We start from the raw sequence: 72,089 nt of genomic DNA, 5'->3' as shown, positions 1-72,089 counted from the left end.
TCATTTGGAAATTATACATAGATAGTAAATGTTAGTATCTAGGATTGAATTTTTGAAAATTAAATTAATATATGTATGACTTTGTAATCAATAATTATTAGTTTTTCAATAAGACCCACATCTAATGCAAAGCCTGGTGGGCTCAAGTAAGAGAGAGGCTTCACGGTTTATAAAGAAGGCATTTTTTTTTTTCAGTCAATGATGCCTTCATCACAGACTTTACTCCATTATGTCTTTTCTTCCCACAAGTTAGGGACTGATGAGGTGAGTGGGGACAAGAGATATGGAACAATTTATGGAAGAATTGTTGTCAGACATATGAACTCAGATCCTGGCAGGCAATGGAGAAGTTTGAATGTCCCACTCCCTGTTTGGATACTGAAGGAAAAACAGTGCCAAAAGTGACTCTGTGTGAGGTGCATGCATTGTCAAAGGCAGTACTGCTGAGAGAAAGAGAAGGACTGAATCTGCACTTCAAAGTGTCCTCATTCTCAAGTAATGTAGAAAGGATTCAGGAGTTTCTAGAGGCTCTATGAGGGATGTAAGTGGACAGCTAGTGCTATGGTTTGAATGTTTTTGTCCACTTCAAAATTCGTAGGTGGAAGCAATCACCAATGCAACAGTGTTTGGGAGGTTGGGCCCAATGGAAAGGGGTTCGGTCATGAGGGTTCCACCTTTGTGAATGGATTAAAACTGATGTATGCCTAGTGTTCTATTATTGGAACATTAAGCATGTGGGAGTTATTTATATCCTACTTCTCAAGGTTCTCACCAAGATCTGATTGCGAAAATCCAAAAAATTGCAACCTCAGGCATAAATGGGTTTAATGCCACTATTAAAAGGGCTTATAGGAGTGGGTTCTTTCTCTCTGTTCTTCTGCCATGTAGGGACATGATGTTCATCCTATTTTGTTCTTCTGCCTTCTGCCATGTGAGGATGCAGCAAGAAGGACCTCATCAGATGCCAGTACTTTGATCTTGAACTTCCTAGCCTCCAGAACTCTTAGGAAACAAATTTATGTTGTTTATGAATTACCCAGCCTCAGGTATTCAGTTGTAGCTACTCAAAACAGACTAAGACATCTAGGAAGCCTGCCGTGGAGATGTCTGTGGCAAGTGGCAAAGCGATGCTACCACAAATATGAAGGGGTAGGAAGAAGCCAGGAGGAGAATATAGATGAAGTTCAAGAACAGTTTACAGCACCAAGCATGATTGATCCAATTCAACCACAAAAAGCATCTAAAAACTATCCAGAGAGAAAACAAAACAACACACACACACACACACACACACACACTTAAAACTTAAAACACATCTCTAACTTAGGTAGTTTAAAAGGCCCAGGAAAAACTAGCAAGAATTCACAGGAGTTAAAATCACATGTTGCTAACAGTCATAAATCACCAAATCATCATTTACCAGTCCTTCTAGCTCATATACCCAGAGACTATTTATAACAGCAGCATCAGAAGGGAGAGGCATTATGAGACCAAGAATTTGCCTAAGTTTAACTAACTTGGAAGAGATTGTTTTAAAGGGAAGAGAAGGAATTACTCTAAAATGTCAAGTATAGAAGAAACAGAAAAGTTAGTAAAATTTATCTATGGAGAGTAAAAAGGTTATATTTTCTTTGGAAATTTGAGCAAGTTATATCAAAATTGGGACCTCATTTCAATACCATAGTGCACAGTGATTGCACACTCTGATATGTGACATAGAGAATGCTAGCAGAAAACAGTAGGGATAAGACAAAAGAGTAAATGCTTACAACTGTGTGTATGTCTGTGTGTGTGTGTGTGTGTGTGTGTGTGTGTGTCTGTGTGTCTGTGTGTAGAAAATCAGAAATTTCTGGAAATTTATGAAGCTATGTTTTTTACTTATCTAGAGATTTCACTAGAACAGGTAAGAAGTATGAATATACTTCTCTTTTTGTACCCTCCTTCATGCCACAATCTAGTACCACAAACTAAATCCCTTTATAATAAGCTAAAATGTCTGTTACTGACTTGAGTATCACCCTTTTCAGAAAGTCGCTGATGACAATATTCAGCTATTGGCCCATTTAACAGTAAGTGCTAATAAACTCATATTGACCACACCTCAACTGACACAGTTTAAAAGCTATACATTTATAGATGCTGGTTAATGGAGACTCTATAAGTAGAAAAGATTATGAATTTCTTGACAGTAAAATTAAATGCAGGAAAAATATGCTTTAACATATTATAAAATTTAAGAAAAACTTTAAAAAACAAAACAAATCAAAGAATAATTTTAGTTACTAGGAAATAAGTGTTAGAATCTCTCATTTATATTTGATAAGCAGGTTGTTTTTATTGCCATAAAGATATTGGTATATATGTATTATATTTATTTATCTTTCCATACATGCATATATCTACACCTATATTTATAGATATAGATAAATATCTGTGAGTGAGATAGAGAGAAAGTGAGAGAGAAGTTAGGTTTTTTCCCCCTTTACCTAACGTCTTATGTTTTGTCTGTATTCAGAAGCATGTTATTGTCAGAAATTTGCTTGTTGAATGCTCTTGCAATTAAAATATCTATAAATGGTCAAAATATATCTTGAGCCTTTTAAGATCAATACAAAACTTAGATTGTGTGGTTATCTTTGCTAAAACTAATGTTGAAACTATATGCAAATACAGAGAGGTAATGCTATCTTCAACTGAGTTTTTACATGTAATTTTGACTGTACTGTAAAAGGGAGAAAAAGAACTCTCAAAAGCCTTTGCTGCTCACAAGGTTTCATTTATTTAAAGATTAATAATATGATTGCATTACAAAAATCAACCAGATGAATTTAAGTTTATTAAGGGTACAATAGGGAGAAATAAACCTAGGAAAAACTTCAGTAAGAATTTACGTTCCAAAGGATCATTAGGTAGCTTATTATTAGGGTTAGTAGGCAATTGATGGAATGTTCAATAAAACCTGAAATAGTCTAATGTCCTTAGGGGATTGATTTAGAGAGTAAAACTATTCCCACATCTCTGTTTCCCTATCTAATTTACATATCAAATGAATGCTTTTTTAAGATTAAATGATTTTAAATCCCTAGTTTTTGTATTTGAGTCTAAGGAAGTACCCAGAGGTTAAAAATAACATAAATGTAGCATATTCTGTCTTTCAGAAACTGAGTCTCATATTGACAATTAAATCTGAAAATACGTTTTTTTTTAAAAATCAGCCTTCTAGGACGCTCTTGCTGTGTTGTTAGAAGGGAAGGAAATTGACTTCATTGCTATTTAAGTTTGTAATTTCAGTTATTATTTGTTGAGCAAAAAAAAAGTATAAGTAGTTCTAGATCAGGACACTTTTCTATTCCTTTAAGTATTTATAAAAATTTCCATCACTTTTCAAACATTACACTGTAAAACTGTATTCAAAGTGTAATATTTTCCAAGGAGTTCTCAGAAGACAAATGTTTCTAAATGTGTAGCAAATGGCTCCAAATGGTTTGAGAGTATTTGGAGCAAAAAGGTAATAGATTCTTTGAAGACATTTTTTCAGGGATTTAAAAATTGTGATTTTTTTTTTAAATAATCATATCAAGTTCTTATATAATGCATTTTTACAATTTTCTCAAGTTTTAAAAAGACAGTATTCATCAGTTCAATTCAGTCACCAATGGGTAGCTTATTTAAATAAATGCATTTTTGAGTTCTGTGCTTAATATTATATACATTGCATATTTTGATTTGTATTATTTTAATAGGCATCATGTCTAATATTCCAAAAATGTATAATTTTCTCAAAACTGTCTATCTGAAATATAAAAGTAGATATGAAATAGTACTATAAGTGCCAAATGTACAAATAATGCTTTATATAACTGTTTTGGCTAAAACATAAACAATGCATTTTAGAATTAGAATATCATTGTTTTGTAATACATAATAATAACATTAACATAGGCAATGATTATGTTACTAATCATTACCTTTACTAATGTACTTCTTTAAAAAAGAGACAACTGAAGTCATGTATTTTTTTTGCTTTTCAAGCAAAAAAAAAGCACCAATGTAAATAGCATCAAATTTGTAGATCAGCATTATTCAATAGAAATATAATCCCCAATATATTCTAATTTTAAAGTATCAGTAGCAACATATAAAAAATAAAATGAAACCAATGAATCGGATTTTAATAATGTATTTAATGCAGTAAGTCCCAAATATTATAATTTTTAAAGATAAAAACATTGTAAAATTATTTTAAAAATATTTTACCTTGTTTTTCTATAGAAATTATTTTAATATCAATGTGCATAATAATTTATATTTATAGCTCAATTTTCATTGAAAATACTTAATTTGAATTTAGATTCCATGATATTGGCAGTTTAAAAAGTAAATTCACATAACTAAGTGGTTCTAAATGTTTTACTTTTTTCTAAGAATTATTAATAATTAAGTACCAAGAAATCATATTCCTTAATATATACATCTAGCAGCTTCCTTGCATTAGCTAGAATACAGGTTAGGTTGCTGTAATAAATAATCGCCAAATACTATGGATTAAATAGGATAGAATACTATGTTTATATCTCTGCTATGCAATTTCTCGAGTTAGTTAAATGAGGACTTGTATAGCTATGTAGTCAACCAACTGCCAAGCACCCAGGTCCATTCCATTAAAGCAATCAGTGTTTGGCCTTGTTCACATTGACAAAGATGTCTCACAAAGATATGCGTCTTCAAATCTGTAAGAAGAGGGAAACTTTTCCTTGAAGTAGAGTGTTACTATAGTGAAGGGAGAGTTGATGGTAGCTTTGAGCTAGGGGTAATAATAGAGTGGTGAGAGGTATTAAATGTTAGCCATGTTTTGAAGAAGCTGCCAACAGGATTTTTTTGAGTTTGCTTATTCCATCCCTCAGTACCCTATTATTCCTATTCCAATGACATTCACTGTCCTCTTAGAACATGCAAAGCAGGCTCATGCAGCAAGACCTTGCCCAGCACCAATGAATGTTCAAAACAACTTAATTAGCTGTCTTCTTTTCCCCCACTAAAACTTCAGCCTTTCTCTTTGTCTTTGGACATACCTAGGGGCTAACCTGGCTTGTGTGTCCTGATTTGTCGTTCTAACAGAGTTTCAAATAAACTCTTTGCCTAAAGATTCATCTCTCTATATTTTTATTTCATGTTAACAAAATGAAGCATTCCAAGACTAGCCTATTGGAAATTATACCTTCTATGTAAATGGTTTGCTTCTTTTATTTTTCAATAGCATTCAAAGCAATTATTTATTTATTCATTTATATTGACAAATTACAGTTGTATATATTCATGGGGCACAAAGTGATGTTATGATTTTGAATACAATGTGAAAAAATTAAATCAAACTAATAAACCCATCACCACAAATACTTGAAATTTTTGTGATGGAACATTTGAGTTTACTCTCTTGGTGATAATGAAATGTATGGTGCTCAGTTATTAACTATATTTACTACACAGTACAATAGATCTCAAAAATAGAAAAATCCAACTATTTAAATTTTGCTTTATTTTTTTCTGTACCTTCCTGCTAGAATATAATCTCCACAATTTCAGATTCTCATATGTTTTGGACCCTGCTATATTACTCTATATCCAAAACAGTTCCTGATACATACCAGGTTCCAAGGCCTATTTGTCCCACTGAATGAATAAATGCATAAATGAATGTATGAATGAATAAATTCAAGGTATGAGTACAAATGCAGTTACGTTGTTGGACATGATAGCAGATGCATGAGGAAATAATCTCCAGGTGCCTTCTTTTATTTTCTCTTAGTAAAAAAGAAAGCAAGATCATTGACTGAAATGGAGGATGAGGAAAAGAGACAGTGCTAGAAATTTAATAAGTATGAAATAGCCCTAAGAAGAGTTGAAGAATAAATAGGAAATACAGTTGAATTACTAGATAGTTCTAAGCTCATTTGATACTAGCGCATGTGAATTTTTATTAACTCATCTTTATGAAGCCTTCACCTTAATTTTAATAGCTACTTCATTAATATATGACCTGCATTTCTAAAATGGGCCAAATAATAAGTGTTTGGCTTGATCTTAGTGCTAGATCAAGAAATAGAAAATGACCTATCACTCCTGAAATTTTTTTATGTGTCCTTGCAATCGGTGGCTTCTGCTCTAAGGGTAAATACTCCTCTTAATTCTACCAGCATAAATTAATTTTTATTACCTTTAAACTTTATATAAATGAAATCTTTAGTGTATGCACTTTAATTATGGCTTCTTGCATTCAATATTTTGATAGTGGGGTCTATTAATGCTTTTGCCATGCTGACCAAATCAAAATTCTCTGGTATGTGCTCCTTGTATAAAATCTGTCTTCCTCCTATTATTGCTCTTTGAGAATGTACCACTAATTTTCCCAAAAGCAAGTCCTATCCCTCCAATACTATCATTCCTCTGCTGGGCAACCGACAGATTTCACTATGTCTTCCAGGCATTGGCTACATCATAACGTCTGCTATAGCATAATAACTTCTTTGCAGCTGCTCTGGTAAGTATTTCTACCAATACATCAGAATGGATGTGGAATAGTTCATGAATAAGTGAGCAAAATGCCTATCTTCTTTATTCCATGTCATACTAAGTCAATTTGATATGTAGTCAGCATGCTTTTGTACCCATATTTTACTCTTAAGTTTATGAAAATGGCTACTGAAACTCTACTGCAATCAATTTCTCCTTGGGGAATAGACACTAGTCTATGGGGCTCAGCTAAGTAAACTTCTTCTCTCTTGTCCATTTCCTCTAATTTTCTAAAACACACACACACAGATCTCTTTCTTATATCTTCTGTCACAAACAAGATGTGATAGTTAATACTGAGTGTCAACTTGATTGGATTGGAGAATGCAAAATATTGTTCCTGGGTGTGTCTGTGAGTATGTTGCCAAAGGAAATTAACATTTGAGTCAGTGGACTGGAAAAGGCAGACCCACCCTCAATCTGGGTGGGCACAATTTAATCAGCTGCTAGCTCAGCTAGAATAAAAGCAGGCAGAAGAAGGTGAAAATACTCGACTGGCTTAGCCTCTGAGTCTACATCTTTCTCTCATGCTGGCTGCCTTCTGCCCTCGAACATCAGACTCCAAGTTCTTCAGCTTTAGGACTCAGACTGGCTTCCTTGCTCAGCTTGCAGACGACCTTACCTCGTGACCATGTGAGTTAATACTCCTTAATAAACTCCCCTTTATGTATACATCTATCCTATTAATTCTGTCCCTCTGGAGAACCCTGACTAATACACAAGGCTTCATGCAAATAAAATAAAATAAAATCTTGAGAATCCATGTTTCAGTAATCCAGCCACCAATTGGTAGTTTATGACTTGAATTACTTGGCTCTCAATAAAGATTCAGTAGACACGTTATACCTGGAAGAGAACATTTTATTATTTGTAAGAATACCCTAACAGAATTTTTATTTATTATGATGATATTGAATTTTATTAAAACTATATTGTTCAAAGAATCCCTTACAGAACAATTAATATCATGAATTACTCAGAGATATTAATGAAAGAAATAAACCAATATTTCCCATTGCAAAACTGGAATGCCCTCTCATTAGAGAACGAGCATTTTGTCCAGGTGTGGTGGCGCATATCTGTAATCCCAGCACTTTGGGAGGCAGAGGCGTGCGTATCACGAGGTCAAGAGATCAAGACCATCCTGGCCAACATGGTGAAACACTGTCTCTACCAAAAATATAAAAATTAGCTGGGCATGGTGACGGGCGCCTGTAATCCCAGCTACTTGGGAGGCTGAGGCAGGAGAATCACTTGAACCTGGGAGGCAGAGGTTGCAGTGAGCTGAGATCGCACCACTGCACTCCAGCCTGGGTGACAGAGTGAGACTCTGTCAAAAAAAAAAAAAAAAAAAAAAAAAAAAAAGAAAAAAAGAAAAGAAAATGAGTATTTTGTAATGTAATATATTTTCCTCTTACTTGATCTTGCAGAAATGTTCGAACAAAGCTTTGTGCTAAATTGATTCTAGGTTTTCTGGTTCAATGCCCTTCCAACATATCCATCTCTTCCATTTGTTTTAGCACACACTTTAGTTTACTAAACCTATAGTGTCTGATTTTTCTTTTTTATAGGTTAACTCATATTTTACTTAGAAGTATTCATAACATAAACTCTCTATTTTTTTAAAAAAATTGAGCCTATTTTGAAGTACCAATGCCTCCCCTGTGTCAGTGTCCCTCCATATCATTTTTACTTCTTCCCGTTTTATGTTTGTCTTCCTTCACACTGTAAGTGGCTTCTCTTCCACTTTTTTTACAATGTTTTTAAATTACTGTAATTATCAAATAGTTCCTTAAAATATAAACACTAATTTTTCTTTTTCATCACATCCTCTCTGTTTAATATTGTTTCATTATTATCAGACAACTGAAACCACTTTAAGGGTCTCAATCATCACATTTTAAGTATCCATTTACAATGACATTTTCTCCATCCTTCTCCACCTTAACCTTTTAAAGTATTTAACTTTATAGAGTAAATTTCATAACTTGCTTTTTTCCCTTTTTTTCATTTTTCAGTGTTTAATATATGTTTGAACAGTTATTAAATGGTATATGATCAAGGAACTGAGAGGATACCAACATTTTACTTAAATCTTTATTCCTTTCCGTTTAGCCTAGGTTTTCTTTTTCTTTTCTTTCTTTTCTTTTCTTCTTTTCTTTTCTTTTTAGGTCTTTCTGATTCTGTTAATACGTTACTGTTTTTCTAATTACTGAACCTTGAGGTCCTCATATTTGGCTCTTTCATTTACTTCCAGTCATCAAATCTTGTGCATTCTGGTGCAGACAAACCTCAACCCTGCTTTCCATTCTCTTTGCTTCCTGAAGAAAGTCCTTATTGCCTCTAACAGTATTTTGATACTTAAGCAAATTCTTGATTTCTAGTTATCAGTCCCTTTTAATTATTTTAATCCAAAGTTTTCCTATCAATTCACTGAATTTTATTTTCTAATATCAGGTCAAATTTGCCTAACCTAAAATATTCTATGATGACTAGTTGTCTTACAAAGAATCAAAACTCCTACAACTGATACTAAACATCTTTATAATTTATGCTTTTATAAAAAATATATATTATATATTATGCTTTTATAAAATCTAGCAAAGATATTATCTTGTTCATTCTTACTGAACCCATGTCCCCTACAGCTGAAACTATTACAGCTAATATTTATTGACTATTTGTGGAGTGCTAGTTGTGTTTATAAGCACTTAGCATGATAAATTTGCAATCATACATAGGGTTGATGATTAAGTTTTGGCCTAGAATGTTTAAGTTATACAATTAGTGAATGGTAAAATTTGAATTTGATTCCTGGCTTCTGTCCTCAAATTTGTGCCTTTAATCACTGACACAACTTTATAGTTACCATTAGGTAAGTGAAAATTATGTTGAAACAGGAAAAAGCTACTTCATTAAAAAAAGCATAATATATATTTTTCTATATTTCATGGAGTATTGTGTTTAATTAGGTATACAATTTTACCTATTGCATTACATGATAAAGTCCCTATGTATAGTCTAGGTTAGCTTTTTTTTTTTTTTTAATTGACTGATGTTAAGTTTCAAACATATGCCCTTACAAAGATTGTTGATATTTTGGTACACCTTGCTAATTCAGTAAAATAACTCAAATAAATTGATGTTGTTTTAATACATACACATACACACTACTATTTGACTGAAGTTTTAACTTTCAGATAATTATAATATGTGGATTTAATATCTTGTCGCTCTGCCATCAGATTTAATTATGTCACTATAAAGAATGTGATTTTTGTAGTTATGCTATTCCTTAACATCTTACTATGTATCAAGGTGCTCCATGTACTATTCCTTCATATCCCATAGAATGGAGGTGGAACAGATGTTGCCAATTCATGGCATATGGACTTATTCTTTTTATTATAATATATTTCCATTGCAGTATAATGGAAGCTTTTACAATAAAGACTTTCTCTTCATAACCCAAATAACTGGACCATGAAGAGACCTACTGTGTCTGGAATTTATTCCTTCTGGTGGGTTCTTGGTCTCGCTGACTTCAAGAATGAAGCTGTGGACCCTCGTGGTGAGTGTTACAGCTCTTAAAGATGGTGTGTCCAGAGTTTGTTCCTTCAGATGTTCAGATGTGTCCAGAGTTTCTTCCTTCTGGTGGGTTCGTGGTCTTGCTGATTTCAGGAATGAAGCCGCAGCCCCTTGTGCTTAGTGTTAACAGCTTTTTGGTTGTGGACCCAGAGTGAGTAGCAGCAAGATTTACTGTGAAGAGTGAAAGAACAAAGCTTCCACAGCATGGAAGGGGACCCGAGCGGGTTGCCACTGCCGGCTGGGGTGGCCAGCTTTTATTCCCTTATTTGGCCCCACCCATGTCCTGCTGATTGGTCCATTTTACAGAGTGCTGATTGGTGCATTTACAATCCTTTAGCTAGAAAAAACGTTCTCCAAGTCCTCACCCAACCCAGAAGCCCAGCTGGCTTCACCTCTCAATCCCCACTCTAAACAGGACACCCCAACTGCTGTTGGGAATTGGCCGATGACCTCTCTAGCTACTTCCTGCTGGATGGGGTGAAGAAGGGGCCCTGCAGTTGTAGTGTCCTCCAGAGGGGAACTCTTTAGGCCAGTGAAAGGGCCAGTGGGTTGGTCCAGGAGTCCTCGGTAGAAGTTGTTAGTTGAGCTCATTTGGGGTTACATTTGTAAAATCATCTGTAGCTTGATGGCCTCAATCCTAGAGGAAACAAATTTGACAAGGAGGTTAAAAATACAGGGCCTGAAGGTAAGTAATAGCAAGATGGCTGCCATGGGACCTAGAAAGGGGAGAAACCATGTTGCCCAATGCCAGAGTTTGGTATAAGGGTTTGAAAGGTGTTGTCTGATTTCAGAAGCCTTTTCCTGTAAATGCCAGGTGACATCTTGTACTATCCCTGACTGGTTAGTGTAAAAACAAAATTATTTCCCTAAGAGGGTGCAGAGCCCTCCTTTCTCAGCAGTGAGGAGGTCTAGGCCTCGGTGGTTTTAGAGAATCACTGCTGACAAAGAGTCTATTTGGGATTATAGAGTAAGGATAGATTTCATTATTTCTTGCAAACTGTCTGAGAAATCCTTTGAGAGTGTGTGGTAGTAGGATAATACATGTTACACTGTTAAATTTTAGCAAACTTTACTTTTGTTGAAAACCTTGTAAGTTTGGGATTTCAATTATTCTTTGCCATTAATAAGACCTTGTTCAGTTCATATTAACTTAGAATTGGTATAGATGACTCCTTCCTGATTTTGTGAGTAGTTTAAGGTTTGGCTGAGTGCAAACAACTCACACTTTTGAGCAGAACAATTATTAGGCAATTTTCCTAACTACTTCTACAAGAGTTTCCTTCTCACTTACTGAATACTCATTGTGTCTTTTTCCCTTAATCACCTGGGAGGAACCATCTATTGTCCTGAAGGGAGTTCCTCCTAGGTCTGGTTGGACCTTTGTTTGGTAATTAATTAAGATTTAGATCCCCTGTTAGGAAAACTGCTGGGTTAAGGACTTTTGATGGGAAGCCAACTTTTGATTTGTCAGTGGCCTCAGTGCTTTTGGGCTATGCCCTTGTTTACACTGACAACAAGGTGGTATTGCAGTGATATAGGGTCACAGAGAAGACCTTCAATTATCAATTATAGCTTTAAATTTACCCTGGCTTTTAAAGGAATAGCACTGTTTTTTCTTTACTACTTCCATCTCTTTTTCTTTCTCTTCTTTTTGACTTCTTCTTTGTCTCTTTCTCTCTGACTTCCTCTTTCTTTCCTTTCTGCTGGTCTTTCCCTGCCTCCGCCAGCCACTTATGCTGCTATTTTCCCAGTTACAACTGAGGAGGTGGGAGAAATACCTGGTTACAGGCTGTCCCAGGATTCCTTGGATGGTAATGGACCTTGAGGACGGCTATCCAGGACAGGAGATAACACTGAAAAAGCCACGCCAGTGTCCAGGAAGAGGTGAATTTCCTGGCCCTCAATGGTTAAATGTACCCGGGGCTCGGTGAGGGAGATGACATGAGCTGACACTTGCCCCAGGCACCCTCAGTCCTGTTGTTGGATCATCTGATTAGTGGCTTCTGGCCCAGAGAACCTTTGTCCTCTTGAGCAGTGTACCTTCCAGTGATTGCCTTGGCATAGTGGACATGGATGAGGGGGCAGTTTGTTTCTCACTGGACAATCTTTTTTAAAGTGTCCTTGTAAACCACACTGATAACAAGCCCTGCTGAGTGATTGGCCTGCTCCATTTTCTGTCCTCTCTGAATCACCAAGGTTTGTTTGTCTGGGATCCAGGACTAAGTCTCCAGCCTTTCTCTGATCTCGCTTTTCCTTTTGGGCCTGTTCCTCTTGGTCCCTATTATAGAACACCAAGGTTGCCGGGTTTAATAATGCCTCCAGATTTTGTTCAGGACCCAGGGCTCACTTTTGGAGCTTTCTCCTGATATCTGCGGCTGATTGGGTAATAAGCTTATCTTTTAGGATCAATTGACCCTCGAGTGAGTCGGGTGACAGGGGAGTATATTTTCTTAAGGCCTCTCGTAGCCGCTCGAGGAAGGCAGAAGGATTTTCTTCCTTTCCCTGAGTTTTGATGGACATCATTGAATAATTCATGGGATTTTCCTAATTCTCCTTAGTCCTTCTAGAACACAGGTCAACAGATGTTTATGACTCCAGTCCTCATGATCTGAGGCAAGGTCCCAGTGGGGATCCATACTGGGGATGGCTTGCTGACCGGTAGGGAATTTGTCCCTTTCTTCAGCTGTCATTCTATCATTTACTTGACTAAGATACCAGATATCTCAAAACTCTCAGGCTGCAGCTAAAGCTGCATTCTTTTCATTAAAGGTCAGGATTTGATCTAACAATAGCATGACATCTCTCCAAGTGAGATCAAAAGTTTGCCCTATACCCTGTAGGACATCTATGTACCTATCAGGATTGTCTGAAAACTTCCCCAGGTCTGCCTTGATCTGCCTTAAGTCAGAGAGGGAGAAAGGGACATGTACCCAGGTTGGGCCAAGTTCCCCTCCCCCTACAGCTTAAAGGAGACGTAATAGATAGCCCGGGGGTTTTTGCGGTCCTTTGGAGATTTCTTTGCTTATTTCCTTCTGGGTGGGGGAGATTAGAGGACACTTATCATTAATAGGAAGGGGAGCTATAGGGAGGCTAGGATATGGGGTAAGCTGAGAGGTCCTCCTATGGGATATAAGTTGCAAGCTTTGCATAGTTGTGGATTCTCCTTCATTGAAAAGAAAGCTTGGACATAAGATATTTCACTCCATTTGCCTTCCCTCTTACAGAAAAGGTCAAGCTGCAGGATAGTATTGCAATTTATACTTCCCTCAGGTGGCCATTTTTCCCCATCAGAGAGAGAATATTGGGGTCAGGCCATAGTGCAGAAAAAATGAGCCAACTCTTTTTCAGGGTTTGCAGGTCAAATTGGTCCCAATAGCTTAGGATGCATTTCAAGGGTGAGCCTGTTGATGCCTGAGCGTTTCCCATCTGAAAGAAAAACGCTCCCATGGTTTTGGTTTGTTTGGTTTCTCCCCCTGCCCAAGAACCCACAATGGTCCCTGTACCTGGCTGATGAGAATAGTTGTGCTCACCAACACAGCAGCAGAAACACCTCTTGCCCAAGAACACGCAATGGTTCCTGGAATCTGCTGATCAGAATAGTTGTGCTCACTGATGCAGCAGCAGAAACACCTCTTGCCCAGGAACCCAAAATGGTAGCTGGACCCTGCTGATCGATATAGTTGTGCTCACTGACACAGCAGCAGAAACATCTCTTGCCCAAGGACCTGCAACGGTCCCTGGACCCTGCTGATAGAAATAGTTGTGCTCACTGATGCAGCAGCAGAAACACTAGTTTTCCTCCTAGACCACAAGGAGGACTGAGAAAGGTCGGATTTAGTGGCCCTTACCAATGCATTCTCAAAAACCTGTTTGAGCCCCAAGTGTTCTCCTGTTAGTACTGGGAACTTACTACTGTCCTATAAAGATGTTATGCCCCAAAAATGAAGTGGAGGGCCATACCCTGAGGGAGGGAAGGATCTCCAGAGTTGGAAGAGTGATGCCTTTTTGTCTTCACTTATATGAATAGGAAAGATACCATTTCTGAAGCTCCCCATATCCTAGCTTCAGGAATAGCTTTTGTTAGGGCTGCTTGTCTGAGGAGGGATCCTAAAATTCCAGACAGTCCCCCCTGTGACTGGGCTTTGGTCAAAAATTATGTCTTTCTGATTGGTGAGCCCAGGTGCCTAAAGAAGGGAATAGAGTCCTGGAGTTTATACTAGAAATCATTCTTATAGGATAAACTAGAAAAGCACCAGAGACAGGGAGTGGTTTTTAGAAGTGGGACTAGCCTCAGAGAAGAGAGGCAAGAGGAAGTTTGTTTGACAGGCATTAGGACCCAGGAGGCAAGGGTCAGGATAGATAGGAGAGATGGGCGAGTCTTGCTTGGGCGATATGACTTTGAGAGTTCCACTCATGGCTGCGGGGTCAACCAACTTGCTGTCAGGACCCTGGAGCTGAATGGCTTTCCTCTCTGTCAACCCTTGGCTCAGCCCAGAAGTACAGGTAAAGTGGAAGCTGGTTCCAGGCAAACCAAAGCTCCCAACCCTCAAGAGTCAGGGGTTGTTAGAGAGCCCTTTCCCAGAAAGCCTGACACCCATGTCTTTAGTCCAGTGGCCAAGCTAGTCGCTTTTAACTGGTCAACAGGTGCCCAGTATTTAACCCCTGAATTCTAAGGAAAAATAGGGCAGAATAGCAAGCGAAAGGGGTCTGACGGTACTCACTGCTTGGCGATAAGCAAAAATCCCTTTGTGGTTGCCAAAATGTGTCCAGAATTTATTCCTTCCAGAGGGTTCTTGGTTTCGCTGACTTCAAGCATGAAGCCACAGACCCTCGCAGTGAGTGTTATAGCTCTTAAAGATGGTGTGTCCGGAGTATGTTCCTTCAGATGTTCAGATGTGTCCAGAGTTTCTTCCTTCTGGTGGGTTCGTGGTCTCACTGACTTCAGGAATGAAGCTGCAGACCCTTGTGGTGAGTGTTACAGTTCTTAAAGGTGGTGCCGACCCAAAGAGTGAGCAGCAGCAAGATTTATTGTGAAGAGTGAAAGAACAGAGCTTCCACAGTGTGGAAGGGGACCCAGGTGGGTTGCCACTGCTGGCTGGGGTGGCCAGCTTTTATTCCCTTATTTTGCCCCTCCCACGTCCTGCTGATTGGCCCATTTTACAGAGTGCTGATTGGTCCATTTTACAGAGTGCTGATTGGTGCGTTTACAGTCCTTTAACTAGACACAGAGTGCTGATTGGTGAGATTTTACAGAGTGCTGATTGGTGTGTTTACAATCCTTTAGCTAGACACGAAGCACTGATTGATGCATTTACAATCCTTTAGTTAGACACAAAAATTCTCCAAGTCCCCACCTGACCCAGAAGCCCAGCTGGCTTCACCTCTCACTACTAATAGAAATGCATAATTTGTCAGATGCATTTTCTTCAAATATTCTAGAATTCATAAAAGCTTAAAAATATACAGTAGCTGCTGCTACATTTTTTCTTGATTCTTTAGGGAAAAAAGTTAATTACACATTTACATGGCAAAGCCATATGTTTGATAGCTGACTTTTGGCATCAAAAGAAATCCCTTTGATACCAATAATTGCTTTGTGGAGGCTGGAGAAAAATCTACTCAGAAGACTGACAAAAGAAATCAATAATAAACTCTACATGACGAAAGAATTTTTCTCCAATTTTACTTTGCCAAAAGCATCTTTAGCTAAGGAATTGTTGCAAAGCTTCTCTTTTTGCTAGGTGATCAATATATTTTTATAAAAATGCTGCTTATTTCAGGTTTTCTTTAAATATGAAATCTAAATCAAATATATTCTGCCTAATTTTGACTCACTTATGCTTAAAAGTTACTAGTGATCAGGATTTTCATGATATAACTTTTCATGGTTAAATGCAAAAATTGACACAACCAAAAAATGCTAACAAAAAGTCTGCTACTTACGTTGTTTCAAATTAATATTATTTAACACCAGGACAAGGTCTTCATGAGAGCAAGCATATTTGTTTATGGATGGCTATAATCTAAGACCTAACATATACGTGGCATATTTCAAGAACATAAACACTTGCAGAATTATTTGGAGGGGTAGCAAGAATACTGTTAATAAAAGTTAACTTTTGATTGGAATACAATAAGCATTTATTATCTCTCTAATACTGATGTCACTTTGCCGTTCATTAAATCAAACTAAAAAGACTTCTTAATGTATATTTTTATCAATGTGAAATTATAATTTATTATTAAAATATTTAAAAATCATTCAGACATTCAAACATCAGTATTTAAATATTCAAATTTGTATGATGGATTTTGAATAACTGATTAATTTTTGTTTACCTATTCAAGTATTTATTTTAGTCAGATTAACCTTGATCATCTGTGAGGTAGTTAAACTGAAATAATGTAATACTCATCTGAGAGTTAGCAGTCAGAGGATGAGGAAAAAAGTAAACGTGGAATATTTATGGGTAAAAATAAGGTGCCAATGGAAACATATAGCATCATTTTTTATGAGCAGGCAAAGTCATAGAAAAAGAAAATTAAACTAAAACTGCTTTAACAAGAGTAACAAAGACAGCTTACCTTTACCTTATTTTAAACAGTGAACCATAATCAAGACCTGACAAGGCAAGTGCCATTACTGAGGAGATACCAAATTCCTGGAAAGGGAAGGCACAGCAGTTCAAAACAGGAGCATATAGGAAAACAGCCACCAGTGTAAGGGTGCTGCATTGATACTCAAGCAAATTCTTGATTTCTAGTTATCAGTCTGTTTTAATTATTTTGATCCAAAGTTTTCCTATCAATTCAAGGGAGAGATGTTTTGCTTTTTTTTTTTTTTTCCTTTGAGATGGAGTCTTGCTCTATTGCCCAGGCTAGAGTGCAGTGGCGAGATATCGGCTCACTGCAACCTCTGCTTCCTGGGTTCAAGCAATTCTCCTGCCTCAGCCTCCTGAGTAGCTGGGACTACAGGCGTCCGCCACACACCCAGCTAATTTTTCTTTCTTGTATTTTTAGTAGAGATGGGGTTTCACCGTGTTGGCCAGGGTGGTCTCAATCTTCTGACCTCGTGATCCACCTGCCTCGGCCTCCCAAAGTGCTGGGATTACAGGCGTGAGCCATGGCACTCAGCCGGGAGAAACGTTTTTCTTGGAAAGCTAGGATGCTGTGGCCTGTGAAGAAAACAAAGATAACACCTGATGTCTTCTACATTGTCCAGAAAAAATGAAGGATGCAACAACTGTAGCTGAGATGAGTACCTTCTAAAAATAGAGAATTATTAAGGAATTATAAACATGTTATGTTTATACACTGTTTTCTGTTAAGCCTCTTTATTTTAATATAATCTGCTGACAGTTACTTTTGTTATTGTAGCTATTCCAAGAATAAGTGTCAAACTGACACTATATTTTAAAAGTAATTACTTGGAGAAAAGTGTAAAAATAAAACTATACAGATATTATACTAAGTAATTATCATTTTATAATTTAAGTAATACTAGTTATGTTACGTGATATTATCTAAATATTGCCTAAAGAATTGTAGCATACTAAATATTTATGTTATCTCTATACACACACACACACATAAACTTAGTTTATGTATAAACTAAATAGATATATGTTTTGTTTATAATAAAAATTTTTCAAGTTTCTGGCTTGAAAATCAGGCTGTGTATATTGTAGACATAGTTTATATCTTTAGTTGAATTCATGCTTCTTCATAAGTATTTTAACTTTGTGAAATAATTTTAAAAATTCAGTGAGAGGGACATATTTTGGTATAAATATCAAAATTTGCTCATCTCAATCCATCCAACATTCTTTATTGAATTTGCCCATTGTTTAAAAATATAGACCTCTAGTTAAACTTGTCTTTATTTCCATCTTATCTTCAAATCTCCAGCGTAGGCAGCACTGAAGAGAAGATATCAACACAATTTTGGAAGATGGAAATAGATGAGAGAAATGGATGATGTAGCAGTGCAGAATAATTTGTAATTTAAATACTTCGAGAGACATTCAGAAGAGAAGGGAGCCAATTCTCCCTTCAGAGGCCGGAAAAATTTTAGCAATCAGAGGCTAGACTCTGAGGTTTCCCTGTAATATAAGCTAGAGAAATGTGCAAGATTCAAACCTAGGTTAAAATTATGTGCATCAGATTGCTTTGTATTATCTGGTTTGTAGTACAGGTATTTCAATTTTGGCTTATACATTTTCCTACTCCCACGGTACAGAAGCCATATACTTTAGATATTCTTCATTGTGTAGACATAACATTGACTGATTAAATGAAACATTTAAAATGGCATAGTTGAAACATGTTCATTTCTTGTTCCTCGTGAGACTGTACTAATAAAAAAATGCATGAATAAAGGAAATACTGTGCTGTGAACTGAATATCTGTGTCCTCCTAAATTTATGTATTGAAGCCTTGATCTCTAATGTGATAGTATTTGAAGGTAGAGCCTTTGGGAGGTAATTAGGTCATGAGGGTGGAGCCCTTGTGAATGGCATTAGTGTCCTTACAAGAAGAGGTGTGCAAAAGATGCTTTCTCTCGCTCCACCATGTGAAGACAGAGAGAGAAGGTGGCCACCTACAGGCTGGAAGGAGAGGCTTCACTTGAACCCCACTATGTTGAAACTCTGACCTTAAATGTACAGCCTCCAGATGAATGAGAAATAAATGTTTGTTATTTAAGCCAGTGAGTCTATGGCATTTATTATAGTAGCCCGAGCTCACTAAAAGAGGTTCCAACATAAGAATAAGCATTGAGGCCGAGCGTGGTGGCTCATGCCTGTAATCCCAGCAATTTGGGATGCTAAGGCAGGCAGATCACCTGAGGTCGGGAGTTGGAGACCAGCCTGACCAACATGGAGAAACCCTGTCTTTACTAAATATACAAAATTAGCCAGGCGTGATGGTGCATGCCTATAATCCCTGCCATTCAGGAGGCTGAGGCAGGAGAATCTCTTGAACCCTGGGGGCAGAGGTTGCGGTGAGCCAAGACAGCGCCATTGCACTCCAGCCTGGGCAACAAGCGCAAAACTCTATCTAAATAAAAAAAAAATATATAAAAAAAAGAAAGAAAGCATTCAAAGTTTCTTTTTGTTACTTTTAAAACATTTTTTCAAAAGTTTTGTAATTATGCAATGTTGGAAGCTTTTCAATGCCTTTACTGTTCCAAACCAACTTTCAGAAAACCAACTTAGATCTGATGAATGTTCGTTTTAACATTGTCTTTGAAATCTCCTCAGGAAAAAGTTATAAAATCAATTAAAGAAAAAATAAGAATCCACCAGGCTTATAGTAGCAATCATTAAACCAGCTTGCCTTTTGATCTACTTCCCTGTTGCTTATTGTTTACTACCCCAGGATCACGTGGCACTTGTCACAAAACTCTTTGTTTTTGTTTGTTTGTTTGTTTGTTTTTTGTTTTTTGGTTCTATAAGTAAAATCTAAGACAGTGTGGGACAATAAACCCTCTGTTTGAGCTTCTTCTGTAGGTTCTGGATACTGACAGACAGCAGCTGGTCTAATGGGCCCAGTAAAAATCTAACTCATAGATGCAGTTACCACATTCTGACAATTTCTTCCCCCTACCTGACCAATTTATGACCCCAAATTTTCCAGCCCCTCACCCTTCACAAATCCCATTAAAAACCCTTCCCCAGAACCCCTCAATGAAATGGATTTGAGGCTTGAGAATTCCTCCCATTTCCTCGCTGGGCACCTTGTGATCATTAATCGCTTTCTCTGCTGCAACCCTGCTCACAGTTTATTGCTATGCAGTGGGCATACGAACCTGGAAGTCCTGTAGTAATACTCTCTACTCTCCATAGATAGAAACACTGGAAAAATTCTAGGGATATTTTGGCACTACTTACAATTTTGTCCATCTTCCACAGAATATTTGTATTCAAGGGCTCCAGACAAGCTGAACACTAGCTGGAGAATATTCAATGGACATTACACATTCCATTTTGTTGTATTCTGATAAAAAAAAAACCTGGAATCTAAACAGCGATTTTATTATTTGTCCTAGAAAATTAAAACAAAAGGTTCTTATTGTAAAGAGAAATTAAGTAGTATAAAAGGAGAAAATATACCTTAACAGTTATATTTAAAGAATACTTTATTAGAGCACATCCCCAGTGCTGATGGTTGAAGGCACAATGTCTTGTCTTGCTTAGTTTTGGGAGTGTTCTAAAACAGCACTAAAACAGCCTCTTAACCTATATTCAGAGTCATTTCCATATATAAGCATAAAACATTGTGTCTGCCTTAACAATACAAAGAAATATATAAAGCTGCCAGCATAATCGAGTCTCCAGCAGGAAAACAATAAAAGAAGTACTCAAGTACACATAAAAAATGAGAAACAAGGAATCTATTATTAAAAATAATTGCTTGAGAGAAATCATAATTTTCTTGTAAAGGTCTCACTATACCAACATGGTTCTGTTATCTAATTAACATTCTAAATATATAGGTAGAATATATCAAGTTGGTTATTATCAGTGTTATTAACAGATTTTATCAATTTAGTATTTATTAAATACTATCCTTTGAAGCATTTCTATTTGTCAAGGAATTTCAGCATTTCTGTGTATTGTTTTGCTGTATTTTAAAACACACTTAAATGTTTTTAATGCAAATTATTTTTTTCATAAAAGATGATATGCAATCTTGAAATTGTTTTACCTTTGAGACAATATTTTTTCTCCCATTTGGGATTTCAAAATAGGAAGGCAGAAAGGAGAGTTGAAGGCAGAAAGGAGAGTTTCAGGCAGAAATTAAAGAAAGGAAGAAGTACAAAAAAGAAAAATAAAGAATAAAAAACCCTGAACTGTCAACATTTACTATTGCTTGCATCTATGAATTTAAACAACATGACTAAATTGAGTTAATTTCTACATAATTCCTGTAATTCCTGCTTATTCTCATGTCTCAGGAATTTCAACTAAAACTGTTGTAATAGGGACACATTATTTTATTTGGTTTTTTAATTTTTTGAGCTAATAAAATCTTTCTCCTTTTTTATTCCATTTGTTAACTTTCTTCTGAATAAATAAATTTTGATACTTTTTTAAATACTGTACGCAAACTCCAAAACTTGCTTGTGTGTGAAGGAATGCAATAATATCCTTTAACAATAATTTATTTTATTTTGGTTAGTACTTTGTAATTTCATCATAGTAAAGTCAATAATCCCAGATTAAAACTTTCTGCATATGATCACCTCTGCTTTGTTCGCCAATGCAAAATACTAAAAATGTGAAGTCTTTTATTCCATATCTAATATTTTCTAATTTAATTCAACATTTAATATGAGTTTTAATCTAGTCTTATCACAGAATTATTTGTGACAATGGTCAAGTAATTAAATGTACTCTACTATTCCTTTTGCTTATTGCTGTAACTAGCAACACAAGTATTATTTTTCACATAACACCAGTAACGAAAACTGACATTCTAATATTCTTTAACTTTTACCCTTAATATTTGGTGGACAAATTTTTTTTCTATTGAATCAAGTCTTCTTCAATACACTGTATTGTTTTCCTTTTTTGTTTGCTTGTTTTTGGTTTTGAGACAGAGTCTTGCTCTGTCGCCCATGCTGGAGTGCAGTAGCACAATCTTGGCTCACTGCAACCTCTGCCTCCTGGGTTCAAGAGACTATCCTGCCTCAGCCTCTCCAGTAGCTGGGATTACAGGCACGTGCTATCACGCCAGGCTAATTTTTTGTGTTTTTAGTAGAGGTGGGGTTTCACCATGTAGAACAGTCTGGTCTTGAACTCCGGACCTTAGGTGATCTGTCTGCCTTGGCATCCCAAAGTGCTGGGACTACAAGCATGAGCCACCACACCTGGCCTGTTTTCCTTTTTGAAAATATTAGTTGATATGTATTAAATCATCTATATTTTAGTAATTCTGTATTTCTGAAAATGAGTCCACTCATCTTTGAAAACTACCAATTTTTTTGTTTCCATGAATGCTAAGACTACCAGTTCTAATATAAGTGCTGAATATGTAGGTAATTTTTTCTATAAAGCAATTTTGATGCTAATAGAGGATAAAGAGACTTTCTAAGTGATTTTAACAGAACTCATATTGTTAAAGAACACTAAGTATTTTCACAGTTATCAAGTGGTGTTGACAAATTTTATTCATAAGTTTTCTCAAAATTGATGTAAAAAGTTGCCACACTTGAGAATTCTACCACTGAACCACCAAAGCAGCAGTCATAGTTGCCACATTTGAAAGTTATATAGTGTATAGTGTGTAGTTATTCTAAGCAAAGATTGAACAAACATTGGCAAAAGTAACTATATACATAATATTATAATTGGCTAAAGAATTATCTAGTTAGATATAAAGAAAAAGAAAATAATAGCTTATAAAACCTATTTAGCCTTTTGTTTGAATTTGGTGAAAATGTTGAAAGCATAATAATGTCTTGCCTTACCTAGCTTTTGGAGTGTTCTAAGAATAAAAGAAAGAGTGTCTGTGAAGAGACATTGACCTATGTAAGACCAAAAAATGGGGTAATTTGCATTTGTTTTGGGTGGTTCTCCTAAAGCAGAACTTGAGTTGGGTAATTGGATGCTAGTGTTTTATTGAATGAATGTTCCCTAGAGAACAGGTAAAAGAGTGAGAGAAGCAGGATACAGAAGGCAAAGGAGCCATGCAAAAATGTATTTTGAGGTAAAGTCTAGCTGAGTTCATGGAGAAATCTGGAATGCAATTTGAACTGTTGATTTGGTTCACAAATGTGACAGGGAAGTGGGCCATATATATCTCCACTCTAGTGAGTTAGTGCCTGCATAGTTTTGCTACCAGTTTTGCTACCAGCATAAGTGCCAGGACCAGAGGGCTAGGCAGCTTTGATCACCAGAGGATATCTCTCTGTATTAGTCTGTTTTTATGCTGCTGATAAAGACACACCCGAGACTGGGAGGAAAAAGAGGTTTAATTGGACTTACAGTTCCACATGGCTGGGGAGGCATCAGAATCATGGCAGGAGGTGAAAGACACTTTTTACAGGGAGGTAGCAAGAGAAAAATGAGGAAGAAGCAAAAGCAGAAACCCCCGATAGATCCATGAGATCTCATAACACTTACTCACTATCATAAGAATAGCATGAGAAAGACTGTCCCCCATGATTCAATTACCTCCCCCTGGGTCCCTCCCACAATACATGGGAATTCTGGGAGATAAATTCAAGTAGACATTTGGGTAGGGACACAGCCAAACCATATCATTCCACCCCTGGCCCCTACAAATCTCATGTCCTCACATTTTACAACCAATCATGCATTCCCAACAGTCTCCCAAAGTCTTAACTCATTTCAGCATTAACCTCCAAGTCCACAGTCCAAAGTCTCATCTGAGACAAGGCAAATGCTTTCATGTATAAGACTGTAAAATCAAAAGCAAGTTAGTTACTTCATATATACAATGGGGGTACAGGCATTGTGTAAATACAGCCATTTCAAATCGGAGAAATTGGCCAAAACAAAGGGGCTACAGGCCCCACTGAAGTCCAAAATCCAGCAGGGCTGTCAAATCTTAAAGCTCCAAAATGATCTCCTTTGACTCCATGTCTGAAATCCAGGTCATGCTGATGCAAGAGGTGGGTTCCCATGGTCTTGGGCAGCTCCACCTCTGTGGCTTTGCAGGGTACAGCCACCTTCTGGCTGCTTTCACAGGCTGGTGTTGAGTGTCTGTGGCTTTTCCAGGTGCACAGTGCAAGTTGTAGGTAGATCTACCATTCTGGGGTCTGGAGGATGGTGGCCTTCTTCTCACAACTCCAGTGGGTGGTGCCCAGTAGGACTCTGTGTGGGAGCTTCAACCCCACATTTCCCTTCTGCACAGCCCTAGCAGAGATTCTGCATGTGAGGTCTGCTCCTGAAGCGAACTTCTGTCTGGGCATTCAGGCATTTCTATACATCTTGTGAATACTAGGCAGAGGTTCCCAAACCCAAATTCTTGGCTCTGTGCACCTGCAGGCTCAACACCATATGGAAGCTGCCAAGGATGAGGCTTGCACCCTCGAAGCCACAGCTCAAGCTCTATGTTGGCTCCTTTCAGCCATGGCTGGAGCAGCTAGGATGCAGGGCACCAAATCCATAGACTGCACACAGCATGGGGACCCTGGGCCCTGCCAATGAAACCATTTTTTCCTCCTAGACCTCTGGGTCTGTGATGGGAGAGCCTGCCTCAAAGGTCTCTAACATGCCCTATAGACATTTCCTTATTGTCTTGGGGATTAACATTTGGCTCCTTGTTACGTATGTAAATATCTGCAGCTGGCTTGAATTTCTCCCCAGAAAATGGGTTTTTGTTTTCTACTGTATAGTCAGGCTTCAGATTTTCCAAACTTCTATGCTCTGATTCCCTGTAAAACTAAATGCCTTTAACAGCACCCAAGTGACATCTTGAATGCTTTGCTGCTTAGAAATTTCTCCCCCCAGATACCCTAAATCATCTCCCTCAAGTTCAAAGTTCCACAAGTCTCTAAATGCTGCCTGTCTCTTTGCTAAAACGTAACAAGGGTCACCTTTTCTCCAGTTCCCAACAAGTTCCTTGTCTCCATCAGAGACCACCTCAGCCAGGATTTTATTGTCATATCATTATCATCATTTTGGACAACGCCATTCAACAAGTCTTTAGGAAGTTCCAAACTTTCCCACATTTTCATGTCTTCTTCTGAGTCCTCCAAACTGTTCCAACCTCTGCTTGTTACCCAGTTCCAAAGCCGCTTCCACATTTTCAGGTACCTTTTTAGCAATGCCCCACTCTACTGGTACCAATTTACTATATTAGTCCATTTTCACACTGTTGATAAAAACAGACCTGAGACTAAGAAGAAAAAGGTTTAATTGGACTTATAGTTCCACATGGCTGGGAAGGCCTCAGAATCATGGCAGGAGGTGAAAGGCACTTACATGGTGGTGGCAAGAGAAAATGAGGAGGAAGCAAAAGCAGAAACCCCTGATAAACCCATCAGATCTCATGAGACATATTCACTATCATGCGAATAGCACAGGAAAGACCAGCACACATGATTCAATTACTCCTCCTGAGCCCCTCCCACAACACGTGGGAATTCTGGGAGATACAATTGAGATTTGGATGGGGTCACAGCCAAACCATATCACTCCCTAAAGGTTTACACAATGTCTAATACTTAGACATTAGTCTAAGTATCTAACTGCACCAACAACCACAAAAGAATGGGGACACCAACCTATACTGTGATCTGGGGTGGGGTGCTGTATTAGTTTCCTTTCTGTTTTGTAGCAAAGTAGTGAAATTTCATTGACTTAAAATGATACACATTAATTATTTTACTATTCTGTAGGAAAGAAGTCCAAATGCGGGTTTCAGCGAACCATATTCAAGGCATTGGGAGTCCTTGTGTTTTCCAGTTTTTAGAAGCATTCCATGACTTGCAGCTACCTCCTCCATTTCACCACTAACAGAGTAGTATATTCCAATCTTTTTTCAGTGATTATATTGAGTCCACTTGGGTAATCCAATATGATCTTTCATCTCAAAATACTTAAACAAATAATGCATTCCTTTTATCATGTAAAATAACATAGTCACAGATACCAGGGATTAGGATATGAACCTCTTTGGGAGTCATTATTCTGGCTATCACAGGCACCAAGAGACTCTAGCTATAACAGTTTGTCAATAACAAGTATAGTAGTCATACTGAGATTTACTCTTCAGAGGGTTGAAAAAAAATTTCAAAAATTAAACAGATTAATGTGTATAAAATAAAAGGCAAGATAAACCCTCTTGTTCTCTTGTAGGATTGTTTCTTTCTTGACTGCATGACCGTGTCATGAAGCTAAGCAGCCTGCATTGTCTGGAACTGGGTAGTATTGATTCATGCATTCTATATTTAGTGAAGAGGCAGTATTGATTTGCTTATTTTGTTTCTGAGCATAGGAGTTAGCAGATAATAAAAAATATATTGAGCTATATCTGTTTCATTTCCAGATATGTTGGCAGATGACTAAAGAGAGGCAAATTGGAAGGGAAAGGCAATCCTTTTATTTATGTTTTGGAAGCATATATGTACATATAATATTCTTTCTGAATTATCTTAATTCTAGGTTACAAGCATCAGTTCCCAGCAAATAAAACTTCACGAAAGTTTGTTTGAAAACAAAGACAGAGTAGTAAAACACCTATATTTATTTATTTATTTATTTATTTATTTATTTTGCTTGGTCATCCCCAGAGGATGCAGTTGTTTTTATTTATTTATTTATTAAATTTTATTTTATTATTATTATACTTTAAGTTTTAGGGTACATGTGCACAATAACATCTATATTTAAATTGCAAAGTGTCTTAAATAATTGCAGCAGCAGGAGTAACAAAGCAATGCAAGGAATTTAGGAATTGTCATTCTGAAAATTTAAAATGATAGTGTTGACTTCAGATAGACATGGCTGCGTATTGGTGCTAAAATTACACTACCAGATTTCAGGCTTGTTTTCTCCTTTTCCTCATTCGGTACCTGGATTGAATTTCCATTCAGATTCTCTTCTAACAGTTACAATTTAATTGAAACAATAGAGGCTTCATTCTATCTTCCAATCATTCCAAGCATAACACCAAAATGATCCAACTACCCAAATATTTTAAAGTAAAATATTGGGAAATGGTCACTGTGGTGGTCCAAATAATGGATGTCCAAGATGTCCATATTCTAGTTCCTGAAATTTGTGACTGTTACTTTGTAGGGAAAAGTCTTTACAAGTGTGATTAAGTTAAGGATCTTGGGATGGAGAGATTATCCTAGATTATTGTATAGGCTCCAAATGCAAACATAAACATTCTTATAAGAGGGAGGGTTGAGAGAGCTATAATACAGAAGAAATGAAAGTAATGAGGTCTTGAAGGCAGAGGTTAGAGTGATAATTTCAGAAGCCACCAAATACAGACAGCTACAAAAAAAAACTGTAAGAGGCAAAGAACAAATTCTCCGCTTAAAGGAGAAAGTGTAGCCCAGCAGACACCTTGATTTCAGCTGATTTTGGACTTCTGGCCTCTAGAACTGTGAGATAATAAATTTCTGTTATTCTAAGTGACGAAGTTTGTTTTAGTTTTTTTTTGCAGCAGTTAAGAGAAACTAATATAGTCACATTAGCTAGGCTATGAACATATCTGTGAACTAGTAAATGTGACTCAAAGGTAACTTGCATTAATTGGTCTGGCATGGATTATGTATGCACAGCTTGAGCAGAGTTACGGGGTGGAGTTAAGTCCCATGGACTGAATATGAGAGCAGGATGGCTTCCAAAAGAAATAGGGAGCTGCTTTCAGAAGTTGGGTTAGTGGAAACTGGGCATTTATAAACAGCACAATTCATAAACAGAATATACTACCATATCCACCTGTCATCCAGTTATCTGCATGACTGTCTAGGGGATTCTGAGTTGTGCTGTGGAGACAAGGCTCTTAGGGAACATAAAACTTAGGAGTGAGTGGAGGAAAATAAACATGCATCTTTTCTTCCCCTCTCCCTTTCTCCCGCTCCTCTTCCCTCGACCCTCCCTTTCTTTTTTTCTTTCTTCTTTCTTACTAAGAGATATGCTGGTTTACATAGGGAAGATTTAAGATTAATCTGAAGCAGAAAAAAATAGACATAAAGTAGAAGTCAACTAATGCATTCAAAACCAGCACTTCATCTTGATGTTTTGATTCTTATTTTTATGAAAAATACTTTTAACCCTGTAGTTAATCCTAATTACTTTCCGAACTATAGTAATGCAATTCTTCTGGATTATTCTCTGGGATGTAAAAATATGCCTAAAATGGACATTCTTTTCATTTAACTGGACCTAGTTTTTTGTTTTAAAAATAAGGAACACGTTAAATTTATGGGCTCTATATTTTAGAGTGAGTTATCTTCCTTTTTTTTTGCCTTCTACATCTGAATAAACTCTCACCAACTTTGATCACTTCTTCAACCATAGTGATGTATTTACTTTTTGTTACCGTTAAACCAGTGATGATAAGGATTCCATCCCTTCATTTACTATTGCTCTGATTTTCTAACTAATCTTTCTGACTTCACATGTATTCTTCCATACCCAACCAGGGAGATACTTAGAAATTAATTTTGAATTACATCCTGAATAAAAATTTTCTTGCAGAAATAAAATAGCTCTCCATGAACTATAAGATTAAATTCAGGATGCATAGCTGCGCATTCAAGACACACTAGATCTGGATCAACCTAATCTGTGAAATAGCTATTAAAATCCTTCTCATACTTTGAATTGCTGTTACACTGAAATGTTTCACGTTTTTTATGCCTGCCTTTCATGGATCCTACATTGTATATTTTATGTGCGCTTAACTTACCTTTTAAAGCAGTGTCTCCCAGAGTGTGGACTGAAGTTCATCTGCAGCAGAATCTTCTGCAATGCTCTTAGCAAATTCAGATTTCTGCTTTATAACCTGGAACTACTTATATGAAATCCTGATTCATGTCAAGCTTCGCTATTGATTCTTTTATATATTCAAGTTAAGATTCTGTTTCTGAAGTTGACTTACAGTCCATTTTCTTCTCAAAGCCTTTTTCAGTCATCAAAACACAATGTAATATGTATTTTTCCACTTTTAATTCTGTATTTGAAATGTAAAAGAATAGTCTTATGTACTACGTATATTTTAATGAGTGGATAGTTTTTATTTTTCAACATTTAAGGACTGAGTAGTTAATTGTTCATTTAAGATTCTGACTTAACTAAAGAAAAGTCCTTGACTATAAGTCAAACTTTCTAAAATGACAGAAATATGTTTTTTTAATAGTCTGTTATATATTCTAGAACGCATATTAAAAAAATCATAATTCCAACTCAAATTCAATCATAGAAAATACAGAACACAGCTTGACTATTTTCTTGAGCACAGTATACTCTACATCTACATCTGATACACTCCTTACAAATTAACTGAAAAGTGGATACTATCAAAAATTTCCATTCTATCAATTAAGGTCTTTAAGAAGCCTTTAGTTATAAATTACTTATAATTGTCCAATGCGAGTCATGGACAAAGTTACCTAGTGGTTCTGTTTGGATTTATTTATGCCTAGATAAACCTCATGGGTTTTATCCCTATGAGACGTTGCTTTGCCCGAGTCATTCTGTGTTGAGCCAGTTTAACAGGGTGGCTAGCAAGGGAGATGCAGAGGGCATTAATTTAAAAGGGACACTAAAATATTATTGTAAACACATTGGATTTATGATGCCAGTTAACTGTGGTTTTCACATAGAAACTTCTGTACAAATTGTTGAATATACATTGTTCAAATTCCTGCAGATTCAGACAGCACATCAAAAAGAAAGATGATTTCACAGGTGGTGGAAGATCTCAGGTTATTTTTTTTTTGACAGAATGACTGAAAACATAGGTTGTGCTAATGAAGATGAGAATAGTTGCTAATAAGTAGTCATCCGAAGTTAAAATTTAGTTTAAAACCAAATAATATATAAATACATAGTGTTAGTTAATTGAATTTACTTATTTTGATTATTTATTAAAGCTTTGACAAATTTTAAATATGTTAAAATATGTTTTCCACATAGCTACCTGCTGAAAAAATGACATATTAAATATTATGGTAAATATTTATTTAAAATGTAAATATGTCTTTTGTATTTAGCAAAATACACATTTCCTTCCACTATCAGTAGCTATTATATAACTTGAATCGGGAGCCCTAAATATGTGTTTATAGTCTTCGGAATTATTATTATATTTAAATGTGCCATTTGTTGTTACATTAAATTGCTTTCAGCAATGCGGGGATTTTTTTTTAACCTTGTGCCTGTATTCCTTTTGAGTCCTAAATCCTCCCTCACTGTCAAGATATTAGTTATTTTTTGCATCTTCACTGTGACTCTAGCATCCAGATGAAATAGATCATTTAAAATTAAATACCATATACCCAGCCTCTTGAAGGTGCTTGTTTATAATCTGATGTGCCCTGGGATTCCAGATAACAAGTTCGATGAATAATCATATAAAAATTACAGACATATTCAACTAAAGGAAACATTGAGGGGGATTCTTTTTACAAGTCGCACAATTTCAAATACTTAGCTATTAGTATCTATTTTACATCTTCAGAAGATTCCTTGCATAGAACTTACTTGTAATTTCTTTGTCATTTTAAAGATAGTTGTGTATGTATGTGGTTTAATTTGGCATTGGACAAATTATTCCTAACTGTATTATGCTGACTAGCAATATATATGTTTAATATTAGTGCTGAATACATTGTTGGATGAATGAATGAACAAATTATTCTATTATTTATTTTTATAGATACTCAATATTGTGTATAAATAAGAAAATATGAATATCAACATTTAATAGATGACCCAAAACACAAGAAGGTCAATGGATTTTAAAGGACACATCATCAATAACTGACATACACTTTCAAGTACTCTGTACAGCAGTTTCTAAATCTACAAAGAGACTATGGGTAGCCTTAATAAATACAAACAAAAAAATAATTGTTTTAGGAAGAAAATATATGGAGGATAATAATAGAAAGTGTAGGCAATTTTTATAAGACATTGAACTTTAAAATACCTGTCAGAAAGAGTACAACCTTCAAAATTCATGATATATAGATACAGTATTAAACCTGTTTATAAGGTTCTAAAATGAAAGATAATAGGTCAGCCTAATGTGTAGATATTTATCTTTTCCTATTTAATAGTGATTTCTGCTTACAATTTATTTTCAAAGTACTTTGGAAAATATTATAATATTTTACGGTATTTTCAATGCATGAGAAGAAAAAAACACCCTTCCCTGAAGTGTGTATGTCAGCTTATAAATCACTCTCTTTGGAATAGCATTTAAATTCTGGGAAGTACCATACACATAAACATAACCGTGAATATAGAGGTACAATAATAATAAATAATAAACATTTTAGCTACAAACTCTTTTTATTCAAAGATATGCATGATGTTACGATTCTGAAATAAAATAACATAATTCAGATAGCTAAGAATTACTGTCATTATAGTAGAATGTAATTTTTCTGTCTACGATTTAAATCACACACATTAGAAAAGAAAATCTACATTGAAGAATGATGTTATTTAATGAAATTGCCTTTTGTGAGGACTTGGTGATGTATTTCTCTTCATTTAATGAAGATGTACACTTAGTTGTAGAAGTCATGGGATTCAAATAGCCTTTTGCTTTTTACCCTTCCTTTTCCTTCTTGTCTAAAATAGAATGTGATGAATGTAATTGTAGCAGTTATTTTGATCCTACGAGAAAAAAAACATGAGAACTTCTAAGATCTTAATCCTGATATTTTTCAACATCCAAATCACTATCATCACTACCCCTAACTGCCTGCCTCGGACTAACTAATTATCTAAATGATTTTGTGTTTAGTCCAGTATAGTTATGACTCCATTATTTGCGATTAAATGTACTACCTAATTAATTACTTTACCTCAGAGGAAAAAAAAGGCTTAACATCTTTATCATTTTCAATTACCAACAACATTATTTTGTAAAAGTCTTCTTTCATCTTAACATAGTAATAATCATTTTAGTAAAGATTGGGATTTCAGAAACAGTATGAAAACTGCTTTGTCTTTTCAGGGAAAGTAAACAAGTTCTCTATTTTTTATCAAATTTTATCAAAAGAATATTATGAGAATAACTCAGAGTAAATATAATGAACTATCATTCACATTGATGGTTTGAGACTCATAAAAGTTCTGGGAGCCAGCATCTAAGCCACTGCTATAACAGATAGCAAAAACTACAATTAATTTCCAAAGGGAAGTAAAGAGAGTTCCACTGGGATTTTATACACTGCAATGAGAACACAGAATTAATGAATGCATCTTTCTTCAAGTTTCACTGCTGGTAAGAATAATAGCCAATGGTACATTGCCTTCCCATTAGAGTTAGAAACCTCCAGAGAGACTATGAAGGCAAAGCGCGATCCACAAAGTTGCTATTTGATAAGGGTCATTGGTAAGTATATCGAGTTTCTTCTCTGCTATTTCAGAGGGAGAATTTACAAAATGTTATGGCTGCTTATTTGCCACTGAAAGAGGCTGAACTGAAGATTTCATTTATGAATATGTTAGAAGCTCATATTGCTGCATGGCAGCTGATAGAATATATTTTAAAATTTAAGGAAGAAAAAGGCCAAGATGCAAACCTAGCTCTGCCCAGGGGAGGACTACCTATTGTGTAGGTTCATTACCTGAGTGAATAACAGGAAACTGCTCAGCTTCTGTGTTAAGGCTGATAAGCCTGCAGGTTTATTTTAAAAGTCCACATGCAGAAGATACGCTACAACTACTTCCAATATTACAAAAAGCACCCTTGAAATGATTAGCTCTGAAGAATGTTTGCACTGTCTACATATTTCAGACAGCATTTTAGGTGCTGAATTGAATTTTACACACACACACACACAGACACACATACACAATCAACATTATCATTATCATCATCATCATCATCCTTCAATCTCAAAAGACTTCTTGTGCAATCCAGTGCAGTAACAGGAAAAAATATGACCTAGTTTAAGATTGTTGATAGCACTTTGGAAGGGAATCAACAGTGACTGCATTAAAAAATATATACTAGGATTCACCTGATGCTGAGTTTGGCATCATTTCATGCTGCTTTAAATCTATAAGTGGCAAGATATCATAGATTGTTTCTGCTATTGATAGACTTTTGATATAGGTAGTTTAGGAAGAAACTTTTAACCAAAGAATCTAGTATTTATTTAGAGTATTGTTACTAATATGCAGCAAAAGAACCAGGTTTTTCTGATTTATTTTATAAATACTAGGTTGGTGCAAAAGTAATTGCTGTTTTTGATATAACTTTTAATGCATCAACCTAAAATATATCAATTATTGGTTATTCCCAACTCCTTCCTTTAAGCTAGGAAATTTTCGTGTGATAACAATTTATCTGATTTAATATAACCACATAAAATAAATCAGATGAATATAAAATGAAGTACTTTTTGTCTTTTTTCTTCAATAGATTTGTTGTTTTATTCTTTAATTATTTGTTATTCACTCAGAAAATAGTAATTGAATTTATATTTGGTTTGGGAAACTGTGAAAAGATGCAAGACATGCCATTGTAAACCCTTGTGAATATAGTTAAAGGAAAGTGAAAATTGATCTCTTCTTTTGCACCATTTAAAATATTTGATCAGCCTTTCTTTTAATCAAATTTAATTCACTAGACTAAAGAATGTGACTGGAATAGGACAGGTTTGTTAAATGAAGGTTGAGGAGCATCTAGAATATTCATACATGTATATTGGTTTTGACAAATCACTTGAAATAATTTACAAATGATAGTGTGTAAGTTAATTTCTACCTTTTTGATGGAGAGGGAGTCCATGGCCTCTAATAATACCCTAATATACCCCGTTCTTCATCCAACTCTATTGTAAAACCCCTGGTATAAAAAAATCTATTATGGAAATTTCTCTGTATGTTACTTTTTTTGTTGCAACAGAACCACCAGTAATGTTATTCAATGGGAATAAGCTAGCTGTGAGAAGACCCCTTTGAAAAATCCATGGAGAATGACATTTAAATAATGTAAGCAAAGCTGCCTTACTTTGGGGCTCCAAGCACTTCATGGACAGCTTCTGAAAAAATCATGCATGTAAAGTGCCCATTACCCAAAGAGACTGACTCCTTTGATTATTAAATCTGTATATTTAATCCTTATACATTTTTAGTTTTAATTGAATAGATATGACTGGAAGGCCTGGTGGTGGCCATCGAGGAATGGAATAAAGGAAGATTATTAAATATATTGGCAACAATAAGACTTTAGAGCTCAAATAAACCACAACTATGTTTATAGACAAATGAAGTCTGGGTGTGAGGATAGTGGTTCAGGAGATTTGTGGTGGTTTGATTGTAAATATCTGATATTTTGTTGTAGGAATTAACAATTAGTTTGAGCATTAGTTCTTAGCCCCAGCCTTAACTATATTTGATTTGTAGAAACTATAAAATTATTTGATAAAAAGTTGTAAAATTATTCCAAGCATTAATGTAAATCTAATGTAATTAGATTGAATTACATTAATATCATGTAATCCAATCTAATGTAATTGGGATACATTAGATGCTAGTTTAAATATAGAAAAATTGGGTAAAATCTTCCCCAAGAACTGTTTTTTTTTTTTTTTTTTTTTTTGAGATGGAGTCTAGCTCTGTCGCCCAGGCTGGATTGCAGTGGGCACTGCCCTCGGCTCACTGTGAGTTCTGCCTCCCGGGTTTGTGCCATTCTCCTGCCTCAGCCTCCCGAGTAGCTGGGACTAGAGGCGCGCACCACCACGCCCGGCTAATTTTTTTTCCGTATTTTTAGTACAGACAGGGTTTCACCATGTTAGCCAGGATGGTCTCGATCTCCTGACCTCGTGATCCGCCTGCCTCAGCCTCCCAAAGTGCTGGGATTACAGGCGTGAGCCACCGTGCCCGGCCAAGAACTGTTATTTTTAGTTTATTTCTGTTACTAAATGCTACTAATACCAACTTGAAAGCATATATTATGTAATGAAGACATGAGAAACAGGATGGATTTAGAAAATAAAAATTACCCTGAACTTGAGACTTGAAGTCTGTAACTTCATCCTTATAATAGGATGCAGGTTGCAGACTGCATTTTTAATTAATCAGCACATATTTAGCTATTTCTAAGCCCAAGGTAGAGTTTTGATTTTATAATGCTTTTAGTTCATAAAAATAAGTTTAAACTCTACTTTAAAGCATTTTATATTTATGTTGCTGTGGTCAGGGTAGCAGTGGGTAGTCATGTTCGTAACATGACTTGTTGAAAAAACACCATTGCTGTATTCCCATTGATTCCCAAAATTTTGAGAGGAGCATTAAATCTTTTGGGTCATCATTATATAGCCTATTGAAGCAGTACTTATTAAATAGTCAGTAAAATACTGCCTGTTTGAAAGTTAACTATCTTTGGAAACTGCATCAGCTGTTATAGGTCACCAGAATAGTGTTAAGTAAGTTACTGCTTCAGTGCACTAAATAGCACTTGCTTGTCTGAAAGAATAGAGGCAGCCTCTAAAGGCCACTGACTTATGATTAGGGATGAGAATACACAGAGCAAAATCACTTCAACTAGGAAACATACACCTCAGAACTACAACTTGATGAACAGGGCTTTTGAGCCTTTAGACATTAAATAAATAGATAATTAGCTTTCTTATTTACATGGAAACTTTATAATACGACGATTTTGAGACACAAACTGTTCTTTTTTATGGCTTTCATCTTCTGTTAAAAATGCCAGTTGTTTTCAGTAGCTTTACCATTAATAGCCTTCACAAAATGTTGCCATTTGTTTTAATAAAAGAAAAGAATTATTAAATTACTGATACTATACAGCAAGCTTTGAATTAACTAAAATTAAGGTCTAAAATGGAGTTTTTAGTGGTATTTCATTTTTATGAGTTTGCCTCTTTCCAACTGGGTTGTATTAAATTAATTCTTCTCTGTACCTATATAATATTTCTAAATAGTGATTTTAAAAACAACATATATAGTAGGAAGAAAAGTGCCTCTTAGAAACACTCATTTAGTGAACTATTTTTGCAAGCTTGTCCAACCTTCGGCCCACGGGCCACATGAATCTCAGGATGGCTTTGAATGTGGCCCAACACAAATTCGTAAACTTTCTTAAAACATTATGAAAATTTTTTGTGATATTTTTAGCCCATAAGCTATTGTTGTTGTTAGCGTATTTTATGTGTGGCCCAAGATAGTTCTTCTTCCAGTGTGGCCCAGGGAAGCCAAAAGATTGGACACCCCTGTTTTAGAGTTAACCTATAGATGAGGATGTGTTTCTTCAGCATTAGTGCAATTGTGCGATAAGTAAATAGGATGAAACTGCCTAAAAATATGGGTGTTGGAAGAAGAAGTTCCATGTACTGTTGAGGACCATAGCTCCCTAGTCATATATTTCAAAGGAGGCTACCTGACTAGCTAGGCATAATTCAAAACTAGTGGCTTCCTTGGTCTAAGTTTGCTTACTCAAAATAGAACATGCATTACAATAATATGATGACAACACAGTTAGCATTTAATTAAAAGTTTCTACCTGGTAGAATTTTTCAATTGTTTTATGACCATTAACATTTCCAATATTTATTTTGATGTAGTCTTTATTATAAACCCCATTATATGAATGAGGACCACAAAACACAGAGAAAGGAAGTCATTTCTCAAGATCACATTGTTGGTAAGTGGTAGAGTCCAGAATCATGCTCTTTTACCAATAGGATATTTTGCCTTGCTTGTTACATGCTTAGACTGTTTATGCATAAAGTATAAAAATACATCCATAAACAGATATGCATCTGCAAAGGTACAGAATGACATACAAAAAAATCGTCAAAATCATATTAATAGGGCGTCATTATCCTTTGTACAGATGAAAACAGAGTTGAGAACCAGAAAGATTGAAGAACAAGAGGTTTTTTTAAATTTTTTAAGAAAGCAGAAGTTTAATTACTTTCCCATAGATGTCCCGAAGCCAGCAGCCCACTGGGCTGCTATGATAGCTCCAAGACGGCATTTCATGGCTTATTACAACTGATGAAAGAAGGCAAACAACGTTTTTCTCCAAATAACTCAGGTTATTCTCTATTTTTTTTTTTTTTTTTGAGAAGGAGTTTCACTCTTTTTGCCCAGGCTGGAGTACAATGGTGCGATCTCAGCTCACCACAACCTCCGCCTCCCGGGTTCAAGAGATTCTCCTGCCTCAGCCTCCCGAGTAGCTGAGATCACAAGCATGTGCCACTATGCCCGGCTAATTTTGTATATGTAGTGGAGACAGAGTTTCTCCATGTTGGTCAGGCTGGTCTCGAACTCACGACCTCAGGTGATCTGCCTGCCTCGGCCTCCCAAAGTGCTAGGATTACTGGTGTGAGCCACCGTGCCTGGTCGTATGCTCTATTTTTTAAAGATTTTTTACCCCAAATCAGATGTTAAACATGGGTAGCACTGACAAAGAATGTGTGTCTTTTGGACCACAAGGAGATATCCTGTTGACACAGTGGGCTGCCACTTATATCTCCTTGACCTGAACTTGGTCATCGCCACATTGAAATGCAGGTGAGTAAAATATATAGAAGCTAAAAAATCAGGGCTCTGTTATTAAACTAGTAAGGGAAATGAATATTTGGAGGTAGTTACCAACCTCTGTCACAGCATGATGAGGACAGAAAAACCAGACACTGCAAGTTCATTCTCCAATATGGCTGCCACCCATCACAATGTCTATTTGGCATTTTAAATGTGGTGTTCCACTGATTTAATAATTTCATAATGTACACATGTATCAAAATGTCACATTGTACTCCATAAATACATACAAGAACTATCCATCAATTAAAAAAATTAAAAGATGTGGCTGGTTCAAACTGAGATGTGCTGTAAGTATAAAATACGTATAGCATTTCAAAGACAATGTGAAAAAAGAATGTAAAATATCTTAGTCTTTACATTGATTAAATATTAAAATGATACTATTTGGGATATACTGGGATAAATAAAATATGTCATTGAAATTAATTTCACCTGTTTCCTTTTACCTTTTTAATATGGCTACTATAAATATTAATGTTATGCATGTGCCTTGCCTTATACTTGTTTTTTCATTATACTTTGGCAAATTATACTTGTATATATTTATAGAGTATAAATTGACATGATGATTTCTAATACAATGTGCAATGACAAAATCAAGCTAATTAACCCATCCATCACCTCAAAGATTTGAGTTTTTTGTGATAAAAACTTTTTAGATTTATTCTTTTAGCAATATTTAGATATATGGTAATCAATTATTAGCTATATTCACCATACGGTGCAATAGATCACACACACTCACAAAATCAAACTTATTCCTCCTGCCTAACTGAGGCTTTGTACCCTTTGACTATTATCTCCCATTTCCCCTATGCCCCAGCCTCTGGTAATCACCATTCTACTCTCTGCTTCTATAAGTTTAATTGGTTTTAGATTTCAAGTATGAGTGGAAATATGCAGTATTTGCCTTTCTTTGTTTAACTTACTTCACATAGTGTAATGTTCTCCAATTCTATGTTATCACAGCTGACATTTATTTTCTATTTTTTTAAAGACTAAACAGCATTCTACTGTGTATATATAGCATATTTTCTCTTCATCCATTCATCTATTGATGGTCACTTTGGTAGATTCTATGACCTGACTACTGTGAATAGTGCTGTAGTGGGTATAGGTGTACACATATTTCTTTGATATAATGATTTCAAATTTGGAGGGTAAATACCCAGAAGTGGCATTTCTGGATCACATGTTAATTTTATTTTTAGTTTTTTGAGAAACCTCCGTATAGTTTTCTATAATGGCTGTACTAATTTATATTCCCACAAAAAGAGTAAAAGGGTTTCCTCTTCTCCACATCCTTGCCAACACTTGTCTTTGGTCTTTTTGATAATAGTCATCTATCAGGTGTGAGGTGATAACACACTGTGGTTTTAAACTACATCATTATAATGATTAGTAATTTTTTCATGTACCATCTGTTAGCAACTTATATCTTCTTTTGAAAAATGTCTCTTCACTCCTTTGCTCATTTCTTAACTGGATTATTTGTTTTGTCTTTATAGAGTTGTTTGAGTTCCTTATATATTTTGAGTATATATCCCTTATCAGATGTATAACATACAAACATTTTTTTTAATCCATAGGGGTTGTTTCTTCACTCTGTTAATTGTTTCCTTTATTGTGGAGAAGGTTTTTATTTTGATATAATTCAATTTGTCTATATTTGCTTTTGCTGCCTTCACTTTTGGGGTCAAACATAAAAACATCATTGCCCAAGATCAAGGTCATGTAGTTTTTCCCCTATATTTTCTTTAAGTAGTTTTACAGTTTCAGGTTTTGTGTTTATGTCTTTAATCCATGTGAGTTTATTTTCTTACGTGATGTGAGATGATGATCCCATTTCATTCTTTTACATGCAGATGTCCAGTTTTTCCAACACCATTTATTGAAGAAATTGTCCTTTGTCCATTGCATATTCTTGGCACCGTTGTTGAAAATCCATTGACCACAGAAACATGAGTTCATTTCTGTAATCTCAATTCTGTTCCATTTGTTTAATGTGTTTATTTGAATCTAGTATCATGCTATTTTAATTATTTTAGCTTTGTAGTATAGTTTGAAATCAGGTAGTGTGATGCCTCCACCTTTATCCTCTTTGTGGAAATGCAGATTTTAGTTTTTCTATATGTGTCATTGAGGATGAGAATTGAAAAGCAACTAGAATAAGTATTGAGCAAGCCAATTCATGGTATCTGCCAAAAGTTGCAATTATTAAAAAAAAAAAACACCTAAAAACGTCATGTCTTATATACCATGGTAATAGAAAATATATTTCATAATTTAGTTGTACAACTTCAAAATAGCTTTTTATGCAATACCACCAAGAGTATATATAAAATGCCCATTGTGTTTGTTCAGTATTGAGTTTGTCTTGTGCATAATGCATTTCAACTTATTTAATACCCCAATCTTAACTGTCCCTAAAATTCAATACATACTTGAGTCTATAAAAGAATAGGTGGCATGAGCTATCTAAAAATTAAATGGGGCAAATAAACAGTTTGAATAGAGGATAGTTAAAGGAATAATAACTCTTATAATACATCTGATAATCAATATCAGTGTAAAAATATATGAAGTATATAAACTTATACACTAAGGACATAAGGAGGAATAATCCAAATCAAATTCCATATTTAGCAAAATAAAGAATTAGTGTTGTAGCAGGCTTTGGCTTCAAATAACCCAATGGGATAAGAAATAATGGTCATTCTCAGCAAGGATCCAAACTTCATTTTATTAAAATACAAATACATTTATCATTATGAAAAATCTTCTGGTTAATTTCAAATTCTAAATCATTACGAAGTGAAATTAAATGCAATAAATTTCTGAATACAAAATGTTGCTTTCTAATAAATTATTTTAGCTTTATTTAATTTGCTATTATAGTATTAATTAGTATCAGAGTTATAAAACTGCAGCATTAGCCCTGGGCTTTTTGCCATTACAAGTGCTGTTTTCTAAAATAAATCTAGCTAAAAATAATTATTTTTACAGTGTGGGAGCTATTATTCTATCTTATGAATTAGAATTGGGAGATGATATTTCAAGAACTGTTTGTGCCACAATATTAGTAGTAACCCACTTATGGAAACTCACAGAATTACAAGTACAAAAATGAATAAATATTCCTTATATACACAAAGAGGTGACTTTGCATCATCTTTCCTATTAAAATTATATTTAACCTTAGGAACATCACATATTGACATTCTTGCTGGTACTCCAAATGGGCTATAACTAGTTCTCCTGGTCCTGGAGAACAATTTTAGTTTCCATAATAGAGACTAGTTCTTCAAATCACTTATTTCTTACCACTCCTTGTGGTTCTAGAATTTGTCTTTTCTGTTCAAACTTTGTTAATTTTAGAGGCACTCGGTTTCTGTAATGCACATGTGTCTCTTCAACATCTTACTGCTTTTTACTTTTTCTACTTACCTTTTCCTAGTTACCAAGTGTGTTCCTTTTCTTCATTTCAAAGGCAGGAAAAATTTACATCGAGGAAAGAGCAGTCTCTTCCATCAGTAGTGCTGGGGACCCTGGATAGCTACATGTAGAAGAATGAAACTAGACTCCTATTTCTCACCATATACAAAAATTAGTTCTAAATAAATTAAAAACTTAAATATGATACCTGAAACTATGAAACTACTAGAATAAAATATAGGGAAAATGCTTCATGAAACTGGACTAGGTGAGGATGTTTTGAAGAAGACGTCAAAAGCGCAGGGATCAAAAGCAAAAATAGAAAAAATGGAATTATGTCAAACTAAAAGACTTCTACACAGCAAAAGAAACAAGCAATAAGATAAAGAGACAACCTAAAAATGGGAAAATATGTACAAAGTATCCACCTGACAAAGAGTTAATATCCAGGATGTATAAGAAACCCAAACAACTCAGCAAAAAAACAAATATTCTGATTAAAGAATGGACAAAATACCTGACCAGACTTTTCTCCAAATTAGACTAACAAATGGCCAAGTGATATATGGGCAAATGCTCAGCATCACCAGTCATCAGAGAAACGCAAATTAAAACTAAAATGAGATATTACTTAACCCCAGCTAGAATGGCTGTAATCGAAAATGAAAAAAAAAAAAAGAAAAAAAAAAAAGAAAACACAAAACAAACAAACAAAAATTCTGGCAAGGATGTACAGAAAAGGAAACTTTTATATACTGTTGATGGGAATGTAAATTAGTACAGTCTCAATTGAGAACACTATGGAGGTTCCTCAAAAAACTAAAAATAGAACGACCATATGATCTAGCAACACCACCGTTGGGTATATACCCAAAAGAAAGAAAATTGGTATACTGAAGAGATAGTTATACTCCAGTGTTTATTGCAGGACTATTCACAATAGCCAAAATACAGAATGTTAACTCCCCTAATTTGATTATTCTACTCTATATACATGCGTTAAAACCTCACATTGTACTCCACAAGTATGTACAATTATATGTTAATTATAAATTTTAAAAATATTTTTAAAAAATTTAATTTATAATAGATAATTCTTATAAATTAGAATTATTAATATATTATACATGGTATATACAGAAAAGAGAAAGGTTAATTTTAAATAAAATTAAAATACTGTGAATGTCACTAAACTCTAATAGTATTTCTGTTGTGGATTTCTTTGGGAGTTTCAAAGAAAACTTTATTTCTCACTAGTTAAAAATTATCTTGCACAATATCATAAACAACATACCACATCAACATATTCTATTCTCTGCTTTTATTGCTAGGTTACACTAATATTCCTATAATTTTAATTGTGAAATCAGCTGTTTTTTAAGCCAACAGAAAGAAAACACACAAAAAGAAATAACAAATGTACTTCTGTAACACATTCAGCATTTAGAATGTTGTCTATACTATCTCCTTTAGTTTCAAATCATTTGTATGAAATCTATTTTAAAAATAAAGTTTTATATAGTATTGCATCCATGTCTGGTTTTTGTAGACATTGTAAGCATTAACAAAAAGTTATCTGTTTGACAGAACATGTATACAATATAGAGATCCACTTCTCAGACTGAAGTCATCATTGGTTTTGGAAGTAGATTTTTGTCTATGGGGTTTCTAAATATAAAAATGTATTTTTATCCAGTTATAATTTTAGTGTATGTAATGCTTTCATTGAACCATATCGTAATAGCTATAAACTAATAGAACAACCAAAATTTCAAAATGCTCATGGCAGCATGAAACTTAAGATACTCTCCCGCTGATATATAATGGAAGTACTCTTTTATCATTTAAAATATGCGAATCCATTATATAATTGTATGGTTATTAAAGGAAAATTGAATAAAACAGATCTCCGTTATTAGGAGCTGTCAGGAAACAAGCAACTGTGAAACTGCATCAACTTTGATATCACATGCACAAACAATCTGGCTGCTTTCCCAAAGTTTACTAATGCTTGTTTTGTTAATAGTATATATATATATATATACTATTATATATTCAGTATATATATATTCAGTATATATATATATTCATTATATATATACTGAATATATAATAGTATATAAATAGTATATATATATTCAGAAATATATATATATTTCTGAAAATTTAGTCAGGAAACATAATAATAATATTATGCTTTGATTTGTTTCCTTTCAATAATGGGAAATACTTATTTCAATATATGTGGCAGATATTTTAATTTAACTAAATTGTATATATCACTCATATAAAGATTCCTTGCAAAAGTGCTTTTTGGTTAAAGGATAAATCAACTGTCTTTGTTTTTTAAGACAGTAGAAAAATGTCTTTCTTATAATAAACAGCTCTGATGTACAACAGGTCACTTCTTCCCAGTCCCTAACAAAGAATAATTCAAAAGTTAACATTTCTACTAATTGAACTTTGACATATCATCAGCCATTTTAGTGAGTAAAATGCTCTTATGGAATGTATTACTATTAAATTTTATAACTCTTAATTACAGAACACCATGCATCTCAAGCAATATTATAATAGTTATTTTTGGCTTCCAGAAGACTTCTGACTTTGCAATTGTGTTGAAGAGAAAAATAAAATTGATGTGCTTTGTTGCAAATTAAACTGTGTCTCCCCAACATACATATTGAAGTCCTAACCTCCAGTATTTGTAATGGTGACCTTATTTGGAAAGTAGGGTCTTTGAAGATGTAATCAAGTGAAGATAAGGTCATACATGATTAGGGCGAGCCCTAATCCAATATCACTTGTTTATAAGAAGAATGATATGTGACGAAGAAGGCAGAGATTGGAGTGATGAGTCCACAAGCAAAGGACAGACAAGTTATTGCTGGAAAACACCAGGGGACAAGAAAAGTCATTCGGTGTTCCGCAGTGAGCAAGTCTATGCAAACCTCTCCTCAAAGGCTAATGGAGCTGAAAGGCTGAAGAAAGAGGCTGCCAAATCCAATTTCTCAGAAAGAAACATTAATAGGGACTTACCAACAGAAGCTATGTCTCAGGTGGCCATGAGATGGTGAATCCTCACACCAGCTCTCCAGCAAGTTTTCTTTATATAGCAAGTTTTTGATAAAACCTGTGCAGCTGATCACACATCACACTTTTTTTTTTTTTTTTTTTAACAAAACTTGTAACCGCTGGGCAGGGTAGATAAACCTCTTTATGAGGGGTTATCTATGCTATGGGAATTGTTTCTCTATGAGAGGATATTTATGCTACAGGCATTGTCTCTTGACCTGGCTGCAGGACTGCCTTGGTACAGATGAGTCAAACATCCCTCTTTATGAATGTATCCTTCAAGATGATGTTGCTCTTGCTGTGCGACAGTCTGTTTTCCTATACTGGGAACCATTCTTGGCATCTTATGATTTCTTATAGAGTTTGCAGTTATGACAGCCCTAGTCACTGGATCATGTTAAGGTACTTTCCCTTTCCGTGTAGCATATTGAAAACTTCTTAATGTTTGTATTTCCTTTCATTGTGTTCCTGGAATCCTACTGCTCAGTAGTGAGAGTCAAGACGCTCTTGGAAAAATAAGTTTCTTGGGTTTCTACTGTCTCTCTAGAATTGCTTAGTCCTGGAACACCTTGCCTGTAGGGAAAAATTAGCCTTAGTGCCTGCAGTCCCTCTCACTGGACGATCAATCTAAGCAGACTGCCGAGATGAAGCTGTTGTGGATGTTTGTGCAGCCTGGACCCCTGTAAACCTGGATAGGAATAATATGTGTGCTGTATGATCATTAGAACACTGTCTGCAACATTTGATTGTGCAGGTCTTGGGTAACATATATTTTTCTATGTTGTATTTTCTTCTGCAGTAGTGAGATATTCCTCAAATATGTCATTTCCATCTGCTATTTTCCTATTTCTTTGAGGAAGATGTAGCTGAGTTTTGAATAGTTTATTCTACTCCTTAAGTTGGTTTACTTCCTCGTCTAAGTAAGGTGGCATATAATTTATTATCTAACCTAGTTTTGTGAGTGATAGGGACAGCAGGTAAAAACCATGACTGTCCTTGGCTATCCAGAAATTTAGTCACACTGCATATAAGGCCAGCATCATTTGCTGGAATGGAAATCCTTTCTTCATTTTAATAGCTCTCTAGCTGAGTTATACTGTTTTTCTAATTTATTTTTCCAAATTATATAATTGGAATCCTTTATATGTGAGAATACACACACACACAGTCAATATTTCAATAGCTACTAAACTTTGTCATTAAAAAAATTATTGCCCCTCTTCATCTTCCTCATTGAGGATAATCTTAACAGAATGTATTTTCCAAATGGCCCCATGTCTAATCTAAGGCTCGTACGACAGTCCTTTGCCTGTTTGTTCGCAGATTCTGTACACACCCCAACCTGCCTCACTTCCTCTTCTTTTCACTCTTTGTTAAGTGGGATGACTTCCTCATTCTACAAATACCAGATAGTCTTGTGCACTGTTTGGCAGGAAACAGGAAAAGAGTCCAAAGGGTTTTCCTTCCTCTCTCTAAAGTCTCAAATAATGCTATGTAGCCCTCTTTGATGCTCCAAATTTCTGTACTTTCTTCATGACCCTTACCTTCAGATACAGCCAGATGACCCCTTCTTCACAGCATTAGTATCTCCTGTCTCATTACCCTGCAGAGCAGCAGTTGGTACTGGAGCTATTAATTGGGCTCTGCCCATCCAACCCTAAAATGCATAACAGCTTCCTATTGTATTTGCCTCATCTTTAAAAAAATTTCTTGACACCAAACTTGAAATTAGTTTCTTATTTTAAATTTCCTTCATCTGTCCAATGTGCTGTTTTTCTGAATATATTCTAATAAATCAGAATTCAATCTAGTATTAAACTAACTGGACCTTTTTAATAATTCTCATTCTGGTATACATAAGTCTAAAGTGACTCTCAGGATTCCTGTCCCCAAGTGTACATGCCCTGTATAATCACCTCTCTTTAAATGTGGATGAGATTTGTGTATATAATCCAATATCACATCTATGATTAGCTTATGTTAAGTGGCAAAAGGCATTTTGCAGATGTAATTAAGCTCCCTAGTCAGTTGACGACTGAGTTGAAGAAAGATCCAAGTAGCACGTAGTGAACTGCTTGTGGAGAACGACAGAATCTAACATCAGATAGCCTTAGTACAACCACAGGCATTGCATTGTGCCAACACCTGACTAATATTAGAAAAAGACTCAGATAAGAACTCCAGTCTGCATGACACATTCATTGCAGCCTCAGGAGACCCAAACAAATGATTCAACTGCAATGAACTTTGATCCAGACTGACTGAAACTGTGGTGTAATATATGGGTGTTATTTTAGGCCATTAAGATTGTAGTAATATGTGATACATGAATAGGAAATTAATTTACTCTTCTTTATTTTTATCTCTTCTTACAGCCTTACATATATTAATCTAGTATGATATTTCACCTAAAGTATCTACCTAATTTATGACTACACCTAGCAATTACATATTTTACATTGATTTTTAAAAGTTTTCCCCTTATAAGCCTTTGCAAATTTGGTAAAAACATCCTGGGGGTGTGTGAGGTTTTCCCTCATTGCTTTATTCTGGACTCTACCTAAAATGTATCATTTCCTAATTCATTGTCTCCTCTGGAGGAGTCATTCTAATCTGCTCTCAAAATCTGGATTCTTATCCTGTCTTTGATTCTACTGCATCCAGTCACCATTTCTGGTATACTGAAAATATTTTTCTCTTTTGGAATGCTGACTTTAAGATCAAGCACTTGGGAGCACTCCCTTTTTTCTTTTATTAGTATGTATCCTGATTTAGACATCTTTTTCATTATAATCACTGTCAGGTTTATTGATTAAAATGCTTGTTTTTATTGTGTTCTATTTTCATCATTCTATTTTTTCTTTTCTGATAGTAAGACTAACTAAACAAGTCATTTCAATTCTCACTTGATTTAATTACCTTGACAATCTTGATTCTCAAAATCAGGCTCTTCCAGGTCCAAATTAGCTTTCTTGCTTGCTTTCTTGGTTTTTCCCTTCTTAGCATTGTTTACAATAATTTCACTGAATTATTTCATAACTTAAACCAAACGACAGATTATCTTTATTATAAGAACATCTACCCATATGTGTTGCTTTGTTATAAAATCTATCATTTTACCATTTCTATCTCTGAAATCTGAAGCCATGTTCAAAGCTCCTGAATGTATCAAACCTTGTAATGACAAAGTGGCTCTCAAGAGGCTATGTCCAAACCATAAAATTATGAAAGAGAAGTGCCTACTTTTGTTCTTCAGTGCAATTAATAGAATTTGAAGCAGCAAATTGAAAATAATGAATTTAGCATACATAGCACTTAGTTAACTCTGCAGTTTGAAATCTTGGCACAGCTGAAAACACAATGAAAACAACATGTTTTGTTCCTTTCATCAGTCAGAAGTCATTTCAAAACTTTTTTAAGACTCAAGATTAATGATCTTTTCCTTAACATTAACCTGCAAACAACAGTCCAAGTGGTGAATCTATTCTCCAGATCAAGACACAAAACCCACACATTAAGATCTCACTTGTTTCTGTAACTATCAGGTAGCCTATATTTTAAGGCCCTCAACTACTGTCATGCATGGCTTAATGACGGGGCGTAAGTTCTGAAAAATGGGTCCTTAGGTGATTTTGTCATTTTGCAAATATGATGTGGTGTACTTACACAAATATAGATGGTATAGTCTACTATACACTTAAGCTATATGGCATAGTTTATTGCTCCTAGGCTGCAAACCTGTCCAGTGTGTTAGTGTACTGAATATTGTAGGTAATTGTAACAAAATGGTAAGTACCTGTATTAGTCCATTTACCTGCGGCTCTAAAGACATACCCGAGACTGGGTAATTTATAAAGAAGAGAAGGTTAATTCACTCAAAGTTCCACATGGTTGGGGAAGCCTCAGGAAAATTACAATCATGGGAAAAGGGAAGAGGCACATCTTACATGGCAGCAGGCAAGAGTTATGAAATGAGCAAAGGGGGAAGAGTCACTTATAAAAGCATTAGATCTTGTGGGAACTCACTTACTATCATGAGAAGAGCATGGGGGAAACACCCCCATTATCTAATCATCTCTCTTCAGGTTTCTCCCTGTACACCTGGGGATTATGGCAACTACAATTTGGATGAGATTTGGGTGGGGACACAGAGCCAAACCATATCAGTACCTATGTAGCTAAACATATCCAAACATTTCAAAAGTGCAGTTAACATACAATATAAAACATGATTCACCTTTATAAGACACATACCATAAATGGAGCTCACAGGACTGGAAGTTGCGCTGGGTGAATCAGTGAGTGAGTGGTGAGTGAATGTAAAGGCCTAGGACATTCCTGTACACTACTGCAGGCTTTATAAACATCGCACACTTAGGACACACTAAATTTATAAAGAATGTTTTTCTTTCTTTAATGGTAAATTAACATTAGCTTAGTGTAACTTTTTAACTTTACAAAGCCTAATTTTTTAAAAACCCTTTTGACTCTTGTAATAACACAACTTAAAACAGAAACACATTGTACATCTATATCAAAATATTTTCTTCTATCCTGATTCTATGAGCTTTTTTTCTATTTTTAGAATATTCTTTTTTTTTTACTTTTTATTAATATATATTTTTGTTAAAATCTAAGACACAAGCACACACATTAGCCTAGGTCTACACAGGATTGGAATCCTCAGTGTAACTTTTCTCCAACTCCATATTTTGTTTCACTAGAAGGTCTTCAGGAGCAATAATACACGTGGAGGTATAATCTCCTATGATAAAAAATGCCTCCTTCTGGAATACCTCCTAAAGGACCTGCATGAGGCTGTTTTATAATTAACTTATTTTTTAAAAGTAGAAAAAGTACATTCTAAAATAACAAAAAAATATATAGTAAATACATAAGCCAGTAACAGTGTCATTTATTATTAAGTATTATATGCTACACATAATTATATGTGCTGGACTTTTATATGACTGGCATATAAAACTTACTAAGTTTGTTTACACCAGCATCACCAGCATCACCACAAACATGTAAATAATGTGTTGTGCTACAACATTACAAGGCCTGTGACATCGCTAAGCCATAGGAATTTTTCAGCTCCATTATAATCTTATGAGACTACTGTTGTATATGCAGTCCATCACTGGCCAAAATGTCATTATGTGGCACATGACTGTATTCAAAAACCATTCAACATCTGTAACTACTACCTGTAGTTATCTGTCAAACAGACGTGGTGAGTGTGAGTATCCTTGCCTTGTTCCAGATCTTAGGGAAAGAGCCTTCACGTTTTCAATGTAGAGTGTGATGTTAGCTGTGGACTTGTCATAGGTGGCCTATACTTTTTGAGGAATATTCCTCTTATACTTAATTTGTTGAAGATTTTAATCATAAAAGTATATTTAATTGAAAAATGCTTTAATGGCAAAGCAAGTTAATTGATTTGCATATGTTGAATTAACTTTGCATTCCAAGATAAATCCCACTTGTTCATGGTGAACAAGTCTATTAATGTACTGTCGAATGCAGTTTGCTAGTATTTTCTTGAGGATTTTTCATCTGTGTTTATTAGTAATATTGGATTTTATTTTCCTATTCTTGCAGTGTCTTTGTCTGGCTTCAGTATCAGAGTGTTGCTGACCTCATCAAATGCATTTAAAAATGTTACCTCTTCTTCAATTTGTTTGGAAGAGTTTGAGAAGGAGTGGTATGAGTTTTTGTTAAAATATTGGATAGAATTCAGCCATGAAGCCTTCTGGTCCTGGGCTTTTCTTTGATGAAAATGTTTTTGGTACTGATTTAATCTCTTTACTTGTTATTTGTCTGTTCAGATTTCCAATTTCTTTGAGATTCAGTCTAGGTAGGCTGTATGTTTATAGGAATTTATCCATTATTTTTAGGTTGTCCAATTTCCTGGCATGTAATTGGTTGTGGTAGTTTCTTATGATCCTTTGTATTTCTGTAGTGGCAATATCTTCTCTTTCTTTTTTTATTTTATTTATTGGAGTCTTCATTTTTCTTAAGTAGCCTAGCCAAGGGTTTGTCAATTTTGTTTAGCTTTTCAAAATCCAACTCATTTTCATTTATCTTTTCTATTTTTTTCTAGTCTCTATTTCATTTATTTCTGCTCTGATTTTTATTTCCTCTGTCTGTTAACTTTGAGCTTAATTTGTTCTTTTTCTCTAGTTTCTTGAGCTACAATGTTAACTTGTTTGCAATCTTTCTTCTTTTTGATGTAGGTGTTCTTTGCTCTAAACTTTCCTTTAAGAAATAATTTTGCTGAATCTTGTTTTTATATGTTTTGTTTCCACTTTTGTTTCCCTAAAATATTTTTAAATTTCCTCTTTGACCCAGTAGTTGTTCAGAAACAAATTGTTTAATTTCCACATATGTGTTAATTTTCCATGGTTTCTTGTGTTATTAATTTCTAATTTCATACAATTGTGGTTTAAAAAGGTACTTGATGTGATTTCAGTCTTCTTAAATTTGTTAAGTCTTGTTTGGAGCCTAACATGATCTATCCCAGAGAAGGTTTTCTGTGTACTAGAGAAGAATATGTATCCTGTTGCTGTTGGGTGGAATATTCTATATATGACTGTTACATCTATTTGGTCTAAAGTGTAGTTCAAGTCCAAGTTTTCTGTCCTCATTTTCTGTCTAGATGATCCGGGCAATGTTAAAAATGGGATAATAAAATTTCCTATTATGATTTTCTTGCAGTCTACATCTCTCTTTGAATCTCTTAATGTTACTTGTAATATTTATGTTCTGTGATGTTGAGTACATGCATATTTTAAATTGTTATATTTTCATGAAGAAATGACTCCTTTACTATATAATAACCTTCATTATCTCTTTTTAAAGTTTTTGACCTAAAGGCTATTTGTCCAAAATGAGCATAGCCCCAAGACTGCTGAGATTACAGGCACAAACCACTGCAGTTGGCCCTGCAATTTTTAATTTAATAATTTTAGGCCATGGTTGATGACAGGTAACTCAAACCACAGAGAGAGAAACCACTGATTGGCATGGGGAGGCAGGAGACTTATGTAGTATTTTTTGGTGGCCAGTTTTTCTCTTTCAGGATTTTGAATGTATCATCTCACTCTTTTCTGGCCTGCAGGATTTTTGCTGAGAAATTTGCTGATAGTCTTATGGGTTTTTAAAATATGTGACAATTTGCTTTTTCTTTGTTGCTTTCAATATTTTTGTCTTTAAATTTTGACAACTTGAGTTGTCAGTGTGTTTTTGTATGAATCTCTTTGGATTTATTTTATTTGGTGTCCTTTGGGCTTCCTGATTCTGACTTTCTATTTTCTTCCCTAGTCTTGGATAATTGTCTGCTATTATTTCTTAGAATATGTGTTCAATCTTTTTCTCTCTTCCTTCTGGCATGTGAATAATGCATAAGGTTTTCCACTTGATGTTGTCCATAAGTCTCCTCAGCTATCTTCTCTTCCTTTATTTTTTTTTTATTTTTTCCTCCTCAAATTTTTTTCTAATGTCTTTGAGTTCACTAATCTTTTTTTTCTTGCTTGATGTAGTCTGCTCTCAAACCACTCTATTCAGTTTTTAGTTCGTTTATAGTATTCTTCAGATCTGTGATTTCTGTTTGATACTTTAAAATACTTTGTATCTCTTTGTTAACATGCTCAGTTTGTTTTTGCATTGCTTTTTTGACCTTGGCGAACAACTTTATAAACATCATCTTGAATTCCCTGTTGGGTAAAATCACATCTTCATTTTACTCAGTTGAATTACTGGAGATAGATTTTGTGTTTTTATTTGGAATATATTTCCCAATTTCTTCATTTTTCTTGACCGTGTTGGTGTGCATTAGTTAAGACAACTACCTCTCCTAGTCTTGTCAGACTGGACTCATGAAGTAGAAAGATTTCACTAATCTGTCCAGTTAGAGACTTTAATGAGTATCTCAACTCTTTGTTTGTTCAGACTACTGTCTTTGTTTAAGGTGATCTCCTAGAGTTTAGGATGTACCATGTTTGTAAGGATACTGAAACAAATAAGGTACAAGCCAGACTCTCTAGATAAATCTGGAAATGTTGGGATGTTAGATGTGTATTCCAGTTCCTTCTATCTTGATGAAGATAACTTTTTTCATCAAGATGGAAAAAATTTTAGTGAACTCAAAGACATTAGAAAAAAGTCCAATTTGAGAAGGAAGATAGTGAAGCTGACTGAAGATGCTTATTTCCCATTCTTTCTGCACTAAGCTGGGGAGAGGATCTTTGGAAAATGCCTGGTACTCACTTTCAGGATGCTCTGATCATGTGGGGATGGCTGCTGGAAGAGGGCTCATTGTATATCCAAATCTTTGTTTTTTTGTGGCCTAGGGCCACTCGGAAATGCAAACCTCTATTGACCCCAGAGCTAAGTCATGAAGGAGATAATTCCTTGGGTGGGAACTATAGACATTGTAGTATTGGATGCGTGGCCACACTCCTTCTAGGAAGAATGGGTAGGTCTGGTTTTATCACTTGGGCAAGCCAGAGAGAATGCTTGTGCAGTGCCAAGCTCTGGCTGTGGGTGCTGAATGACTCTTGTTTGTTTGCCCTGTTAGCTCCCTGAAGCAAGTTTCTTAGAAGCCAAGATAACAAGTAGCCACTGGAAGTATGTGCCATAATCCCCTTCCCCAGAGGAAATCAGAGCTACATGTTTCCACCCCTTTTCTGCAATACCACAAGGGATTGTAGTCGTTGGAAGTGTTCTCACACACCCATTTAAAACCATCTGTTTTGTCATCTTGGGATACTTGCATGTGTCTAGGCCCTTCCGTCCACAGCTAAGAGGTTTAGGATGGAGTTCTTTGATGGGTAGCTATAAAAGTTGGTGCATAAACTCCTTTTGGGGATAAACTGGGTGCTGCATTTTTAAATCCCCTTTCTGCACTGCTAGTAGGGTATGAAGCCCCTGAAAGCACTTGGGCACCTATAGAAAACTACTGCTTTTTTCCTGTGGTCTATAGACACTCATGTGTGTCTAATTCCCTCTGCTGACGAATTAAGCGATAAACGGTGGGGGATCTTAGTGTGAATTCCAATTCCTCCTCTCAACAGGGAAAAGCTGGATGTTGGGAATTACTTACCCTATTTTATGGTGCAGTGCCCAGGGCAAGCTCTGTGCCTGAGTGTGCCTCAGCTTTTCTTCCCTGTCATATGTGGATATTTTCCCGGTTGTCCATTGGTTAAAATCTCTCAGCTAGACTCTGACTCTCTCTCAGAGGCGATTGATCCATGAATGCATATTTATTTGGTGCTTTAGTGGATGGAGGGAGAGTCAGGGGCTTCCTATTTCCCCACGTTGCTGATGTCACCTCTGAAAGTATTATGTTTTAAGGTTTTTTCATCATAGGTAAAGCAGTGAAATATTATTTGAAAGTAAATTTTGTTAAAGATGTCAATTTCATATTCTAGATCTAGCTGTCACCTTAAATGAAGAAAAGTGAAGGACTAATAAGCCACTAGTGGAGATAAAATGAGCATCATTAAAATATAGGAATATTAATACACATACACAAAAAGAAAATTTTTTAAAAAATACAAGAAACAATAAAAATCAAATAGGAAGATATGATATTGAAACCAAATAAAATTTTAATTGCATTAAATTAAATAAAAATAAATAAATAAAAATATTAAATACATAAATATAAATAAATAAAATATTAATAAATATATCAATTAAAGTCAAAGCTTATCAAGTTGGATAAAAAGGCAAGATTCAACTATTTGATCATCAAAAGAAGTCCACTTTATATTTTAGGAGACAGGTAAGTTAAAGAGGAAAATAAATACATCATTTCAACAAGTTCCAAGTGAAAAGAAGAGTGGCTATATGAATATCAGACAAAGCAGATTTTAAAATGTGAACTATTACTAGAGATAGAGTTAATTGGTAGTGACAAAACTTTACCAAAAATTTACTAAAACAACAACATAATAAATAATCATATTTTTTTCTGTAAAAAGTCAGGGAGTAAGTATTTTAGGTTTTTTGTTCCATAAAGTCTCTAACTAGTCAGCCTACCATTTTAACCTGAAAGAAGCCATAGATAATACATAAGTAAATGACCATGGCTTTGTTCCAAAATTACTTTATTGACTACATAAGCACAGTCAACAAGCATATGAAAAAATGCTCAACATTATTAATCATTAGAGAAATGCAAATCAAAACCAAATGAGATACCACCTCACACCAGTCAAAATGGCTATTACTAAAGAGCCAAAAAACAACAGGTGCTGGCAAGGCTGCAGCGAAAAGGGAATTCTTATTCACTACTAGTGGGAATGTATACTAGTTTAGCCACCGTGGAAAGCAGTTTGGCAATTTCTCAAAGAACTTAAAATAGAACTACCATTTGGCCCAGCAATCCAATTATTGGTTATATACCCAAAAGACTATAACTTGTTCTACCATAAAAAACAATTATAGTTCATCACAGCACTATTCACAATAGCAATGACATGGAATCAACCTAGACGCCCACCAATGGTAGACTGAATAAAGAAAATGCGGTACATATACACCATGGAATACTATGCAGCCATAAAATAATAAGAACATGTCCTTTGCAACAACATGGATGGAGCTGGAGATCATTACCCTAAACAAAGTAATGCCAGAACAGAAAACAAATACATGTTTTCACTTATAAGTGGGAGCTAAACATTGAGGACACATGGACACAAAGAAGGGAACAATAGACACTGGGGCTTACTTGAGAATGGAGGGTGAGCAGAGAGCGAAGTTAAAAATCTGTCTATTGGGTACTATGCTTATTATAATACCTGGGTGCTAAAATAATCTGTACACCAAACCCTGGTGGCACGTAATTTACCTGTAAAACAAACCTGCACATATACCCCTGAAATCAAAATAAAATAAAACTTTATTTATAAAAATAGTGGTGAGCCATATTTGGCTTAGAGGCCATAGCTTGTTGTTCCCTGTCATAGACCAATCATTAGGCCTATGGATTGGTCAGTTATGTGCCTAGTAATTACAATCAGTGACAGGTGAAAGGTAGAGACATCTGAGAAATAATAATGCCTTGGAACAGTCCCATCAGTTACAATTATCAGCAGGGACATTGCAATTAGAAGAGGGTGTTAATAAGCCACTCAGTAGATAGTCATATCAAAGGAAAAATGTATATTTAAACAGAAAAACAGGAGGTATTTGTATTTGTATAATGGAATTATGTTTTCATAGTGGCCATTATATTTTTCTACAGTTATACAATAATTTGTATGGTATACAAATACCAATACAAAACACAAATATTTACATAAACATAGTATTAGTTAGAATGTCATCATTTGAAATTGGAAATACTAAAACTAAACTCCTCCATATAAAGGAGAGTAGTTAATGAAAATGCCAGATACATCTATTTCATATGCCAGTGTAATCAGTAAAACAATGTATGGTGGATGCCAGTTTGAATGTCTCATATTTCAACCTTATTTTTCATTTCAGGAATATACCAATGTTTCAACTTTAGTGAAAGGCAAGCAATGCTTCTCTCTAAATGACTAAATGTTAGTTGACAGTATTATATAACTCTGTGGATTTCATAATAGGCTTATATTGAAAAGGTATATTATACTCTTTTCCTAACTCAAAGATTAAATTTCAATATGATCTTTATACATTTATTTTCATAACACTTAGCAATAGATTATATAATATATGTAGTCTATAAATATTGCCTTTCATAAAATCTCTCAAAACTGAACATAAAATAAAATCTTCAAGATATTAAAAAACTCAAAATAGTGAATATTCTTACCAGGAGACAGCACTGAGAAAAAACACACAAAAGGAATAATATGAATATGATAAAATAAAGTAGAAATTAAAAATAACTAAAACAGAGGAGATAAATGAGAAGAGATTCAAAACAACAACATGTTGAAAGTTTTCTTTCTTTCTTTTTTTTTAGATGGAATTTGATATTTATTGTGGAAGTTTCACCTCTAAAATTATGTTCTATAAATACAATCTAGAGATGACTTTGTCTAAATTGGCCCCATCTTTATGTTGTTCAAAATGTTATTTTGCATAGTTTATTCCTTTGAATTTTTTAAACAAAGTTTGTTAGATTACAAGTAGATAGTATATGTATTGATTTTTAAAAATCACCTGGATGTTGAAAGGAAGCTCTAAGAGAAGCAATAAATCTATCATTTCCATCATAATAAAGCTTATAAATTTATGTTATGTACTAAAATTGTCTCTTAAATATAAATATCTTCTGGAAAGTAGCAATTTAAACTATTATTTGCCAATAAAATCTTAGTAGTATAACTAACTTATTGGAATTTGAACATTTATTTTTTAGTTTAATTTTTATTTATTTATTTATTTACTTCTGAGACAGTGTCTCACTGTCACCCAGGCTGGAGTGCCGTAGTGCAATCCCTGTTCAGGGCAGCCTTGACCTCCTGAGTTCAAATAATCCTCCCACCTCAGCCTCCCAAGTAGCTGGGACTACAGGTACAGGCCACCACACCTGGCTAATTTTTCTGTAGGGACAGGTTTTGACACATTGACCAGAATGGCCTCGAGCTTCTGGTCTCAAGCAATCTGCCTCTCTTGGCTTCCCAAAGTGCTGGTATTGCAGGCATGAGCCACCCCGCCTGGCCTGAACACATTTTACCAAGTAAGAAAGCTTATAAAGTCCGTGGCCAAAGACTATGAAGAACATCTGGAAAGATCTGATGACAGGGCATTGGGACAAAGTGGGGAAGAGCAGTAGGAGCATCAGCATCATGTTTCTGGTGGTGGTAAATGAGCAGAGGTGCCGTGATTAGAAGATATCAGCAGAAGGGATGTATGAAGTTATCATAAAGTTGATATGTATTTTTAGTAGAGATGGGGTTTCACCATGTTGGTCAGGCTAATCTCAACTCCTGACCTCAAGTGATCCGCCTGCCTCAGCCTCCAAAAGTGTTGGGATTACAGACGTGAGCCACTGAGTGTGGTGGTGGGCACCTGTAATCCCAACTACTCAGGAGGTTGAGGCAGGAGAATCAGTTGAACCTGGGAGGCAGGGGTTGCAATGAGCAGAGATCAGGCCACTGCACTCCAGCCTAGGTGACAATGTTAGACTCTGTCTCAAAAAAAAAGAAAAAAAAGTTCATATATAGATGAAACTGTAAAGAGTAAGTTAAGTATGTCTTCCAATTTACCTAGTGCTAAATAACAATTTAGAAGTTTTTTAAAATAATAAATACATTTAATCATTGGACATTTGTATTTTGGGGTGTGTTTCAGTTCCTCCACTAAGGTAAGGTAAAAGATCACACTTTTCATATTTCTAAATATAGTCAAATATGCTTCAGATAGTTTTGGTTTAGACATTCCAAACGTGGTCATTTTATGTGCACACTAACCCTTAGGGATTTCCTAAGATGAGGACCCACTGAAAAAAATGATGGTGTATTCGTTAAGTGACTGGTCCCGTTGAGGTGGACAAGTCAACTGTCAGCATCTAACTCCTACACAACATGCTTGTTCACTGAGACATTTATTGCATCTCTCAAATGTAGGCCTTAATTGTCAGTTATCAGGTGGCTACCCAGCCACTGAACCTCTTGGATGCTACCTAAGATTGGACCTAGATTTCTGTTCCTCACCAAGCCATCACTCTCTGTTCTCCAAGTATCTTGAAAATCTTATCTCCCTCCAATCATCAGGCCATTCTCACTTCTCCGTATTACACAGAAGCTCCCAGTATTTCTGCTCTTTTTTTTTTTAAATCTCAATTGGTGTGTGACCATCTTGAAATCAAACAAGTATATTTAGACACAAATCAAGATTTCTTGACTAAAAAGAATGCATTTTAGTTTTTCATGTAACATTTTCCCGTTGAAAATTATATTTGTCCATGCCATGGTCTGCTCCCTCCTAGGCGTTCTCATTCTTTGTTGAAGACGAAGTAGCTAGAAAACATTGATCTCTATCCCATTCTCCAGCTTGTCAGTCTTGCTTAATCCAGCTTGTCAGTCTTGCTTAACCCACTAACCTTCCAACACCCACCAGACTCATATCAGCGTTTATTTTCTGTTTATAATGGGACCACCTCAGATCACTTTTCTGACTTGCAATTTAAATATATACATTTGTAAATAAAGCCATCAGCCATTTCTTTTATGTGATTAGCTTGTACTACATTTATAAAATTATAAAAATAATGTTATAATTTCTTAACAGAGTTTGTATAACAATAATGTTATAATTTCTCAACATAGAGTATGTTTTTGATTATAGTGAGTGCAGAGTAAATGCTGTTCAGTAGTAAATGTCAATGGTTAAACGCATTCCTCACATAAATTTCAATAACCACCTTAATTCTTAAAATATACCAGTGAATCACCTTAATGTGAGTTTTTCAGAAAATGAATGTTTTAAGGAAATTATGTACATTTTTTATCTAGTACAGGAAAATTAAAATTTTCATTCAGACCAAGAACTATAATATAAACCTAGAAAGATATAAATGTGGAGAGAACCAGACAATATATGTAACTATATTTAATATTATAAAAAAGTTATAGCAAATAATTTTGAGGTTAAGAAATTCCTACAAAACAACTGCTAAAACAAAATCAAAAGCTGTCGAAACCAATACTGAGTGATTCTGATGTTGAGATATGTCAAATCTTCCCAGTTATATAATCTTCAAAATAGAAACAAACGTACAAAAGTAAAGCAATTCAATTTTTCTCATGTTTATAATTTTACAAACTATAAAATGTGATAATACAAATACATTCAAATTTTTACTAATAATATAACTACTAGCAATCTTATTAAAATGTGTTTTATTTTTGCAAATTATTTCTTACATTATTCAAAATCTCAATTATACTGCCTGTGTTATTTCTATAATTAGAAAATGCTTTAGATTATGTTCTTATATACTACCTACAGCATTCTGAAATTATATTTTTCAAAACTATAAAAATGTGGAGAAAAACCTGACAACTTGTGAAAATATGTTGTCACTTTTCAGAGATGCTTTATAAAATTGCAATACGAGATCGACACCTTCCTGGCTAACACGGTGAAACCCCGTCTCTACTAAAAATACAAAAAATTATCAGGGCGTGGTGGCAGACGCCTGCAGTCCCAGCTGCTGGGGAGGCTGAGGCAGGAGAATGGCATGAACCCAGAAGGCAGAGCTTACAGTGAGCCAAGATCATGCCACAGCACTCCAGCCTGGGCAACAGAGCGAGACTCCGTCTCAAAAATAAATAAATAAATAAAATAAAAAAATAAAATTAAATTAAAATACCTTCTAAGATACAAATATAAAAGTTAGAAATTAGTTAAATGTATCTTTGAGAATGGCGTGACTCTTCCTCATGTTAATATTTACTGATCTCACTGGGATAAAATTAAGTAGAATTTTAATTAATATAACACTCCACAGCAAACCAGAAAGACACTGTAAATTTCAATAGAGTTATAAATGCTGCTATCTCAAGGAACTTTTATTATAAATCAGTATAATGTAAACGGATTATTCATATTATGCAACATTAGGTAGTTTCAACAAAAAACTCAAGTACTGGGGATATTTCTTATTTGAAATTGTTTCTATAGAATAAACTGCCTAACAGCAATTTATGAAATAGAATGCTTATGATTCTCCAAACCATTCAGATACTCTTGGGTTACATAAAGTGTTCAATTAGTTAGTTAGCAAATGTTTATAGTGCTATATGTTTTCATTTTGTTCACCAGAAAAATAGCGGCATTATATTAGAAAAAAACTACTATTTACAGTGTACTGGGAATTTTAATGTTTGTGATTTATGTACTGTTACTACAAAATAATAATAGTGTGAAAGCTTTTGATGTGAGTTTAATGGCTTAGCCTATAATTTATGATGATGATTATTATTATTATTTTTGAGACAAAGTCTAACTCCGTTGCCCAGGCTGAATGCAGTGGCACGATCATAGCTAACTGCAGCCTTGCCCCCCTGGGCTCAAGCAATCCTCTCATCTCAGCCTCCCAAGTAACTGGGACTACAGGCATGTGTCACAATGCCTGGGTAATTTTTTATATTTTTGTAGAGATGAGGTCTTGTTGTGTTGCCCAGGATAGTCTCAAATCCCTGGACTCAAGTGCTCCTTCTGCTTTGGTCTTCCAAAATGCTTGGATTACAGGTGTGCGTTACCATGCCTGACCCAATTTTTAATTCTATCATGATATTTTATCATATATATTCTTAGACAAGGAATACAATTAAACTTATATCCTTATGTATTTAACTTCTTAAAATTACCTGCCTGGCTTTGTAGTTACATGGATTCATACCAACAATTTGTAAGTTAGACCCTTTACATCTCAGTTTACTGTTCTGCAAAATGGGAATAAAAAAAGCCTGCAATCTCCTTTAGCTGCAGTGAGGGATAGATTGAGTTGATGCATGTAAATAACCTGGTGACTGTTTGATATCTCATATTTGGTAAATGATCGCTCACTTCCAGATTTAATTCTTAGGCATTTGTAAGCTTATCAACTGACATTCCTCTGCAGTTTTTCTCAAAGTCAGCCTGTGTCATTTAATATTCTGTGTAATTGTTGTTTCTTTATCTTTTTAAAATTTTCTGGTTTACTGAGCAGCTGTTTCCTTGAAATGGAAGGCTTTTATATTCTACCTGGCTCATGCCCTACACACATTGATGTCCTTCTTATCTTTATATATACACTCTAAAATGTAGGTCCATCTTTTTGCAGAAGACAACTCTTGTTGCTCAAGTTGATTATATATATAAATATATGTAATGTATATATATACATTACAATGTATATATACACATATATACAATGATGTGTGTATATATATATGTGTGTGTATGTGTATATACACACACACATACACACACACCTCTTCGCATGTTTTATAAAAATACATTTTTATTTCATGTTTGGGATCTTTACCTTGTAAAATTACTTATATCTATCCTACTGGGATCCAGGCTTTTGAAGGTAATATACACATTTAATTCATGTTTGTATTATTCTGCCACCATTTTTAAAACTGTTAACATATGTTCTACTCAAATGTTATGGATAGAATTAACTCTATACATACAAAATCAACATAAATGATAAACAATAATTTACATTAATCTACTAAGTGTAGTTTCTGGAAAGATGGCAGGTAGTATCCATCTCTATGGCTTCCATTCTCAATTTTCATCTGAATATTACCCATATCTCCTGTGCTTCATCACTACAGAGGCAAATAGCCAAATAATATCCAAAGCATGTGAAAGTCAGGAGGTCTTAAGAAATGTACTTAGTCTGTTCATATTTTTGTTTTATTTTTTATTTTTATTTATTTATCCATTAAGTGTTAAAACAGACACTTAATGTTGGTACCAAAACAGACATAAAGACCAGTGGGACAGAACAGAGACCTCAGAAATAACACCACACATCTACAACCATCTGATCTTTGACAAACCTGACAAAAACAAGCAATGGGGAAAGGATCTCCTAATGAATAACTGGTGCTGAGAAAACTGGCTAGCCATATGCAGAAAACTGAAACTGGATCTCTTCCTTACACCTTATACCAAAATTAACTCAAGGTGGATTTAAGACTTAAATGTAAAACACAAAACCATAAAAACCTTAGAAGAAAACCAAGTCAATACCATTCAGGATATAGGCATGGGCGAAGACTTCATGATGAAAATGCCAAAAGCAATTGCAACAAAAACCAAAATTGACAAATGGGATCTAAGTAAACTAAAGAGCTTCTGCACAGCAAAAGAAACTATCATCAGTAAACAGGCAACCTACAGAATGGGAGAAAAATTTTGCAATCTACCTATCTGACAAAGGTCTAATACACAGAATTTACAAGGAACTTAAACAAATTTACAAGAAAATAAACAAACAACCCCATCAAAAAGTGGGCAAAGAATATGAACAGATACTTCTCAAAAGAAGACATTTATGCAACCAAGAAATATATTTTTGAAAGCTCAACATCACTGATCATTAGAGAAATGCAAATATTTCTGTACCATGCTTCTGGAATTCTGCACAATGCTTTCTTTTCCTTAATTGTAATAAAGGGTTTTTATTTTTGGTAATTTTCGATGGGCAAGTTTTTTAAGATAACTACATAAGATATAATTAATGCACAGCCATAGCATATTGATATCAACATAATATATTTTAAACAATATATGGCATATATGAATATTTAATGTAAACCTAAATCATATGTATATATCCATCAATATAGACATATAGACCAGTGGGACAGAATAAAGAGCCTAGAAATTAATCCATGTGTATACAATAAAGAAAAACTGACTAGGGTGCCAAGAACACACAAAGGGAAAAGGATAGCTTCTTCAACAAATAGTGTCAGGAAAGCTGGATATTCACATGCAAGAGAATAAAATTGTATCTTTACCTTATACCATACGCAAAAATCAACTCAAAATAGATTAAAGACTTAAACATAAAACCTGAAGTGACAAAACTATTATAGGAAAAAAGCATAGGGGATAAATCTTATTTTGGGTCTTAGCAAAGATTTTTTGGATATAACACCAAAAGTGTAGGCAACAAAAGCAAAAATAGATGTTGACCACATCAAAATAAAAAGCCTGCACAGCAAGGGAAACAATCAACAAAATGAAAAAGCAACCTGTGGAGTGGAATAAATTATTTGCACATATATCTGCTAAGGGATTAATGTCCAAAATATATAAGGAACTCATACAACTTACTAGTAAAATAATAATAATATAACCATTTTAAAATGTACAAAGGATTTCAACTGACATTCTCCAAAGAAAACATAAAAATGGCCAACAGGTATATGAATAGATGAATAGGTGCGCAACATCATTCATTATCGGATAAATGCAAATAAAAACTATAATGAGCAGCTCACACCTACTAAGATTGCTGTTAAGCACGCGTGTGCACACACACACACAGTGAGAGAGAGAGGGAGAGAGAGAGACATAACAAATGTTAGCAAGGATGTGGAGAAATTGGAACCTTGTGTGCTGCTGTTGGGAATACAAAATGGTGCAATAGCTATAGAAAACAGAATGGAGATTGCTTAAAAAATTAGAAATAGAAAGACCATATATGTTTAGTCCTTTCCACTTTTGAGCTTGTGAGTGAAAATGAGGGTCTGCTGATCAGAGAAATTATCCTCTAATCCACAGAATGAGAACTGGAAACTTATTAGATGGTTCTGCACATCTCCAAGCATTTAAAGGATAGCCACCACACAGATGAACATTTACTAAATAAATGAACAAAGGAAAAACTAAAACAAACAAACAAAAGCAGAACAGGCAGCTCTTTATACTCCAACTGCTGGGAGAAACAAAAACTAACGTGAATAAAATATATCGAGAACATATAAACTGATCATTACACATTTCATGCCTGTATCAAAACAAGCAGGCCTGTGCCTCATAAATGTATACAACTATTATATACCCATAATGATTTTTAAAAACATTAAAAAAAACTGGTATGTATATAGACGCACACACAAATCAAATATATGAACATAAAAGACATTCTGTAACAAGCAAAAAATAAATTTATAAGAAAACATTGCATTTATACCACAATAACTCACTAGATTATTTGAAGTATAACAGTATAATATATACATGTAATAACTTATGATGTCAAGTAGAAAAAATGTATCACAGGAAATAGTAAAACAAAAAAATAAAAACAAGAGGTAACTTTAATAATCAATTATGTGTTTCTACATATTTTAAAACATTTATTTACATTTTATTTTTTAAAGCTTTGTTTTTGTTTTTCTTTCTCTTTCATTCATCATTACAGTTGTACTGTACCACATTGTCAATAGAATGTTTTCTTCAAATTATTAAAGTATATAGTATAAAATTCTGTGCAGGATAGTCTTAATGTAATGATTTGAGTTATGAATATCTTGTTAATAGCAGCTGTACTTATTTCAAATTAATATCCTTTTATATTCTTTGATGATTGATTATTATCTGTCTTGTCTGAAATTTAAAGCATTTTTCTCATTATTTTACCCTTTCATATAAAAAGATCAACTTCAAAGATGCTAAATAACTTCTAATATAAAAATCACAAAATCAAATATTAGAACAAGTTTTTATTTTTCACAAGACTATGTTTATATTTTAATAATTAAACCATACTTTTTGGCTGTGAATACTGACTTACTTGAATTAAAAAAAATTTAAACCTATAATGTTGGAAATCTGAACTATGCTTCCCATTTCCTAATTTTAATGCTAGATTTTGATTTTTGGTAACTTTCCATGAGCCAGTTTTAAGGTAATTACATAAATAATCTATACACTTTCATAGCACATGGTTAGCAACATGGTAGGTTTTTAAACAATATATGGCATATATAAGTATTTAATGTTCTGCATATATCATATTTACATATGCTTTAAAATATTTACTTTTACTAATCTAGAAACAGGCATTATTACCAAGAATTAACTTTGATTTAGATAACTCTAAATTATGCTAAATCAAGTAACTCTTTTGGCACAACTAAAAGACCTAGGTTCTTTTAGTTTTACTTTTAAAAAAGTGCTACAACACATATTGATTGAACACCCAATGGGTCAGCTTTTGACATAGTGATGGAATAAAATGTGAAACTGCATTCCACCCACTGAGTTAGATGATAGGGAGGCTCGTTCTATAAGTGATTTAACAAAGTGTTCTTACCTCTGTAGCCAAAATAACGTAAAGACTGGTGGAAGTCTTAAGGGTTCAAAGATCTTTCTGTAAGATCAATGTCAATTTTCAGGACATTTGATGCCACTCTGAGGTTTTATCACACCCAGCACACAGCCAATAAAGCATCCATTTAAAAAATTATTAACAGCAGTTTACTTTATCATTGTCTCAGCCCATTGCTTCCAAATTCCAAATACAAACGGTGTATCTTCACATAATTAATAGTCCATTAAGAAAATTTTACTAAAGAATTATTTTACATGAATTCTGCTTTACCTATAGAATATAGAAATAATTTAAAGCCTCTTTTAGAACCACATTTTTTCTTATAAGCTGGTTAATAAGTCACCATAATTAGATAAGTTTAAGCCATGGGTATAAATCATCTCTGAAAATTTTAGAGATGCTCAGATGTAGTAGAGTGAACATTTTAAACATTATGATTCTTAAATGCAAAGTAAAATTTAATATTATGAAAACATTTATTCCTACTTCTCATAAACTGCTACCATTCTATGTAGTATGTAGTAAGCATGTGGGAGAGTGTTTGTAGGAAGGCAGTGTAGCAACCTAAACTTGCTAATGCAAGCTATTGAACTCTTTTCAAGTTTCAAGCAACTGCTTACAGCTAAACACTTACTCTACATGAAGTTCAACTGTGTCTCATTCTATTGTCTCCTTCCCTTTTAAGATTGTGTCCAGATATCTAGAAAAGCTAGTCATATAATTTTGGAGATGGTATTGGATTTCAGCTTATCTTTGTTATGGAGTGGCTGGTATCAGCAGGAGTATTTAAAAGTAAACGATATACAATAAAAAGCATATTCATTTAATATAATGCAAATAAGATCTTTTATGTACAGAATTAACAGAAATTGATGACTCTTATGCTTTTGTAATGTCACAATATTATTTTATAAGAACTTACAGAATAAGTTGAATGCTTAAAGCTTTGTTTAGCTTGACTTTAGTTAAGTAACAAAGCCAAGCTATTTATTTGAAGTACTATCTGAAGTCATGAAATCATTATATTGCTTTGATATTAAAAAATGTGACTTTTAAAACTTTATATCCAAGTAATTCATCAAATGAAAATAATATATTTTCTTATAATATTCAATAATAAACCAATCGTTATGGTTTTATTCATCTGTATTAATTCTTAAAATCACAAATATTGGTCCATATTATTTTCTCTCTGAAGGTGGCAGTTTGAAAAAATGGTACAAAAATTTTTCACAGTCTTCCCTTGAGAGGTAGAGTCTGTATCCTTTCCTCTTCGTCTGGACAATATTATGAATGTTTTAGGTAATAAAATATGGCAGAATTTATGACAACTGCCACCCAAGGCAAGGTCAGAAAAGACTATGCATCTTCTCCCGGATTCTTGTGGAATGATCACTCTCATAGAAGCCTTCCTCCTGAAACCCAGCCATCATGATGTAAACAAGCCAAATGGAAGTCAACACACTCCAATTTCTGAATTGTGTCAGCCCAGAGAGATATGAGAGCAAATAATCTATCTGGAAATTGAACTCCTCATCCTCATTTTTCCAGCCCCACTCAAACCTTTGGAGTCATCATCAGATATTTCAGTCAATCCCTGTAATTGAGTCTTTCCAGATGAGATCACAAACATTATGCAAAAAAGATAAGTCATCTCTGCTATTTTATGTCTAAACTTTTGATCAACAAAATATTGAGACTAGTAAAACTGCTATTTTATGCTACTAATTTTGAGTAGTTTGTTATGCAACAACAGCAACCAGAAAACTGTATCTTTTAATTTGATTTAAAATCTGTATAATATTATAGGGTATGGAATTATTAAAGCAGCTGTTTTTCCTTTTCATTTAAAAACAACGTTAAAAAGTAGTTTAAATTATTTAAGCCAGTGTATGTAAAATATAATTTTAACATTTAATATAATAAATGCTATGATATTTCATAAGAGAATTTCAAAGGTTTGTGGAAAATGGAATTAAATAATAATAAACTTTATTTTTCAATATATGCTCTGTCAAGTGGAAGACACTTTTATAAGCAATAATACCAGCCATTGATACCAGCCATTTAGTCCATGACTAAAGAACAGAAGGTGCTAGGAATTTAATCATGTCCATACAGTCATTTTTACATCATAAACTGAAGAAAAATGGGTGCCTTTTAAAGACTGTTAAAAACTTTCTAAAAATATTTTTCTTTGGAGATGAGGTCTCACTCTGTCACCCAGGCCAGAGTGCCGTGACACGATCATAGCTCACTTCAGCCTCAAACTCCTGGGCTGAAATAAGAGGACTATAGGCATGCACCACCAAGCCCTGCTACAAACGTCTCTTTATATAGGTATAATATGAGCATCTTTTCCTACAAGTATAGATCTGCCTCATTCTATAATTATATAAATGTATCATAATGTTAGTCTCTTCATTCACAGCACATTGAATATACCTTATTAATAAGCTCTTCTATTACCATCTTTAATTATCAGTCCATCAGTCCACTTTTGTGCCTGATTTATAGATCCCAATCCCAGTCATGCTTTTATTCATATTACATGGTACAAACAGGTAATCAACTCTTATGGGATAGTCCTGACTTCAGGTTTTCTGTCCTATATTTACCATAATTGCTACTCAAGCCACATGTTCTAATTTTGTGGTTATAGTCAAAATAAGTTTTAAATTTCAATTTGGCTTTTTTCCTCACCATTTTGTATTATATATTTTTAAATAACACTTTGGCCAAATGTTTTAACTTACTTTCTTCCAAGTTTATTTGCTTTTTGAAAGACAGCATTTTATGGAATGCTGCTAGAGGATTAATCTACTGTCCCCTATTTTTGTCCCCATAATTGCACTTTGGCTGTGGGGTAGAGCATGGGATAGGCAAGAACGTATAACTGTGACTACTTCTGGGGTAATGGAGGGGCTAAGGTGAATTTTCAGTAGCCACTGTCACCTTCCTTTCACTACCTACCATAGCTTGCAAAAAAAAAGTAGTTTCATTTTAGCATCCTACCTCTGAAGCTCATTGGTTGACCAAGCAAATCAAATTTGATGTAGAAACATATGAAAGACTAAGAGAAAATATGAAAAGTTGTACTCAACATCCAACAACCTTCTTCATGGAATGCCTGTGCCTTCAACAGAGGAATTTGATAGGATGATTATAGACTTGAGAAAAGCAAATAGAAAAATGAGACAAATATAGCTGGAAATGTCCTTACAAAGATGATTCAGATATCAAGTACATTAATGAAAAGAATGCTAGGCCAGGTGCGGTGGCTCACACCTGTAATCCCAACACTTTGGGAGGCCAAGGCGGGTGGATCACCTGAGGTCAGCAGTTTGAGACCAGCCTGGTCAACATGATGAAACTCCGTCTCTACTTAAAATACAGAAAAATTAGCCAGGTGTTGTGGCAGTCGCCTGTAATCCCAGCTACTCAGGAGGCTGATGCAGGAGAATTGCTTGAACCTGGGAGGCAGAGGTTGCAATGAGCTGAGATCACACCATAGCACTCCAGCCTGGGCAATAAGAGCAAAACTCCGTTTAAAGAAAGAAAGAAAAAAAAGGTTAATTCAACAGAAAGGCCAAGCATTATATAGGAAATATACAACTCAAATTAAAGAAAACCTGAAAACAGATCTACCTGTCTAATCTTCAGGAACTGTTTTGGCTGCCAAATTGTACCAGTAAACCAGGATTCTGTCTATACTTTTACTTTTATAATTGGTAAAGAAATGTTCCATGGATCTCTGTCTATTTTCAAGTTTATATATTTCTCATTATTCACTTGTTTTACAAAAGCTTGTATTCTATTTCTGTGTTTAAAGTGTATGTTTAATGTGTGAAGCCTGCTGGGCTTAAAATTCTTAGCTACAAACATGAGAGTCATTGTTGTCTTGAAATTTGTTATATACCTGACATAGAGTTGAACTTGGGTGCTTCAGATTTTTTCTTATTAACGAAGCTTCTTTGTCTTTTTAAGACTTTGTAACTTTTCCAGCTCCTATAGCTCCAATCCACCAATCATGGTTTACTTTTTGGTGTAGACACTTTTTTTCCTGCAGAATGTATTGAACAACATGGTAAGGGTATTCTTACATATTTGTATTCTGTTGCTTTGTAGTTTCACATTTCATTCTAGTTTTACTGGATAGTAATCTTTCTTACAACAGCATAATAATTTCTCTGCTCCAATTTGTATCAAAACTATATTTATATGATGGATTTCTTATGTGCCAAACACTTCATCATTTGTGCTCACAGAAGTTTGACTTAAAAATGCTTGTGACTAAATAGATAGCAATAGTTTCTATTCATTGCTCTCAATTCACACTTTCACAGGCAAATAAATATTCAGTATTCCTTCTATAACAGAACACTGTTTTCTTAATAGAGTAGTTTATTTAAAAAAAAGAACAAAGAAAAATAACAAAATTAAATGCCCACTGCTGGGCAAATATCTTACACTTTTACTTTTAGAAATTAATATATCAAAGTTAAAATTAGCTCAATTATTTTTTAGAAAAGTTTTATTCTCTGTGTGTGTGTTTGTGTATGTATATATATGTTTCTGTGTGTGTATATATGTAATATACGTGTGTATATATTATATATGCACATGTTTATATATACATATATGCATATGTTCATATATACATACACACATACATGTATACACCTATCATATATGCATGTACACACATGACACACACATATATATCACCACATATATTTATATGTATAAGTATACTATATATTTAAATTAATATACATTTTCATAGAATCAATATACATTTTCATAGAATCAATATATATAGGAATTTTGTATTAGTATAATTGATGATTCCTAAAATGGAACTGAAATTATAAAGTGCTGGATGACTCCTGAGAAGGGCATATGGCCTTGGTGTGTCACTAGCCCTAGATCAAGTAGATGCTGCAAAGTCACTAATTGAATGGGTACCCTAAACGTGAAAATAGCAATGCCCCATCTAAGTGAAGTTGGAATGCTAGAACAGTTGTGGAGAAATTATAAGACTTTGGAAAATGAGTGTACTGGAATAGATATATTATGTATAGTTGGAAGACCCACCAGATGATTATGTTCCAAGGAAAAGACCAGATGGCATACCCTATACCTAGTCTATAATGCATGTAATTGTGAAAGGCACACCAGTATCCTTAAATAATTTGGTGATGATTTTCTTCTGTAAAGTCAAGGCTGATTGTAATAGTGGCTTTTACAGACCTTGTCTGATAGAAATAAAGATTACAGTAACTCAAAACAATAGAGGCCAGATCACTTAACTGTCAGAAGCCAGAGGATTATAATTATGTTAAAAATATCAAGGTTGAAGTAGTGACCAAGAATACCTGGCTTACAAAGAGTTGTGGAGATGATTAATAGAACACAGCAGCGCTAGTAGTAAATAAATGTGTAGATATACCACAGGAAAAAACCAAGAATATATAACCAGAAGTCTGAGGGCAATCACCCCAATGTAGATTCATAATCCCTTGCTTAGTTTTCAGATCTGAGAATGTTTTCAGATCCAACATTCATTGACTGAAGAGGTGGCTGCCACTCCAGGATGAAAAGACTTTGCAATCCCAAGTCAATTATATGTGAGAATGAATCTGTCAGTAATTCCCCAAAGAACTCTATAGTAAGTCAAATGAGTAATTCTGCACTAGGGTAAGGAGAATACCTGAACTTTGTTAGAAATGTTGTGTAGAAGTACCCAATTGTCACTGATATTTAGAGACCTAAAGTGTCATCATGGCCCTCCTCTTATGTAGGAGCACATATAAGCCAAGTAATAAATCAAATCTTTGCTAAGGTTTGACTTTGAGCTAAAAGCTAGTCCCTGAATCAAACTTGTGGCCATTTCCCTGATCCCTGAATGTAGAACTGGAATAGACCTAGTTGGCAGTTTGCACAGCCTTCATATTCTATCCTTGATCTTGAAAGATAAAAGGCATCAATGCAGGAAAAGCAAATAGAAAGTCTGTTTAACTAGAACTTTCTCCAGGTCTAACATATATACATATATATATATATAAAATAGATGTATGTATATAAAAAGTAATATATGTATATAAAAAGTAATATATATGTATATAAAAAGTAATACCTAGTTATATAAATGTGTATATAAAAAGTCATATCTTATTGTAAGGTCATAAGAAGACTTGTGTCATCTTACAGACCTAAAGGATGCAGAGGTAGTCTTCAGTCCCCTATTGATATGGTTTGGCTGTGTCCCCACCCAAATCTCATCTTGAATTGCGACTCCCACAATTCCCACGTGTTGTAGTAGAAACTGGTGGGAAGTAACTGAATCACGGGGGTGGTTCTTCCCCTTGCTGTTCTCGTGATAGTGAGTAAGTTTCACGTGATGTGATGGTTTTAAAAATGAGAGTTTCCTTGCACAAGCTCGTTCGCTTCTCTTGTCTGCTACCGTGTCAGACATTCATTTCACTGTCCACCATGACTGTGAGGCCTCCCCAGTCACATGAAACTGTGAGTCCATTACATCTTTTTCTTTTATAAATTACAGTCTCAGGTATATCTTTATCAGCAGCATAAAAATGGACTAATACACCCATATTCCCCTATTTAATTCAGTAGTTAAACTCCTTTAAAAATTGGATGAATCTTGGAAGATGACTGTGAACTACAAAAAAGTAATCAAATGAAGTATTTTTGCTAGATCATATTAAAATGGTACCAGGGCATGGTATTTAGACATTAATTTAATGAATGCATAATTTTTTAGCTCAATGAAAAATGATCAGAAACAGTGAATGAACAACTATATTCATTTAGTTTTATACTAACGTCAACTCTTCTTTCTTTTCTTTTCTTTTTTTTTTTCTTTTTTTGACATGGGGTCTCACTGTGTTGCCTAGGCTTCAGGGCAGTGGCACACGATCTCAGCTCATTGCAACCTCCACCTCCCAGGCTCAAGTGATCCTCCTACTTCAGTCTCCTGAGTAGCTGGGACCACAGGCATACACCACCATGCTCAACTAATTTTTTTGTATTTTTGATAGAGACGTGGCTTATGACTATGACATGACTAGCATTCTAAAAGTTTTGGTAAGATACACACATTTTAGAGGGTGAGACATTAACCCTGTGGAGATTCAGGGTCCTGGCATATTTTAAAACTATTTAGGAATACTTAATCCAGGGTGCTCTGGGTCACCCTCTCCAAAGTAGATGCAAAGTTATTGCACCTGTGCCTCCTACGAAAAGTAAGATAACACAACTTTCAAGGCACTAAAGGGTACCCCAGCATCCGTTCCTGAATTCACATCTATGGTTGATGGGGAATGCCACATGACCACTTGAGTAGG

Source organism: Homo sapiens, chromosome 3, assembly GCF_000001405.40.
Source record: "Homo sapiens chromosome 3, GRCh38.p14 Primary Assembly".
NCBI classification, from domain to species: Eukaryota; Metazoa; Chordata; class Mammalia; order Primates; family Hominidae; genus Homo; species Homo sapiens.
This window is presented reverse-complemented; position numbering follows the sequence as displayed.